General features: G+C 47.7%; 1 protein-coding gene across 1 annotated transcript; it reads left to right on the plus strand.

The window, feature by feature from the left end:
- Positions 1 to 5706: 5706 nt before the first annotated feature.
- MTRES1 (mitochondrial transcription rescue factor 1) lies at positions 5707 to 44586 on the plus strand. Its single transcript, XM_063917066.1, has 4 exons — positions 5707 to 5863; positions 40252 to 40726; positions 42768 to 42840; positions 44268 to 44586. Exons 2-4 carry the CDS (start codon positions 40260 to 40262, stop codon positions 44481 to 44483), a joined length of 756 nt encoding a protein of 251 aa, XP_063773136.1. The 5' UTR covers positions 5707 to 5863; positions 40252 to 40259; the 3' UTR covers positions 44484 to 44586.
- The last annotated feature ends 27503 nt before the right edge of the window (positions 44587 to 72089 follow it).

Genomic DNA, 72089 nt, shown 5'->3' on the forward strand with positions numbered 1-72089 from the left:
TAGTATATGGTGGAACAGTCTGGGGAATACAGACAGCTGCTCATATTTTATGTAGAACAGACAAATAACATGTGAATTACATCCTGCAGATATTTATAGTAGCCACCCTTTAATGTTGCTTCACTTCAATCTAAACAAAGTAAAACGACACTTAGATCTGGATGGGTACGGGTCGTTGGGCCGACCCAACTTAGGTCGACAGTCATTAGGTCGACCACTATAGGTCGATATGCATTAGTCGACAGGGACACTAGGTCGACATGGTCATTAGGTCGACATGTGCTAGGTCGACAGGTCAAAAGGTCGACAGTACGGGAGGTTTCATGCTCGGTCCTTCCAGCTGGATCTCCTGGACAAGTGGTCGGGATCTCATCTTCACATGCACCAGAGAATACGTCTGTCACCAAAGGCCAGGATTTCACTCCTCTGGTGGCTACAATTACCTCATCTTCTGGAGGGCCGCAGGTTTGGGATTCAGGACTGGATCCTTCTGACCACGGATGCAAGTCTCCAGGGCTGGGGCGCAGTCACCCAAGGGGAAACCTTCCAAGGAAGTTTTTCAAGTCTGGAAGCCGGCCTGCCGATAAACATTCTGGAACTAAGAGCCGTCTACAACGGTCTTCTCCAAGCAGCCCATCTTCTTAGAAATCGGGCCATTCAAGTAGTCGGACAATGTAACGACAGTGGCTTACATAAACCGTCAGGGCGGAACGAAGAGCAGAGCTGCAATGTCAGAGGTAACAAGAATCATCCTCAGGTCAGAAAAACACGCATTGGCGCTGTCAGCAATCTTCATCCGGGAGTAGACAACTGGGAAGCGGACATCCTCAGCACACACGATCTCCATCCAGGGGAGTGGGGTCTCCATCCGGAGGTGTTCAAGGAGATAACAGTTCTTTGGGGTGTACCCCAAATAGACATGGTGGCCTCTCGTCTCAACAAGAAGCTTCCGCAATATTGATCCAGGTCGAGGGACCCGCAAGCAGTGGCGGTGGACACCCTAGTGACTCCGTGGGTATTCCAGTCGGTGTACGTGTTTCCACTACTTCCACTCATTCCAAGAGTTCTAAAGCTCATAAGGAGATCAAGAGTTCAAGCGCACTTCATTGCTCCAGACTGGCCAAGAAGGACTTGGTACGCGGATCTACTGGATCTACTGCTAGAAGAGCCAAGGCCTCTTCGGGAGGACCTGCTACAGCAGGGGCCGTTCACCTATCACGGCTACGTTTGATGGCATGGAGGTTGAATGCCAGATACTAACTCGGAAGGGCATTCCGAACAAGGTTATTCCTACCCTGATACAGGCTAGGAAAGGAGTAACATTTAAACATTACCATCGTATTTGGAAAAAATATGTATCTTGGTGTGAGTCCAAGAAGTTTCCTATGGTGGAGTTTTAACTGGGACAGTTTCTCCTCTTCCTGAAAGCAGGTGTGGATATGGGCCTGAGATTAGGATCTGTGAGGGTCCAGATTTCGGCTCTATCCATTTTCTTCCAGAAACAATTGGCTGCCCTCCCTGAGGTTCAGACTTTTTTGAAGGGAGTTCTGCCATCCAACCTCCCTTTGTACCGCCTACGGCGCCATGGGATCTTAACGTGGTGTTGCAGTTCCTTCAGTCGCACTGGTTTGAGCCCCTACAGGAGGTTGAGGTCAAGTTTCTCACGTGGAAGGCTGTCACTTTGTTGGCCTTAGCTTCTGCCAGATGTGTGTCGGAGTTGGGGGCTTTGTCATGCAAAAGCCCCTACTTGATCTTCCATGAAGACAGAGCTGAGCTCTGGACGCGTCAGCAGTTCCTTTCGAAGGTTGTGTCGGCATTTCATATCAACCAACCTATTGTGGTGCCAGTTGCAACTGACTCCTCAATTTCATCAAAGTCCTTAGGTGTTATAAGAGCTCTAAAAATCTATGTGAGGAGGACTGCTCATCATAGAAAATCGGACTCTCTGTTTGTCCTGTATGATCCCAAGAAAATTGGGTGTCCTGCTTCTAAGCAGACTATCTCTCGCTGGATCAGGTTCACTATCCAGCATGCGTATTCTACGGCAGGCTTGCCATGTCCTACGTCTGATAAGGCCCACTCTACTCGTAAGGTGGGCTCTTCCTGGGCGGCTGCCCGGGGTATCTCGGCTTTACAACTCTGCCGAGCGGCTACTTGGTCTGGGTCGAACACGTTTGCAAAGTTCTACAAGTTCGATACTTTGGCCTCTGAGGACCTAAAGTTTGATTAATCAGTTCTGCAGGAGCCTCCGCGCTCTCCCTCCCGTTCTGGGAGCTTTGGTACATCCCCATGGTACTAATGTGGACTCCAGCATCCTCTAGGACATAAGAGAAAATAGGATTTTTATTACCTACAGGTAAATCCTTTTCTCGTAGTCCGTAGAGGATGCTGGGCAACCGCCCACGGCTTCGTTTTCCTGCAGTTGTTATCTGGTTCAGTACAACTTTGTTTTTAGTTGAGTACTGCATTGTTACTTGGTAAGTAAGGTTTCAGCGGTTGCTGAGTTTTCAAGCTAGTTAGCTTGGTTTGCCTTGTATGTGTGAGCTGGTATGAATCTCACCACTATCTGTGTATAATCCTTCTCTCGAAGATGTCTGTCTCCTCGGGCACAGTTTCTAGACTGAGTCTGGTAGGAGGGGCATAGAGGGAGGAGCCAGCTCACACTCTCAAACTCTTAAAGTGCCAATGGCTCCTAGTGGACCCGTATATACCCCATGGTACTAATGTGGACCCCAGCATCCTCTACGGACTACGAAAAAAGGATTTACCGGTAGGTAATTAAAATACTATTATGTTTTGCACATGCCTTCGGTGTGCACTGTACCTATTTTAAATATGGCGGGAGGGGTAGCGGATGCTCTTTATAGCACATGGCACCAAAATGCCTAGTTACGACTTTGGTTAGGAGCTGATTGGTTCGTAGTTTAGTTTTCTCCACTTTATCTTTCTTTAAGGATTAATACATCTGCCCCCTCGGAAGCTCCTGGCAGCAAGGGTTGTCGGGAGCTGTAGTTTATTTTACGTTAGAAAACTCTGTAGTGCGGGGTGGTGCTGGACTGTACGGTGATGTCTGCTTCCCCAGCAGCTTCTTGCCCGTTCCCAGCACTACCTGTCCCATCTCTCGGTCCTGGCACCACCTGTCCCGCCTCCCGGTCCTGGCGGACGGCGGGGCTCCAGGCTCCTATCCTTGGCAACCAGCTTCTGCCACCGGCTCCAAGGGCAGGGGTAAGGGGCACAACTTCTATGGACATTATGTGTGTAAGCAGCACAACTACAGTGGCCATTGTGTGTGTAAGCAGCACAACTACAGTGGGCATTGTGTGTGTAAGGGGCATAACTACTGTGGGCATTATGTGTATAAGTGGCACAACTACAGTGAGCTTTATGTGTGTAAGGGGCATAATTACAGTGGGCATTATGTGTATAAGTGGCACAAATACAGTGGGCATTGTGTGTGTAAGGCGCACAACTACTGTTGACATTATGAGAATAAGCGGCACAACTACAGTGGGCATTGTGTGTGCAAGGGGCATAACTACTATGGGCATTGTGTGAGTAAGCGGTACAACTACAGTGGGCATTGTGTTTGTAAGGGACATAACTACTGTGCATTATGTGTATAAGCTGCACAACTACAGTGGGCATTATGCGTGTAAGGGGGATAACTACTGTGGGCATTATGCGTATAAGCAGCACAACTACTGTGGGCAATGTGTATGTAAGGGGCATAACTACAGTGGGCATTACGTTTATAAGCGGTACGACTACAGTGGGCATTATGTGTATGAGTGGTACAACTACAGTGGGCATTGTGTGTGTAAGGCGCACAACTACTGTTGGCATTATGTGAATAAGCGGCATAACTATAGTGGCCATTGTTTGTGTAAGCGGCACAACTACAGTGGGTATTGTGTGTGTAAGGGGCATAACTACTATAGGCATGTAAGCGGCACAACTACTGTTTGGTGCATACACTGATTAACTGGGGTGGATTGTTTGAGGAAGGGGGGCCCCAAATCACTGCCTTGCTTAGGGCCCCATGAGGTCTAAATCCACCTCTGGCAAGGCCGCCCAGCATATGAAGTGCGAACACATCGCAGAAATCGAATACCATCTGAAATACCGGTTGTCCCCCTGCATACGCAGCAAAGTTTTCCATTACAGCGATCGCATGTGATGTCCCCAACCCAAACCAAAAACGACCATGACACGCCTGCGTTTCCTGCACCAATCTCCACCAAGCTCCCTTGGAACACCTGTCGGCTTTCAATCACTATGTGATTGCATCATGCCGGGATGCGATCACATTGTGAAAGTCCACGCACTTGCTATGCGAATGTAGTGCATGTGCAAACGGATGATCTGTTTATTTATAGTTTTGCTAACAAACCTGAATAAGGCCCTATTTGTGCTAGCCATGGGGGTATATAACATGCTGGACAGGTTAGTTTGTCCAGTGTACTTAGTAAAAGAATGGTGAGTTGTTTCATTGTTGATGGGATGCCACTAATGGTAAAACATTGGTTCTTGACCACCTATGGCAGGCCTGGCCAACCTGTGGCTCTCCAGATGTTGTGAAACTACAAATCCCAGCATGCCTTGCCACAGTTTTAGCATTCTCTAATAGCAAAACTATGGCAAGGCATGCTGGAACTTGTAGTTCATATCAGCTGGAGAGGCACAGGTTAGCCAGGCCTGCTCTATGGTAAACGCCGGGACTGCTATAATGTGCATGAGCCTTTTGACTGTTGGGGTCATTCCGAGTTGATCGTAGCTGTGCTAAATATTGCACAGCTACGATCATCTTTCCTGACATGCGGGGGGACGCCCAGCACGGGGCTAGCCTGCCCCGCATGTCAGTCCCTGCCCCCTCGCAGAAGTGCAAAGGCATCGCACAGCAGCGATGCCTTTGCACTTCAGGAGTAACTCCCGGCCAGCGCAGCTTTAGCGTGCTGGCTGGGAGCTACTCCTCACTCCCTGGCCCGCAGTGGCTGCGTATGACGTCACGCAGCTGCTGCGGCCAGCCCCCCATTCGGACCGGCCACGCCTGCGTTGGCCCGGACCGCGCCTATGAAACGGTGGCCAAACGCCGCCGTTTCGCCCCCTCCCGCCCATCGATCGCCTCTGCCTGTCAATCAGGCAGAGGCGATCGCTGTCCTGCTACGGCTTTCCCGCATGCGCACTACGGCGCCTGGCAGAGCCCTTGATTATCATCACTATTGGTACTGCAATTTGCTTGGCAAGAGAACAAGTATTTGAAAATGTCTTCACACGTCTAGCTTGTACCAAACCCTTCCTACAATTACTTAATTAGGATAATAGAGAACTTTAGGTTGTGGTTGTTTTATTTGCCATTTAGCCCCAAAAACGTTCTGATAGGGCTGAATACAAACATCATTTGTGAAACACCAGTCACATATAGCTATAGCTAGCAGTATTATTCCTATAGGTCAGTTTTTTAATGCAATTCGTTTCAGCTTGTGAAAACTCTTTTAATAATATACAGTAATTCCCAAACAATGACACAGCATCTATTGCTGCAATAAGAACACTATATACTGTGATATTAGTTAGATCGTTATGCACTAATTTACAGTACAGAATGTGTATTTGTTGACCTTGCAGAGTTGCAGCACGAAATCTGAGAGAACACTGCAGTTACTAATCACTCCAGTGGGGGCGCAGCCTATTACTGTCATCTTCAGCAGAGGGAGAGGTTAAACGAGCGGAAGAGGAAGGACCCCTGTACCATCAGATGGAGGCTTGGGATACATACTGCACATAGCTGCTGCTGCTGAGAGGTCAACGCAGAACTAGCCAGTGTGTGCGGTGCGCAGTCTGCCTGTGGCTGATCATCAGTGAGGTGAGGTGGACGCGGCTGGACGCTCTATACTAGTGACAGACGAGGCACACTCTGTAGGCAGCAGCATGGCTTTGGCTTGAACAGGGCTGCTGACGATTGTATTATATGTCCGTCACTCTGATCTTCACGTTACATATTTATATTTGTTATGTCGCAGAGGGGCACTGATGACTGCACACAGCAAACGCCGTGTGACTATATAAGGTGCACAGCTCTGATGTTCCTACAGTGTAAGGAGGGCACCGGCAATGATGACCTTTGCATATTATACTAGGCACGTGTGCGGAGAATTTACCTTCAACACCCACTCTGTCACACCACATGTTTTAGGATTATTCACACAGGTGCTGATTCTGGGCTGGGAACAAAGCAAAAAGAGAAATTTTGCACCTTGGCAAAGCCATGTTGGAGAGATTTAGATTTGGGAGGGGTGTGTTCAATTAAAATTGCAGTGTAGCAATAAAGCCATCCAGCATATGTGGGCTACATGCAACAGCAGCCAGTGTTTACCTAAGAAGAAATACATATATTTGCTCCCATTGCATTGGGGGGTCCCATAGTCTGGACTTAATGGTGGAGGACAGTTAACAGGCAAGGTCCACTCTGTCCTCAGAGTTATACTGTATGTGGATATAGCAATATGAAACCATATAATTTCATATTCAGATGGTGTTTGCTCTTCTAGTGTGTTAGATACATTACTGAAGATCCCTCACCAGCAGTTTATATTATACTCATGATAATTTACTTAAAATCAAAAACAAAACACGTTTTGGGTGGAATGAAGTTATTTACTGACAGTCTGAAGGCTCTCCCATGTCATTTTATCCTTCTTGATTGGAGGGAGTGCAGGTAAATTACATATCTGGACTATTCTTACTTTTGCAAGGAATTTTTTTTAGAACTAACTTTATTCAATTTGTATTTTTATTTTATTTTTTAAGTTAGGGGGATCCTGTGACCGGATCCACATAGTTAGGATGAACTCTCTTCCACAAGTGATGTAATGTACAGTATTCTGCCTCACTGTTGACTGCTTCAAACAAAATAATTTCTCTAACGTTCTAGTGGATGCTGGGGACTCCGTAAGGACCATGGGGATAGACGGGCTCCGCAGGAGACATGGGCACTTTAAGAAAGAATTTGGATTCTGGTGTGCTCTGGCTCCTCCCTCTATGTCCCTCCTCCAGACCCCAGTTTGAATCTGTGCCCGGACGAGCTGGGTGCTATTTAGTGAGCTCTCCTGAGCTTGCTATAAGAAAGTATTTTGAGGCAGATGTGTTAACCTGGAGAAGGCATAAGGAAGTGATAAACCAGTGATATGTGCAAGGTGATAAAGGCAGCAGCCAATCAGATCCTAACTGTTAATTTACATATTGGAGCTGATTGGCTGGTGCCTTTATCACCTTGCACATATCACTGGTTTATCACTTCCTTATGCCTTCTCCAGGTTAATACATCTGCCCCTTTGTTAGGTTTTTTATTTTCAGGGAGATCTGCTGGCAACAGGCTCCCTGCATCGTGGGACTGAGGGGAGAGAAGCTGCCCTACTCTCTGAAGATAGGTCCTGCTTCTTAGGCTACTGGACACCATTAGCTCCAGAGGGATCGTACACAGGATCTCACCCTTTGTCGTCCGATCCCGGAGCCGCGCCGCCGTCCCCCTCGCAGAGCCGGAAGACAGAAGCCGGGTGAAAGAAGCAAGAAGACTTCGAAATCGGCGGCAGAAGACTCCAGTCTTCACTGAGGTAGCGCACAGCACTGCAGCTGTGCGCCATTGCTCCCACACTACACCCACATACTCCGGTCACTGTAGGGTGCAGGGGCGGGGCGCCCTGGGCAGCAATTAGGACCTCTTGGCAAAAGTTACACATATATACAGTTGGGCACTGTATATATGTATGAGCCCCCGCCATAATAGTGTACAGAAACGTGGGACAGAAGCCCGCCGTTGAGGGGGCGGGGCTTCTTCCTCAGCACTCACCAGCGCCATTTTCTCTCCACAGCTCCGCTGAGAGGAAGCTCCCCAGGCTCTCCCCTGCAGATTCACGGTAGAAGAGGGTAAAAAGAGAGGGGGGGCACATAAATTTGGCGCAAAAACATAATATACAGCAGCTACTGGGTTAACACTAAGTTACTGTGTGATTCCTGGGACATATAGCGCTGGGGTGTGTGCTGGCATACTCTCTCTCTCTGTCTCTCCAAAGGGCCTTGTGGGGGAACGGTCTTCAAAAAAGAGCATCCCCTGTGTGTTTGTGGTGTGTCGGTACGCTTGTGTCGACATGTTTGACGAGGAAGGCTATGTGGAAGCAGAGCGGGAGCAAATGAATGTGGGGTCTCCGCCGACGGCGCCGACCCCTGATTGGATGGATATGTGGAAGGTTGTAAATGATAATGTTAATTCCTTGCATAAAAGGTTGGATAAAGCTGAAACCTTAGGACAGTCAGGGTTTCAACCCATGCCTGATCCGATGTCGCAGAGGCCGTCGGGGTCTCAGAAGCGCCCACTATCCCAAATTGTTGACACAGATACCGACATGGATTCTGACTCCAGTGTCGATTACGATGATGCAAAGTTACAGCCTAAATTGGCTAAAGCCATCCGTTATATGATTATAGCAATGAAGGATGTGTTGCACATCACAGAGGAAACCCCAGTCCCTGACAAGAGGGTTCATATGTATGGGGAAAAAAGGCAGGAGGTGACCTTTCCCCCTTCACATGAGCTAAATGAGTTATGTGAAAAGGCTTGGGAATCTCCAGATAAAAAACTGCAGATTTCCAAGAGGATGCTTATGGCGTATCCCTTCCCGCCAACGGACAGGTTACGCTGGGAATCCTCCCCTAGGGTGGACAAAGCTCTAACACGCTTATCCAAGAGGGTAGCCCTGCCGTCACAGGATACGGCCACCCTAAAAGATGCTGCGGATAGAAAGCAAGAGGGTACCCTGAAGTCCATTTATACACATTCAGGTACCTTACTAAGGCCGGCAATTGCTTCGGCCTGGGTGTGTAGTGCTGTAGCAGCATGGACGGATACCTTGTCTGAGGAACTTGATACCTTAGACAAGGATACTATATTAATGACCCTGGGGCATATAAAAGACGCTGTCCTATATATGAGAGATGCTCAAAGAGACATTAGCCTACTGGGCTCTAGAATAAATGCAATGTCGATTTCTGCCAGAAGGGTCCTGTGGACTTGGCAATGGACAGGCGATGCCGACTCAAAAAGGCACATGGAGGTTTTACCTTACAAGGGTGAGGAACTGTTTGGGGAGGGTCTCTCGGACCTGGGTCAGTATTTACTAAAAATCCGAGTTTGGCCGATTTGTGTTTTTTTTTCTAAGTCCCAATCCGGGAATTCACTAAGCACCAATCTCGGCAGTGTCTGGTCTATTCGTAATGGTTTGAATGACAACCTTCCGAAATACGAATGCATAGACCAGGCATTCCCAACCACGGTCCTCAAGGCACACTAACAGTGCAGGTGTTAGTGATATCCAGGCTGCAGCACAGGTGACTTAATTAGCAGCTCAGTTATTTTGATTTAATCATCTGTGCTGCAGCCTGGGTATCACTAAAACCTGCACTGTTGGTGTGCCTTGAGGACCGTGGTTGGGAATGCCTGGAATAGACCATCGGTCAAACGCGGCTGTTATTTCATAGAATACGGGCATTCACTATTCATTCGTATTTGGGTGTTAGTTTCTGAGTGCTCAAGTGCGGGTCTGTTTTTTTCCGATTCGTTAAAAAAAGCAGCAAAAAAATAGACCTGCTTTTTCCAGTCGAGTTTGGATAACCATGCACGGATCAGTGAGATCTGTGCATGGTTATCTATGGGAAAGGGTCTGTTTAGTGTAAAAACAGAAAAAAAAATTGCGTGGGGTCCCCCCTCCTAAGCATAACCAGCCTCGGGCTCTTTGAGCCGGTCCTGGTTGAAAAAATATGGAGAAAAAATTGACAGGGGTTCCCCCATATTTAATCAACCAGCACCGGGCTCTGCGCCTGGTCCTGGTTCCAAAAATACGGGGGACAAAAAGCATAGGGTTCCCCCGTATTTTTAAAACCAGCATCGGTCTCCACTAGCCAGGTACATAATGCCACAGCCGGGGGACACTTTTATACTGGTCCCTGCGGCCCTGGCATTACATACCCAACTAGTCACCCCTGGCCGGGGTACCCTGGAAGAGTGGGGACCCCTTCAATCAAGGGGTCCCCCCCCCCCTCCAGCCACCCAAGGGCCAGGGGTGAAGCCCGAGGCTGTCCCCCCCTCCCCCCCCCCCCATCCAAGGGCGGCGGATGGGGGGCTGATAGCCTTGTGAAAAATTGTGAATATTGTTTTTAGTAGCAGTACTACAAGTCCCAGCAAGCCTCCCCCGCAAGCTGGTACTTGGAGAACCACAAGTACCAGCATGCAGTGGAAAACCGGGCCCGCTGGTACCTGTAGTAGTACTACTACTAAAAAATACCCCAATAAAAACAGGACACACACACCGTGACAGTACAACTTTATTACATACATGCACACCAACATACACACATACTTACCTATGTTCCTACGAGGCTCGGTCCTCTTCTCCATGTAGAATCCTTGGGGTACCTGTGAAAAAAATTATACTCACACATAATCCAGTGAAGAATCCGACCTTTGAATAATCCACGTACTTGGCAAAAAAATAAAACTGAAACCCGACCACGCACTGAAAGGGGCCCCATGTTTACACATGGGACCCCTTTCCCCGACTGCCAGGACCCCCCCTGACTCCTGTCAAAGAGGGTCCCTTCAGCCAATCAGGGAGTGCCACGTCGTGGCACCCTCCCGATTGGCTGTGTGCTCCTGTAGTGTCTGTCAGGCAGCACACGGCAGTGATACAATGTTGCGCCTATGCGCTCCATTGTAGCCAATGGTGGGAACTTTGCGGTCAGCTGTGAGGTTACTTTCGGTCAACCGCTGACCGCAAAGTTCCCACCATTGGCTACAATGGAGCGCATAGGCGCAACATTGTATCACTGCCGTGTGCTGCCTGACAGACACTACAGGAGCACACAGCCAATCAGGAGGGTGCCACGACGTGGCGCTCCCTGATTGGCTGAAGGGACCCTCTTTGACAGGAGTCAGGGGGGTCCTGGCAGTCGGGGAAAGGGGTCCCATGTGTAAACATGGGGCCCCTTTCAGTGCGTGGTCGGGTTTCCGTTTTATTTTTTTGCCAAGTGCGTGGATTATTCAAAGGTCGGATTCTTTGCTGGATTATGTGAGTATAATTTTTTTCACAGGTACCCCAAGGATTCTACATGGAGAAGAGGACCGAGCCTCGTGGGAACATAGGTAAGTATGTGTGTATGTTGGTGTGCATGTATGTAATAAAGTTGTACTGTCACGGTGTGCGTGTCCTGTTTTTATTGGGGTATTTTTTTAGTAGTAGTACTACTACAGGTACCAGCGGGCCCGGTTTTCCACCGCATGCTAGTACTTGTGGTTCTCCAAGTACCAGCTTGCGGGGGAGGCTTGCTGGGACTTGTAGTACTGCTACTAAAAACAATATTCACAATTTCTCTAACGTCCTAGTGGATGCTGGGGACTCCGTAAGGACCATGGGGAATAGACGGGCTCCGCAGGAGACTGGGCACTCTAAAGAAAGATTTAGTACTACCTGGTGTGCACTGGCTCCTCCCTCTATGCCCCTCCTCCAGACCTCAGTTAGAATCTGTGCCCGACCAGAGCTGGGTGCTTTTAGTGAGCTCTCCTGAGCTTGCTAATAAGAAAGTATTTTAGTTATCATAAACAGCAGCTACTGGGTAAACACTAGAGATGAGCGCCGGAAATTTTTCGGGTTTTGTGTTTTGGTTTTGGGTTCGGTTCCGCGGCCGTGTTTTGGGTTCGACCGCGTTTTGGCAAAACCTCACCGAATTTTTTTTGTCGGATTCGGGTGTGTTTTGGATTCGGGTGTTTTTTTAAAAAAAACCCTAAAAAACAGCTTAAATCATAGAATTTGGGGGTAATTTTGATCCCAAAGTATTATTAACCTCAAAAAACATAATTTACACTCATTTTCAGCCTATTCTGAACACATCACACCTCACAATATTATTTTTAGTCCTAAAATTTGCACCGAGGTCGCTGTGTGAGTAAGATAAGCGACCCTAGTGGCCGACACAAACACCGGGCCCATCTAGGAGTGGCACTGCAGTGTCACGCAGGATGGCCCTTCCAAAAAACCCTCCCCAAACAGCACATGACGCAAAGAAAAAAAGAGGCGCAATGAGGTAGCTGACTGTGTGAGTAAGATTAGCGACCCTAGTGGCCGACACAAACACCGGGCACATCTAGGAGTGGCACTGCAGTGTCACGCAGGATGTCCCTTCCAAAAAAAACCTCCCCAAACAGCACATGACGCAAAGAAAAAAAGAGGCGCAATGAGGTAGCTGTGTGAGTAAGATTAGCGACCCTAGTGGCCGACACAAACACCGGGCCCATCTAGGAGTGGCACTGCAGTGTCACGCAGGATGTCCCTTCCAAAAAACCCTCCCCAATCAGCACATGATGCAAAGAAAAAGAAAAGAAAAAAGAGGTGCAAGATGGAATTATCCTTGGGCCCTCCCACCCACCCTTATGTTGTATAAACAAAACAGGACATGCACACTTTAACCAACCCATCATTTCAGTGACAGGGTCTGCCACACGACTGTGACTGATATGACGGGTTGGTTTGGACCCCCCCCAAAAAAGAAGCAATTAATCTCTCCTTGCACAAACTGGCTCTACAGAGGCAAGATGTCCACCTCATCTTCACCCTCCGATATATCACCGTGTACATCCCCCTCCTCACAGATTATCAATTCGTCCCCACTGGAATCCACCATCTCAGCTCCCTGTGTACTTTGTGGAGGCAATTGCTGCTGGTCAATGTCTCCGCGGAGGAATTGATTATAATTCATTTTAATGAACATCATCTTCTCCACATTTTCTGGATGTAACCTCGTACGCCGATTGCTGACAAGGTGAGCGGCGGCACTAAACACTCTTTCGGAGTACACACTTGTGGGAGGGCAACTTAGGTAGAATAAAGCCAGTTTGTGCAAGGGCCTCCAAATTGCCTCTTTTTCCTGCCAGTATAAGTACGGACTGTGTGACGTGCCTACTTGGATGCGGTCACTCATATAATCCTCCACCATTCTTTCAATGTTGAGAGAATCATATGCAGTGACAGTAGACGACATGTCCGTAATCGTTGTCAGGTCCTTCAGTCCGGACCAGATGTCAGCATCAGCAGTCGCTCCAGACTGCCCTGCATCACCGCCAGCGGGTGGGCTCGGAATTCTGAGCCTTTTCCTCGCACCCCCAGTTGCGGGAGAATGTGAAGGAGGAGATGTTGACAGGTCGCGTTCCGCTTGACTTGACAATTTTGTCACCAGCAGGTCTTTCAACCCCAGCAGACCTGTGTCTGCCGGAAAGAGAGATCCAAGGTAGGCTTTAAATCTAGGATCGAGCACGGTGGCCAAAATGTAGTGCTCTGATTTCAACAGATTGACCACCCGTGAATCCTTGTTAAGCGAATTAAGGGCTGCATCCACAAGTCCCACATGCCTAGCGGAATCGCTCCGTGTTAGCTCCTTCTTCAATGCCTCCAGCTTCTTCTGCAAAAGCCTGATGAGGGGAATGACCTGACTCAGGCTGGCAGTGTCTGAACTGACTTCACGTGTGGCAAGTTCAAAGGGCATCAGAACCTTGCACAACGTTGAAATCATTCTCCACTGCACTTGAGACAGGTGCATTCCATCTCCTATATCGTGCTCAATTGTATAGGCTTGAATGGCCTTTTGCTGCTCCTCCAACCTCTGAAGCATATAGAGGGTTGAATTCCACCTCGTTACCACTTCTTGCTTCAGATGATGGCAGGGCAGGTTCAGTAGTTTTTGGTGGTGCTCCAGTCTTCTGTACGTGGTGCCTGTACGCCGAAAGTGTCCCGCAATTTTTCTGGCCACCGACAGCATCTCTTGCACGCCCCTGTCGTTTTTTAAAAAATTCTGCACCACCAAATTCAAGGTATGTGCAAAACATGGGACGTGCTGGAATTTGCCCATATTTAATGCACACACAATATTGCTGGCGTTGTCCGATGCCACAAATCCACAGGAGAGTCCAATTGGGGTAAGCCATTCCGCGATGATCTTCCTCAGTTGCCGTAAGAGGTTTTCAGCTGTGTGCGTATTCTGGAAAGCGGTGATACAAAGCGTAGCCTGCCTAGGAAAGAGTTGGCGTTTGCGAGATGCTGCTACTGGTGCCGCCGCTGCTGTTCTTGCGGCGGGAGTCCATACATCTACCCAGTGGGCTGTCACAGTCATATAGTCCTGACCCTGCCCTGCTCCACTTGTCCACATGTCCGTGGTTAAGTGGACATTGGGTACAACTGCATTTTTTAGGAGACTGGTGAGTCTTTTTCTGACGTCCGTGTACATTCTCGGTATCGCCTGCCTAGAGAAGTGGAACCTAGATGGTATTTGGTAACGGGGGCACACTGCCTCAATAAATTGTCTAGTTCCCTGTGAACTAACGGCGGATACCGGACGCACGTCTAACACCAACATAGTTGTCAAGGACTCAGTTATCCGCTTTGCAGTAGGATGACTGCTGTGATATTTCATCTTCCTCGCAAAGGACTGTTGAACAGTCAATTGCTTACTGGAAGTAGTACAAGTGGGCTTACGACTTCCCCTCTGGGATGACCATCGACTCCCAGCGGCAACAACAGCAGCGCCAGCAGCAGTAGGCGTTACACGCAAGGATGCATCGGAGGAATCCCAGGCAGGAGAGGACTCGTCAGACTTGCCAGTGACATGGCCTGCAGGACTATTGGCATTCCTGGGGAAGGAGGAAATTGACACTGAGGGAGTTGGTGGGGTGGTTTGCGTGAGCTTGGTTACAAGAGGAAGGGATTTACTGGTCAGTGGACTGCTTCCGCTGTCACCCAAAGTTTTTGAACTTGTCACTGACTTATTATGAATGCGCTGCAGGTGACGTATAAGGGAGGATGTTCCGAGGTGGTTAACGTCCTTACCCCTACTTATTACAGCTTGACAAAGGGAACACACGGCTTGACACCTGTTGTCCGCATTTCTGGTGAAATACCTCCACACCGAAGAGCTGATTTTTTTTGGTATTTTCACCTGGCATGTCAACGGCCATATTCCTCCCACGGACAACAGGTGTCTCCCCGGGTGCCTGACTTAAACAAACCACCTCACCATCAGAATCCTCCTGGTCAATTTCCACCCCAGCGCCAGCAACACCCATATCCTCCTCATCCTGGTGTACTTCAACACTGACATCTTCAATCTGACTATCAGGAACTGGACTGCGGGTGCTCCTTCCAGCACTTGCAGGGGGCATGCAAATAGTGGAAGGCGCATGCTCTTCACGTCCAGTGTTGGGAAGGTCAGGCATCGCAAACGACACAATTGGACTCTCCTTGTGGATTTGGGATTTCAAAGAACGCACAGTTCTTTGCGGTGCTTTTGCCAGCTTGAGTCTTTTCAGTTTTCTAGCGAGAGGCTGAGTGCTTCCATCCTCATGTGAAGCTGAACCACTAGCCATGAACATAGGCCAGGGCCTCAGCCGTTCCTTGCCACTCCGTGTGGTAAATGGCATATTGGCAAGTTTACGCTTCTCCTCCGACAATTTTATTTTAGGTTTTGGAGTCCTTTTTTTTCTGATATTTGGTGTTTTGGATTTGACATGCTCTGTACTATGACATTGGGCATCGGCCTTGGCAGACGACGTTGCTGGCATTTCATCGTCTCGGCCATGACTAGTGGCAGCAGCTTCAGCACGAGGTGGAAGTGGATCTTGATCTTTCCCTAATTTTGGAACCTCAACTTTTTTGTTCTCCATATTTTATAGGCAGAACTAAAAGGCACCTCAGGTAAACAATGGAGATGGATGGATTGGATACTAGTATACAATTATGGACGGACTGCCACGGTTAGGTGGTATAAAAAAACCACGGTTAGGTGGTATATATTATAATAATAATACAATTATGGATGGACGGACTGCCTGCCGACTGCCGACACAGAGGTAGCCACAGCCGTGAACTACCGCACTGTACACTGGTTGATAAAGAGATAGTAGTATACTCGTAACAACTAGTATGACACTATGACGACGGTATAAAGAATGAAAAAAAAACCACGGTTAGGTGGTATATATTATAATAATAATACAATTATGGATGGACGGACTGCCTGCCGACTGCCGACACAGAGGTAGCCACAGCCGTGAACTACCGCACTGTACACTGGTTGATAAAGAGATAGTAGTATACTCGTAACAACTAGTATGACACTATGACGACGGTATAAAGAATGAAAAAAAAACCACGGTTAGGTGGTATATATTATAATAATAATACAATTATGGATGGACGGACTGCCTGCCGACTGCCGACACAGAGGTAGCCACAGCCGTGAACTACCGCACTGTACACTGGTTGATAAAGAGATAGTAGTATACTCGTAACAACTAGTATGACACTATGACGACGGTATAAAGAATGCAAAAAAAACCACAGTTAGGTGGTATATATTATAATAATAATACAATTATGGATGGACGGACTGCCTGCCGACTGCCGACACAGAGGTAGCCACAGCCGTGAACTACCGCACTGTACACTGGTTGATAAAGAGATAGTAGTATACTCGTAACAACTAGTATGACACTATGACGGTATAAAGAATGAAAAAAAAACCACGGTTAGGTGGTATATATTATAATAATAATACAATTATGGATGGACGGACTGCCTGCCGACTGCCGACACAGAGGTAGCCACAGCCGTGAACTACCGCACTGTACACTGGTTGATAAAGAGATAGTAGTATACTCGTAACAATTAGGATGACACTATGACGGTATAAAGAATGAAAAAAAAACCACGGTTAGGTGGTAGGTATATAATAATAAATAATACAATTCTGGTCGGACGGACTGCCTGCCGTGTGCCGACACAGAGGTAGCCACAGCCGTGAACTACCGCACTGTACACTGGTTGATAAAGAGATAGTAGTATACTCGTAACAATTAGGATGACACTATGACGGTATAAAGAATGAAAAAAAAAACCACGGTTAGGTGGTAGGTATATAATAATAAATAATACAATTCTGGTCGGACGGACTGCCTGCCGTGTGCCGACACAGAGGTAGCCACAGCCGTGAACTACCGCACTGTACACTGGTTGATAAAGAGATAGTAGTATACTCGTAACAATTAGGATGACACTATGACGGTATAAAGAATGAAAAAAAACCCACGGTTAGGTGGTAGGTATATAATAATAAATAATACAATTCTGGTCGGACGGACTGCCTGCCGTGTGCCGACACAGAGGTAGCCACAGCCGTGAACTACCGCACTGTACACTGGTTGATAAAGAGATAGTAGTATACTCGTAACAATTAGGATGACACTATGACGGTATAAAGAATGAAAAAAAAACCACGGTTAGGTGGTAGGTATATAATAATAAATAATACAATTCTGGTCGGACGGACTGCCTGCCGTGTGCCGACACAGAGGTAGCCACAGCCGTGAACTACCGCACTGTACACTGGTTGATAAAGAGATAGTAGTATACTCGTAACAATTAGGATGACACTATGACGGTATAAAGAATGAAAAAAAAACCACGGTTAGGTGGTAGGTATATAATAATAAATAATACAATTCTGGTCGGACGGACTGCCTGCCGTGTGCCGACACAGAGGTAGCCACAGCCGTGAACTACCGCACTGTACTGTGTCTGCTGCTAATATAGACTGGTTGATATTTAAAGAGATATTAGTAGTATACAACAATACTATACTGGTGGTCAGGCACTGGTCACCACTCCTGCAGCAAAAGTGTGCACTGTTAATTAATATAATTGTACTCCTGGCTCCTGCTAACAACCTGCAGTGCTCCCCAGTCTCCCCCACAATTAATTATAAGCTTTTAATTTATACATTGATGACTGTGCAGCACACTGGGCTGAGCTGAGTGCACACAGACTGAGTCACACTGTGTGACTGACTGTGCTGTGTATCGTTTTTTTTTTCAGGCAGAGAACGGATATAGCAGAGAGAAGTGAACGGATATATTATATTAAATAAAAGTTAACTAGCAACTGCACTGGTCACTGACTGTGGTAAACTAACTCTGTCTGCGACTCTGCACAATCTCTCTCTATCTAATCTATCTATCTCTATTCTAATGGAGAGGACGCCAGACACGTCCTCTCCCTATCAATCTCAATGCACGAGTGAAAATGGCGGCGACGCGCGGCTCCTTATATAGAATCCGAGCCTCGCGAGAATCCGACAGCGTCATGATGACGTTCGGGCGCGCTCGGGTTAACCGAGCAAGGCGGGAAGATCCGAGTCGCTCGGACCCGTGGAAAAAAAAGTGAAGTTCGTGCGGGTTCGGATTCAAAGAAACCGAACCCGCTCATCTCTAGTAAACACTAAGTTACTGTGTAATCCCAGGGTTATATAGCGCTGGGGTGTGTGCTGGCATACTCTCTCTCTGTCTCCCCAAAAGGCCTTCTGGGGTCCTGTCCTCAATTAGAGCATTCCCTGTGTGTGTGCGGTGTGTCGGTTCGTTTGTGTCGACATGTTTGATGAGGACGGTTACGTGGAGGCAGAACAAGTGAATGTGGTGTCGCCGCCGACGGTGCCGACACCTGATTGGATGGATATGTGGAAGGTGTTAAATGATAACGTAAGCTCCTTGCATAAAAGGTTGGATAATCAGTCAGGGTCTCAACCCATGTCTGATTCTACAGCTCAGGGGCCGTCAGGGTCTCAAAAGCGCCCACTATCCCAGTTGGTTGACACAGATGTCAACACGGATTCTGACTCCAGTGTCGATGACGATGATGCAAAGTTGCAGCCTAAAATGACTAAAGCCATCCGATACATGATTATAGCAATGAAGGATGTATTGCACATATCGGAGGAAAACCCTGTCCCTGACGAGGGTTTATATGTTTGGGGAGAAAAAGCAAGAAGTGACTTTTCCCCATTCACATGAATTAAATGAGTTATGTGAAAAAGCTTGGGATTCCCCTGATAGGAAAGTACTGGTTTCCAAAAGATTACTTATGGCGTATCCTTTCCCGCCAACGGATAGGTTACGCTGGGAATCCTCCCCTAGGGTAGACAAAGCGTTGACACGCTTATCTAAGAAGGTGGCCCTGCCGTCACAGGATACGGCCGCCCTAAAGGATCCTGCGGATAGGAAGCAGGAAGGTATCCTGAAGTCTGTTTATACACATTCTGGTGCTCTTCTGAGGCCAGCAATTGCTTCGGCCTGGATGTGTAGTGCTGTAGCAGCATGGACAGATACTCTGTCTGAGGAGATAGATACCCTGGACAGGGAGATTATTTTACTGACCCTAGGGCATATCAAAGACTCTGTCCTATATACTGTATGTGGGATGCCCAGAGGGACATTTGCATGCTGGGCTCTAGAATAAACGCAATGTCGATTTCTGCCAGAAGGGTCCTATGGTCTCGGCAATGGACAGGTGATGCCGACTCTAAAAAACACATGGAGGTGTTACCTTATAAGGGTGAGGAATTGTTTGGGGACGGTCTCTCGGACCTAGTTTCCACAGCTACGGCTGGGAAGTCAAATTTCTTGCCATATATTCCCTCACAGCCAAAGAAAGCACCGTATTACCAAATGCAGTCCTTTCGTTCACAAAAAAGCAAGAAAGTCAGAGGTGCATCCTTTCTTGCCAGAGGCAGGGGTAGAGGAAAAAAACTGCACCATGCAGCTAGTTCCCAGGAACAAAAGTCCTCCCCGGCTTCCACTAAATCCACCGCATGACGCTGGGGCTCCACAGCCGGAGCCAGGAGCGGTGGGGGCGCGTCTCCGAAATTTCAGCCACCAGTGGGTTCGCTCACGGGTGGATCCTTGGGCTATACAAATTGTGTCTCAGGGATACAAGCTGGAATTCGAGGTGACGCCCCCTCACCGTTACCTAAAATCGGCCTTGCCAGCTTCCCCCATGGAAAGGGAGGTAGTGTTGGCAGCAATTCACAAGCTATATCTCCAGCAGGTGGTAGTGAAGGTTCCCCTCCTTCAACAGGGAAGGGGTTACTATTCCACTATGTTTGTGGTACCGAAACCGGACGGTTCGGTCAGACCCATTTTGAATTTAAAATCCCTGAACATTTATGTGAAGAAATTCAAGTTCAAGATGGAATCGCTCAGAGCGGTCATTGCAAGCCTGGAGGAAGGGGATTTTATGGTGTCTCTGGACATCAAGGATGCGTACTTGCATGTCCCCATTTATCCACCTCATCAGGAGTACCTCAGGTTTGTGGTACAGGACTGTCATTACCAATTCCAGACGTTGCCGTTTGGCCTGTCCACGGCACCGAGAATATTTACCAAGGTGATGGCGGAAATGATGGTGCTCCTTCGGAAGCAAGGGGTTACAATTATCCCATGCTTGGACGATCTCCTCATAAAGGCGAGGTCCAGGGAGCGGTTGCTGATCAGCATAGCACACTCTCAAAGTGTTGCGACAGCACGGCTGGATTTGAATATTCCAAAGTCGCAGCTGATTCCTACGACGCGTCTGCCCTTCCTGGGCATGATTCTGGACACAAGCCAGAAAAAGGTGTTTCTCCCGGAGGAAAAGGCTCAGGAGCTCGTGACTCTGGTCAGAGACCTCCTAAAACCAAAATAGGTATCGGTGCATCACTGCACGCGAGTCCTGGGAAAGATGGTGGCGTCATACGAAGCCATTCCCTTCGGCAGGTTCCATGCGAGGATCTTTCAGTGGGATCTGTTGGACAAGTGGTCCGGATCGCATCTTCAGATGCATCGGCTGATCACCCTGTCCCCCAGGGCCAGGGTGTCTCTTCTGTGGTGGCTGCAAAGTGCTCACCTCCTCGAGGGCCGCAGGTTCGGCATACAGGACTGGGTACTGGTGACCACGGATGCAAGCCTCCGAGGATGGGGGGCAATCACTCAGGGAAGAAACTTCCAGGGGCTGTGGTCAAGTCAGGAGACTTGTCTGCACATCAATATCCTGGAACTAAGGGCCGTATACAACGCCCTGAGTCAAGCGGAGCCTCTGCTTAGAAACCAACCAGTGCTGATTCAGTCAGACAACATCACTGCAGTGGCCCATGTAAACCACCAGGGCGGCACAAGAAGCAGGGTGGCAATGGCAGAAGCCACCAGGATTCTTCGTTGGGCGGAGAATCACGTACTAGCACTGTCAGCAGTGTTCATTCCGGGAGTGGACAACTGGGAAGCAGACTTCCTCAGCAGGCACGACCTCCACCCGGGAGAGTGGGGACTTCATCAAGAAGTCTTCAAGCAGATTGCAAATCGATGGGAACTGCCACAGGTGGACATGATGGCGTCCCGTCTCAACAAAAAGCTAAAAAGGTATTGCGCCAGGTCAAGAGACCCTCAGGCGATAGCTGTGGACGCACTTGTAACACCGTGGGTGTTCCAGTCGGTCTATGTGTTTCCTCCTCTTCCTCTCATACCAAAGGTGCTGAGAATTGTGAGAAAAAGAGGAGTGAGAACAATACTCATTGTTCCGGATTGGCCGAGAAGGACTTGGTACCCGGAATTGCAAGAAATGCTCACAGAGGACCCATGGCCTCTGCCTCTCAGACAGGACCTGTTGCAACAAGGGCCCTGTCTGTTCCAAGACTTACCGCGGCTGCGTTTGACGGCATGGCGGTTGAACGCCGGATCCTAGCGGAAAAAGGCATTCCGGATGAAGTTATTCCTACGCTGATAAAGGCTAGGAAGGTCGTGACGGCAAAGCATTATCACCGTATATGGCGAAAATATGTTGCTTGGTGTGAGGCCAGGAAGGCTCCTACAGAGGAATTCCAGCTGGGCCGGTTCCTGCACTTCCTACAGTCAGGAGTGACTATGGGCTTAAAATTAGGATCCATAAGGGTCCAGATTTCGGCCCTATCCATTTTCTTTCAAAAGGAACTGGCTTCGCTTCCTGAAGTTCAGACGTTTGTAAAGGGAGTGCTGCATATTCAGCCCCCTTTTGTGGCACCTTGGGATCTTAACGTGGTGTTGAGTTTCCTGAAATCTCACTGGTTTGAGCCACTTAAGACCGTGGAGCTAAAGTATCTCACGTGGAAAGTGGTCATGCTATTGGCCTTAGCTTCGGCTAGGCGTGTGTCAGAATTGGCGGCTTTGTCATGTAAAAGCCCCTATCTGGTTTTCCATTTGGACAGGGCAGAATTACGGACTCGTCCGCAATTTCTGCCGATGGTGGTGTCATCTTTTCATTTGAACCAACCTATTGTGGTGCCTGCGGCTACTCGTGACTTGGAGGACTCCAAGTTGCTTGATGTAGTCAGGGCTTTGAAGATTTATGTAGCCAGGACGGCTGGAGTCAGGAAAACTGACTCGCTGTTTATCCTGTATGCATCCAACAAGCTTGGTACTCCTGCTTCAAAGCAGACTATTGCTCGCTGGATCTGTAACACGATTCAGCAGGCTCATTCTGCGGCTGGTTTGCCGCATCCAAAATCAGTGAAAGCCCATTCCACAAGGAAAGTGGGCTCTTCTTGGGCGGCTGCCCGAGGGGTCTCGGCATTACAACTTTGCCGAGCAGCTACTTGGTCGGGTTCAAACAACTTTGCAAAGTTCTATAAGTTTGATACCCTGGCTGAGGAGGACCTTGTGTTTGCCCATTCGGTGCTGCAGAGTCATCCGGACTCTCCCGCCCGTTTGGGAGCTTTGGTATAATCCCCATGGTCCTTACAGAGTCCCCAGCATCCACTAGGACGTTAGAGAAAATAAGATTTTACTCACCGGTAAATCTATTTCTCGTAGTCCGTAGTGGATGCTGGGCGCCCGTCCCAAGTGCAGACTTTCTGCAATACGTGTATATAGTTATTGCTTAATAAAAGGGTTATGTTATGTTGGCATCTGTTGTTTGATGCTCTGTTGTTGTTCATATTGTTAACTGGGTAAGTTTATCACGAGTTATACGGTGTGATTGGTGTGGCTGGTATGAGTCTTAACCTGGATTCCAAAATCCTTTCCTTGTAATGTCAGCTCTTCCGGGCACAGTTTCCTTAACTGAGGTCTGGAGGAGGGGCATAGAGGGAGGAGCCAGTGCACACCAGGTAGTACTAAATCTTTCTTTAGAGTGCCCAGTCTCCTGCGGAGCCCGTCTATTCCCCATGGTCCTTACGGAGTCCCCAGCATCCACTACGGACTACGAGAAATAGATTTGCCGGTGAGTAAAATCTTATTTTTTCACAAGGCTATCAGCCCCCCATCCGCCGCCCTTGGATGGCGGGGGACAGTCTCGGGCTTCACCCCTGGCCCTTGGGTGGCTGGAGGGGAGGGGGGGGACCCCTTGATTGAAGGGGTCCCCACTCCTCCAGGGTACCCCGGCCAGGGGTGACTAGTTGGGTATGCAATGCAAGGGCCGCAGGGACCAGTATAAGTGTCCCCCGGCTGTGGCATTATGTACCTGGCTAGTGGAGCCCGGTGCTGGTTTTAAAAATACGGGGGAACCCTATGCTTTTTGTCCACCCGTATTTTTGGAACCAGGACCAGGCGCAGAGCCCGGTGCTGGTTGATTAAATATGGGGGAACCCCTGTCATTTTTTTTTTCCTCCATATTTTTTCAACCAGGACCGGCTCAGAGATCCCGAGGCTGGTTGTGCTTAGGAGGGGGGACCCCACGCAATTTTTTCCAGATTTTTTAAGACTTTAAACAACTTTTTAAGGTACACAATGAAGCCCTGCACGGATCTCACAGATCGGGCTGGGATTCCTTGTGTTTTTTCAGGCAGTGTTTTACTCATCACTCCCGTAAAACACTGCCTGATATTACGAATCACATCGACATTGGAAAAAACGATTGTGCAAAACTCGGCAGCTTAGTGAATGATCGTATCAGGATTCAAAAAGTTGCAGTAAAATGCACCCGATACCATTCGAGTTCAAACACCCTTCAAAACGGCCAAAACACGAATATTAGTAAATAAATCCCCTGGTCTCCACAGCTACTGCTGGAAAGTCAAATTTTTTGCCATATGTTCCCTCATCACAACCTAAGAAAGCACCGTATTACCAAATGCAGTCCTTTCGATCACAAAAAGGCAAGAAAGTCTGAGGTGCGTCCTTTCTTGGCAGAGGAAGGAAGCTGCACAACACAGCTAGTTCCCAGGAACAGAAGTCCTCCCCGGCTTCCACTAAATCCACCGCATGACGCTGGGGCTCCACAGGCGGAGCTAGGCCCGGTGGGGGCGCGTCTCCGAAATTTCAGCCACAAGTGGGTTCACTCCCAGGTGGATCCCTGGGCAATAGAGATTGTGTCTCAGGGATACAAGCTGGAATTCGAAGAGATGCCCCCTCACCGATACTTTAAATCGGCCCTACCAGCTTCCCCATTAGAGAGGAAAGTAGTGTTAGCTGCAATTCACAAATTGTATATTCAGCAGGTGGTGGTCAAGGTTCCCCTCCTTCAACAAGGGAAGGGTTATTATTCGACCATGTTTGTGGTACCGAAACCGGACGGTTCGGTCAGACCCATATTGAATTTAAAATCTCTGAACATATACCTGAAAAGGTTCAAGTTCAAGATGGAATCGCTCAGAGCGGTCATTGCAAGCCTGGAAGAGGGGGATTTTATGGTGTCTCTGGACATAAAGGATGCATACCTTCATGTCCCCATTTATCCACCTCATCAGGCGTACCTCAGATTTGTGATGCAGGATTGTCATTACCAATTTCAGATGTTGCCGTTTGGTCTCTCCACGGCACCGAGAATATTTACCAAGGTGATGGCAGAAATAATGGTACTCCTGCGGAAGCAAGGGGTCACAATTATCCCATACTTGGACGATCTCCTCATAAAAGCGAGATCAAGAGAGCAGTTACTGATCAGCGTAGCACGCTCTCTGGAAGTGTTAGGACAGCACGGCTGGATTCTGAATATTCCAAAGTCGCAGTTGATTCCTACGACTCGTCTGCCCTTCCTGGGCATGATTCTGGACACAGACCAAAAGAGGGTTTATCTCCCGATGGAGAAGGCTCAGGAACTCATGACACTGGTCAGAGACCTATTAAAACCAAAAAAGGTGTCGGTGCATCACTGCACACGAGTCCTGGGAAAGATGGTGGCAGCATACGAGGCCATTCCCTTCGGCAGGTTCCATGCGAGGACCTTTCAATGGGATCTCCTGGACAAGTGGTCCGGATCACATCTTCAGATGCATCGGTTAATCGCCCTATCCCCCAGGGCCAGGGTGTCTCTCCTGTGGTGGCTGCAGAGTGCTCACCTTCTGGAGGGCCGCAGATTCGGCATTCAGGACTGGGTCCTGGTGACCACGGATGCAAGCCTCCGGGGGTGGGGGGCAGTCACGCAGGGAAGAAATTTCCAAGGCCTGTGGTCAAGTCAGGAGACTTGCCTTCACATCAACATCCTGGAACTAAGGGCCATATACAATGCCCTACGTCAAGCGGAGTCCCTACTTCGCGACCAACCGGTTCTGATTCAGTCAGACAACATAACCGCAGTGGCTCATGTAAACCGCCAAGGCGGCACAAGGAGCAGAGTGGCGATGGTGAAAGCCACCAGGATTCTTCGCTGGGCGGAGAATCACGTAAGTGCACTGTCAGCAGTGTTCATCCCGGGAGTGGACAACTGGGAAGCAGACTTCCTCAGCAGACACGACCTTCACCCGGGAGAGTGGGGACTTCATCAAGAAGTCTTCACACAGATTACAAGTCGGTGGAAACTACCACAGATAGACATGATGGCGTCACGTCTCAACAAAAAACTACAGAGCTATTGCGCCAGGTCAAGCGACCCTCAGGCGGTAGCTGTAGACGCCCTGGTGACACCGTGGGTGTTCCAGTCGGTCTATGTACTTCCTCCTCTTCCTCTCATACCCAAGGTACTGAGGATAATAAGAAAAAGAGGAGTAAGAACAATACTCATTGTTCCAGATTGGCCACGAAGGACTTGGTATCCGGATCTGCAAGAATTGCTCACAGAGGATCCGTGGCCTCTTCCTCTAAGACAGGACCTGTTGCAACAGGGACCCTGTCTCTTCCAAGACTTACCGCGGCTGCGTTTGACGGCATGGCGGTTGAACGCCGGATCCTAGCAGAAAAGGGTATTCCGGAGGAGGTCATTCCTACGCTGATAAAGGCTAGGAAGGACGTAACGGCTAAACATTATCACCGTATATGGCGAAAATATGTTTCTTGGTGTGAGGCCAGCAATGCTCCTACTGAGGAGTTTCAGCTGGGCCGTTTCCTTCACTTCCTTCAGTCAGGAGTGGATTTGGGCCTGAAGTTAGGCTCAATTAAGGTCCAGATTTCGGCCCTTTCCATTTTCTTTCAAAAGGAGTTGGCTTCTCTGCCAGAAGTTCAGACGTTTGTGAAAGGAGTGCTGCATATTCAGCCTCCTTTTGTGCCTCCAGTGGCACCTTGGGATCTTAACGTGGTGTTGAGTTTCCTGAAATCACACTGGTTTGAACCACTTAAAACAGTGGAGTTGAAATATCTCACGTGGAAGGTGGTCATGCTATTAGCCTTGGCTTCGGCTAAGCGCGTTTCAGAATTAGCGGCTTTGTCTCATAAAAGCCCATATCTGATTTTCCGTATGGATAGAGCGGAATTGAGGACACGTCCCCAATTTCTGCCAAAAGTGGTCTTATCCTTTCATATGAACCAACCTATTGTGGTGCCTGTGGCTACTCGTGACTTGGAGGATTCCGAGTTACTAGATGTGGTCAGGGCTTTAAAAGTTTATGTAGCCAGAACGGCTAGAGTCAGGAAAACGGAGTCACTGTTTATCCTGTATGCATCCAACAAGCTTGGTGCTCCTGCTTCAAAGCAGACTATTGCTCGCTGGATCTGTAACACGATTCAGCAGGCTCATTCTGTGCCTGGATTGCCGCAGCCAAAATCAGTGAAAGCCCATTCCACTAGGAAGGTGGGCTCTTCTTGGGCGGCTGCCCGAGGGGTCTCGGCATTACAGCTATGCCGAGCTGCTACTTGGTCAGGTGCAAATACGTTTGCAAAGTTCTACAAGTTTGATACCCTGGCTGAGGAGGACCTATCGTTTGCTCACTCGGTGCTGCAGAGTCATCCGCACTCTCCCGCCCGTTTGGGAGCTTTGGTATAATCCCCATGGTCCTTACGGAGTCCCCAGCATCCACTAGGACGTTAGAGAAAATAAGATTTTACTTACCGGTAAATCTATTTCTCGTAGTCCGTAGTGGATGCTGGGCGCCCGTCCCAAGTGCGGACTTCTTCTGCAATACTTGTATATAGTTATTGCTTAAATAAGGGTTATGTTATAGTTGCATCAGGGTTTATCTGATGCTCTGTTATTGTTCATACTGTTAACTGGGTAAAGTTATCACAAGTTATACGGTGTGGCTGGTATGAGTCTTACCCTGGATTACCAAAATCCTTTCCTTGTACTGTCAGCTCTTCCGAGCACAGTTTCTTTAACTGAGGTCTGGAGGAGGGACATAGAGGCAGGATCCAGAGCACACCAGAATCCAAATTCTTTCTTAAAGTGCCCATGTCTACTGCGGAGCCCGTCTATCCCCATGGTCCTTACGGAGTCCCCAGCATCCACTACGGACTACGAGAAATAGATTTACCGGTAAGTAAAATCTTATTATTTTTTTTGCAACACAGCAGCAAATTGGACAGAGCAGTATTTGAAAACCTTCGTAATACTGCTAACCGTGGAAGGGGTGTTACATAAACAAATTCTCAGTTAAGGAACATACACACGTAGCCATAGCGATGTGTGCTTAAATTCTAAGCACTCTGACTAGATTGCTTAGAAATGAAGCACACATCTCTCTGTAAGTATGCCCCATAGCGATAGCTATTGCTGGGTTCTGGATTGGGCCAAATCTAGTTAGATCGCTCACTTCACTGCTGGGTGAATTGAGTGTCCCCCTCTCCCCCTCGCTCAGCACACATCTCTGTACACACCGCTATGTGTATACCCCCCTTTACAGTTGGCCTCAAATGAAAAAGTGCTTAGGCACCAGGAGACCATAACAGAAGAACTGCAGTAATATATAGTGTCCCTGTGTACTGCTATTTCCAGTAAGGGAAACTTGGATGCGGTCAATATGCCGGCAGTTGGAGTTGCAACACCCTTCGAAATGCTGATGTCGTAATCCCAACATGGTCAGGAGACCGACGCCAGAATCCCGACCGTAAGTATAGCGGGCGGGTTAGGGCCGTGGTGTGGGAGGTTAGGTTTGGCTGCCACCTGAGAGGGGGGGATAGAGTTAGCTTGCGAGGAGGGAGGTTAGGCACAGACTGCGAGAACGGTGGGTTAGGGAGTAGGGCACAGAGGCTATCATATTCACCTCGCCCCTGTCAGAATATCAACTATCTGGATGCTGGCGTCGATATTGTGACTGCTGGCATCCTATCCGCCATGAAAACAGGGAAACTTCTGTAGAGTTCCACATGTAAACCGGCAGCTACTGATTTCTGTTATCACTACGTGTGTATATGCCTGTGGCTCTCAATTGTTCAGTGCGGTTCTATAGTTTTAGAAATAACAAGTTAGTCCAGGTGCATTTCTTACCTTAGGTGTTTTCGTTTTGACTAAGATATTTTTCTGAGAAACTCCCTTACTGTAAGTGGAATAGGCCTGTTTGTTCACAGGCAGATTATTCCATCAGCTAAACAATGTTTTGCAAAGATGACATATTGTTATAAAGAGAGTGGCAGGGGTCCTGAAATGGTATCCGGTCTCTAGGTTGACATGCATTAGGTCGACCACTATTGGTCGACATGGTTACTAGGTCAACATGATAAAAGGTCGACATAAGTTTTTCAAATTATTTTTCTCTGACGTCCTAAGTGGATGCTGGGGACTCCGTCAGGACCATGGGGATTAGCGGCTCCGCAGGAGACAGGGCACAAAACTAAAGCTTTAGGATCAGGTGGTGTGTACTGGCTCCTCCCCCTATGACCCTCCTCCAAGCCTCAGTTAGGTTTTTGTGCCCGTCCGAGCAGGGTGCAATCTAGGTGACTCTCTTAAGGAGCTGCTTAGAAAAAGTTTTTAGGTTTCTTATTTTCAGTGAGTCCTGCTGGCAACAGGCTCACTGCATCGAGGGACTTAGGGGAGAGAAGTTCAACTCGCCTGCGTGCAGGATGGATTGACTTCTTAGGCTACTGGACACCATTAGCTCCAGAGGGAGTCGGAACACAGGTCTCACCCTGGGGTTCGTCCCGGAGCCGCGCCGCCGACCCCCCTTGCAGATGCTGAAGATTGAAGGTCCAGAAACCGGCGGCAGAAGGCTTTTCAGTCTTCATGAAGGTAGCGCACAGCACTGCAGCTGTGCGCCATTGTTGTCACACACTTCACACCAACGGTCACGGAGGGTGCAGGGCGTTGCTGGGGGCGCCCTGGGCAGCAATGTATAATACCTTATTCTGGCTAAAAATACATCACATATAGCCCCTGGAGGCTATATGGATGTATTTAACCCCTGCCAGGTCTCAGAAAAACGGGAGAAGAAGCCCACCGAAAAGGGGGCGGGGCCTATTCTCCTCAGCACACAGCGCCATTTTCCCTCACAGAAAGGCTGGTGGGAAGGCTCCCAGGCTCTCCCCTGCACTGCACTACAGAAACAGGGTTAAAACAGAGAGGGGGGGCACTTATTTGGCGATATGTGTATATATATATATATATATATTAAAATGCTATAAGGGAAAAACACTTATATAAAGGTTGTCCCTGTATAATATAGCGTTTTTGGTGTGTGCTGGCAAACTCTCCCTCTGTCTCCCCAAAGGGCTAGTGGGGTCCTGTCCTCTATCAGAGCATTCCCTGTGTGTGTGCTGTGTGTCGACATGTATGAGGACGATGTTGGTGAGGAGGCAGAGCAATTGCCGGTAATGGTGATGTCACTCTCTAGGGAGTCGACACCGGAATGGATGGCTTATTTAAGGAATTACGTGATAATGTCAACACGCTGCAAGGTCGGTTGACGACATGAAACGGCCGGCAAACCAATTAGTACCTGTCCAGGCGTCTAAAACACCGTCAGGGGCGTTAAAACGTCCTTTTACCTCAGTCGGTCGACACAGACACGGACACTGACTCCAGTGTCGACGGTGAAGAAACAAACGTATTTTCCTTTAGGGCCACACGTTACTTGTTAAGGGCAATGAAGGAGATGTTACATATTTCTGATACTACAAGTACCACAAAAAAGGGTATTATGTGGAGTGTGAAAAAACTACATGTGGTTTTTCCTGAATCAGATAAATTAAATGAAGTGTGTGATGATGCGTGGGTTTCCCCCGATAGAAAATTATTGGCGGTATACCCTTTCCCGCCAGAAGTTATGGCGCGTTGGGAAACACACCTTAGGGTGGATAAGGCGCTCACACGCTTATAAAAACAAGTGGCGTTACCGTCTCCAGATACGGACGCCCTCAAGGAGCCAACTGATAGGAGGTTGGAAAATATCCTAAAAAGTATATACACACATACTGGTGTTATACTGCGACCAGCGATCGCCTCAGCCTGGATGGGCAGCGCTGGGGTGGCTTGGTCGGATTCCCTGACTGGAAATATTGATACCCTTGACAGGGACAGTATTTTATTGACTATAGAGCATTTAAAAGATGCATTTCTATATATGCGAAACTCTGGCATCAAGAGTAAGTGCGATGTCCATATCTGCCAGACGATGTTTATGGACACGACAGTGGTCAGGTGATGCAGATTCCAAACGGCACATGGAAGTATTGCCGTATAAAGGGGAGGAGTTATTTGGGGTCGGTCCATCGGACCTGGTGGCCACGGCAACAGCTAGAAAATCCACCTTTTTTACCCCAAGTCACATCTCAGCAGAAAAAGACATAGTCTTTTCAGCCTCAGTCCTTTCGTCCCCATAATATCTGCCCAGGGATAGAGGTAAGGGAAGAAGACTGCAGCAGGCAGCCCATTCCCAGGAACAGAAGCCTTCCACCGCTTCTGCCAAGTCCTCAGCATGACGCTGGGGCCGTACAAACAGGTGCGGTGGGGGGGGTCGTCTCAAGAGTTTCAGCACGCAGTGGGCTCACTCGCAAGTGGACCCCTGGATCCTACAAGTAGTATCCCAGGGGTACAGATTGGAAATTCGAGACGTCTCCTCCTCGCAGGTTCCTGAAGTTTGCTTTACCAACGTCTACCTCCGACAGGGAGGCAGTATTGGAAACAATTCACAAGCTGTATTCCCAGCAGGTGATAATCAAAGTACCCCTCCTACAACAAGTAAAGGGGTATTATTCCACACTATATTGTGGTACTGAAGCCAGACGGCTCGGTGAGACCTATTCTGAATGGAGTCACTCAGAGCAGTGATAGCGAACCAGGAAGAAGGGGACTATATGGTGTCCCTGGACATCAAGGATGCTTACCTCCATGTCCAAATTTGCCCTTCTCACAAAGGGTACCTCAGGTTCGTGGTACAAAACTGTCACTATCAGTTTCAGACGCTGCCGTTTGGATTGTCCACGGCACCCCGGGTCTTTACCAAGGTAATGGCCGAAATGATGATTCTTCTTCAAAGAAAAGGCGTCTTAATTATCCCTTACTTGGACGATCTCCTGATAAGGGCAAGGTCCAGAGAACAGTTGGAGGTCTGAGTAGCACTATCTCAAGTAGTTCTACGACAGCACGGGTGGATTCTAAATATTCCAAAATCGCAGCTGTCTCCGACGACACGTCTGCTGTCCCTAGGGATGATTCTGGACACAGTCCAGAAAAAGGTGTTTCTCCCGGAGGAGAAAGCCAGGGAGTTATCCGAGCTAGTCAGGAACCTCCAAAAACCAGGAAAAGTGTCAGTGCATCATTGCACAAGGGTCCTGGGAAAAATGGTGGCTTCTTACGAAGCGATTCCATTCGGCAGATTTCACGCAAGAACTTTTCAGTGGGATCTGCTGGACAAATGGTCCGGATCGCATCTTCAGATGCATCAGCGGATAACCCTGTCTCCAAGGACAAGGGTGTCTCTTCTGTGGTGGCTGCAGAGTGCTCATCTACTAAAGTGCCACAGTTATGCATTCAGGACTGGGTCCTGGTGACCACGGATTCCAGCTTGAAAGGCTGGGGAGCAGTCACACAGGGAAAAAATTTCCAGGGAGTGTGATCAAGTCTGGGGACTTCTCTCCGCATAAATATACTGGAGCTAAGAGCAATTTACAATGCTCTAAGCTTAGCAAGACCTCTGCTTCAAGGTCAGCCGGTATTGATCCAGTGGGACAACATCACGGCAGTCGCCCACGTAAACAGACAGGGCGGCACAAGAAGCAGGAGGACAATGGCAGAAACTGCAAGGATTCTTCGCTGGGTGGAAAATCATGTGATAGCACTGTCAGCAGTTTTCATTCCGGGAGTGGACAACTGGGAAGCAGACTTCCTCAGCACGACCTCCACCCGGGAGAGTGGGGACTTAATCGAGAAGTTGTTTCCACATGATTGTGCACCGTTGGGAAAGACCAAAGGTGGACATGATGGCGTCCCGCCTGAACAAAAAACTGGTCAGGTATTGCGCCAGGTCAAGAGACCCTCAGGAAATAGCTGTGGACGTTCTGGTAACACCATGGGTGTACCAGTCGGTGTATGTGTTCCCTCCTCTGCTTCTCATACCAAAGGTACTGAGAATTATAAGACGTAGAGGAGTAAGAACTATACTCGTGGCTCCGGATGGGCCAAGAAGGACTTGGTACCCGGAACTTCATGAGATGCTCACAGAGGACTCAGGGCCTCTGCCGATAAGAAGGGACTTGCTTCAGCAAGTACCATGTCTGTTCCAAGACTTACCGCGGGTGCGTTTGACGGCATGGCGGTTGAACGCCGGATCCTAAGGGAAAAAAGGCATTCCGGAAGAGGTCATTCCTACCCTGGTCAAAGCCAGGAAGGAGGTGACCGCACAACATTATCACCACATGTGGCGAAAATATGTTGCGTGGTGTGAGGCCAGGAAGGCCCCACGAAGAAATTTCAACTCGGTCGATTCCTGCATTTCCTGCAAACAGGAGTGTCTATGGGCCTCAAATTGGGGTCCATTAAGGTTCAAATTTCGGCCCTGTCGATTTTCTTCCAGAAAGAATTGGCTTCAGTTCCTGAAGTCCAGAAATTTGACAAGGGAGTACTGCATATACAACCCCCTTTTGTGCCTCCAGTGGCACTGTGGGATCTCAACGTAGTCCTGGGATTACTCAAATCACGTTGGTTTTAAACCGCTCAAATCTGTGGATTTGAAATATCTCACATGGAAAGTGACCATGATGTTGGCCCTGGCCTCGGCCAGGCGAGTGTCAGAATTGGCGGCTTTGTCTCACAAAAGCCCATATCTGATTGTCCATTCGGACAGGGCAGAGCTGCGGACTCGTCCCCAGTTTCTCCCTAAGGTGGTGTCAGCGTTTCATCTGAACCAGCTTATTGTGGTACCTGCGGCTACTAGAGACTTGGAGGACTCCAAGTTGCTAGATGTTGTCAGGGCCCTGAAAATATAGATTTCCAGGACGGCTGGAGTCAGGAAAACTGACTTGCTGTTATCCTGTATGCACCCAAAAAACTGGGTGCTCTTGCTTCTAAGCAGACGATTGCTAGTTGAATGTGTAGTACAATTCAGCTTGCACATTCTGTGGCAGGACTGCCACAGCCAAAATATATAAATGCCCATTCCACAAGGAAGGGGGCTCATCTTGGGCGACTGCCCGAGGGGTCTCGGCTTTACAACTTTGCCGAGCTGCTACTTGGTCAGGGGCACACCCTGGCTGAGGAGGACCTGGAGTTCTCTCACTCGGTGCTGCAGAGTCATCCGCACTTTCCCGCCCGTTTGGGAGCTTTGGTATAATCCCCATGGTCCTGACGGAGTCCCCAGCATCCACTTAGGACGTCAGAGAAAATAAGATTTTACTTACCGATAAATCTATTTCTCGTAGTCCGTAGTGGATGCTGGGCACCCATCCCAAGTGCGGATTGTCTGCAATACTTGTACATAGTTATTGTTACAAAAAAAAAAAAATCGGGTTGTTATTGTTGTGAGCCGTCTGTTCAGAGGCTCCTACGTTTGTCATACTGTTAACTGGGTTTAGATCACAAGTTATACGGTGTGATTGGTGTAGCTGGTATGAGTCTTACCCGGGATTCAATATCCTTCCTTATTGTGTACGCTCGTCCGGGCACAGTATCCTAACTGAGGCTTGGAGGAGGGTCATAGGGGGAGGAGCCAGTACACACCACCTGATCCTAAAGCTTTAGTTTTGTGCCCTGTCTCCTGCGGAGCCGCTAATCCCCATGGTCCTGACGGAGTCCCCAGCATCCACTACGGACTACGAGAAATAGATTTATCGGTAAGTAAAATCTTATTTTTTTTTTCTCTAACGTCCTAAGTGGATGCTGGGACTCCGTAAGGACCATGGGGATTAGCGGCTCCGCAGGAGACTGGGCACAACTAAAGAAAGCTTTAGGACTACCTGGTGTGCACTGGCTCCTCCCACTAAGACCCTCCTCCAGACCTCAGTTAGATTCTTGTGCCCGGCCGAGCTGGATGCACACTAGGGGCTCTCCTGAGCACCTAGAAAGAAAGTATATTTAGGTTTTTTATTTTCAGTGAGATCTGCTGGCAACAGACTCACTGCAGCGAGGGACTAAGGGGAGAAGAAGCGAACCTACCTAACAGGTGGTAGTTTGGGCTTCTTAGGCTACTGGACACCATTAGCTCCAGAGGGATCGACCGCAGGACCCGACCTTGGTGTTCGTTCCCGGAGCCGCGCCGCCGTCCCCCTTACAGAGCCAGAAGCACGAAGAAGGTCCGGAAAATCGGCGGCAGAAGACTTCGGTCTTCACCAAGGTAGCGCACAGCACTGCAGCTGTGCGCCATTGCTCCTCATGTACACCTCACACTTCGGTCACTGATGGGTGCAGGGCGCTGGGGGGGGGGCGCCCTGAGGGCAATAACACCTTGGCTGGCAAAATATACATCATATATAGTCCCAGAGGCTATATAGATGTAAAATTACCCCTGCCAGTATCACAGAAAAAGCGGGAGAAAGTCCGCCAAAAAGGGGGCGGGGCTTCTCCCTCAGCACACTGGCGCCATTTTCTCTTCACAGTGCAGCTGGAAGACAGCTCCCCAGGCTCTCCCCTGTAGTTTTCAGGCTCAAAGGGTTAAAAAGAGAGTGGGGGCACTAAATTTAGGCGCAATATATGTATACAAGCAGCTATTTGGGGAAAAATCACTCAGTTATAGTGTTAATCCCTGCATTATATAGCGCTCTGGTGTGTGCTGGCATACTCTCTCTCGGTCTCCCCAAAGGACTTTGTGGGGTCCTGTCCTCAGTCAGAGCATTCCCTGTGTGTGTGCGGTGTGTCGGTACGGCTGTGTCGACATGTTGGATGAGGAAGATTACGTGGAGGCGGAGCAGAGGCCGATAAATGGGATGTCGCCCCCTGGGGGGCCGACACCAGAGTGGATGGATAGGTGGAAGGTATTAACCGACAGTGTCAACTCCTTACATAAAAGGCTGGATGACGTAACAGCTGTGGGACAGCCGGCTTCTCAGCCCGCGTCTGCCCAGGCGTCTCAAAGGCCATCAGGGGCTCAAACAACGCCCGTTACGTCAGATGGCAGATGTCGACACGGAGTCTGACTCCAGTGTCGACGAGGTTGAGACATACACACAATCCACTAGGAACATCCGTTACATGATCTCGGCAATGAAAAATGTGTTACGCATTTTCTGACATGAACCCAAGTACCACATAAAAGGGGTTTTATTTTTGGGGAGAAAAAACAGCCACTGTTTTGTTCCCCCATCAGATGAATGAATGAAGTGTGTAAAGAAGCGTGGTTTCCCCCGATAAGAAACTGGTAATTTCTAAAAAGTTACTGATGGCGTACCCTTTCCCGCCAGAGGATAGGTCACGTTGGGAGATATCCCTTAGGGTGGGTAAGGCGCTCACACGTTTGTCAAAAGGTGGCACTGCCGTCTTAGGATACGGCCACCTTGAAGGAACCTGCTGATAAAAAGCAGGAGGCGATCCTGAAGTCTGTATTTACACACTCGGGTTATATACTGAAACCTGCAATTGCCTCAGCATAAATAGTGCTGCTGCAGCGTGGTCTGACACCCTGTCAGATAATATTAATACGCTAAGACAGGGATAATAATATTTGCTAACATTGAGCATATTTAAGACGTTGTCTTATATATAAAGGATGCACAGAGGGATATTTGCCGGCTGGCATCCAGAATGAATGCAATGTCCATTCTGCCAGGAGGGTAGTAGAAACCCGGCAGTGGACAGGTGATGCTGCATTTAAAAGGCACATGGAGATTCTGCCTTATAAGGGTGAGGAATTGTTTGGGGATGGTCTCTGGGACCTCGTATCCACAGCAACAGCTGGGAAGAAATTTTTTTTACCTCAGGTTTCCTCACAAAAGCCTAAAGAAAGCACCGTATTTTCAGGTACGGTCCTTTCGGCTTCAGAAAAGCAAGCGGGTCAAAGGCGCTTCTTTTCTGCGCAGAGACAAGGGAAGAAGGAAAAAGCTGCACCAGTCAGCCAGTTCCAGGATCAAATATCTTCCCTCGCTTCCTCTGAGTCCACCGCATGACGCTGGGGCTCCACAGGTGGAGACAGGTGCGGTGGGGGCGCGTCTCGGGAACTGCAGGGATCAGTGGGCTTGCCCACAGGTGGATCCCTAGGTTCTGCAAGTAGTATCACAGGGATACAGGCTGGAGTTCGAGACGACTCCCCCTCGCCGTTGCCTCACATCAGCCTTGCCTGCTGCCCTCGGAGAAAGGTAGTACTGGCGGCAATTCACAAGCTGTACTTCCAGCAGGTGAAATCAAGGTACCCCTCTTTCAACAAGGCCGGGGTTACTATTCCAAAATGTTGTGGTACCGAAACCAGACGGTTCGGTGAGACCCATTCTAAAATTGAAATCCTTGAACACTTATATACGAAGGTTCAAGTTCAAAATGGAATCGCTCAGGGCGATTATTGCAAGCCTGGAAAATTTCAGGGTATCACTGAACATCAAGGATACTTACCTGCATGTCCCTATTTACCCTAGTCACCAGGTGTACCTCAAAATTGTGGTACAGGATTGTCATTACCAATTCCAGACTTTGCCGTTGGTCTGTCCCCGGCATCGAGGGTATTTACCAAGGTAATGGCCGAAGTACTTATCCCGTACTTGGACGATCTCCTTATAAAGGCGAGGTCCAGGGAGCAGTTGTTCGTCGGAGTAGCACTATCTCGGGAAGTGCTACAACAGCACGGCTGGATTCTGAATATTCCAAAGTCACAGCTGGTTCCTACGACGCGTCTACTGTTCCTGGGTATGGTTCTGGACACACAACAGGATAAAAAGGGTTTCTCCCGGAGGAGAAGTCCAAGAAGTTGGCGTCTCTAGACGGAGACCTCCTAATACAAATACAGGTATCGGTGCATCTATGCACGCGAGCCTTGGGAAAGATGGTAGCTTCTTACGAAGAATTTCCATTCGCCAAGTCCCATGCAAGGATCTTCCAGTGGGATCTGTTGGACAAGTGGTCCGGGTCGCATTCTCAGATGCATCGGCGGATAACCCTGTCTCTAAGGGCCAGGGTGTCGCTGTGGTGGTGACTGCACATCTTCTAGGGGGCCGCAGATTCGGCATACAGGACTGAGTCCTGGTGACCACGGATGCCAGCCTTCAAGGCTGGGGGGCAGTCACACAGGGAAGAAACTTCCAAGGCCTATGGAAAAAGTCAGGAGACTTCCCTACACATAAATGTTCTGGAACTTTGGGCCATTTACAATGCCCTAAGTCAGGCTAGACCCCTGCTTCAACACCGGCCGGTGCTGATCCAGCCAGACAACATCACGGCGGTCGCTCATGTAAACCGACAGGGCGGCACAAGAAGCAGGATGGCGATGGCAGAAGCCACAAGGATTCTCCGATGGGCGGAAAATCATGTGTTAGCACTGTCAGCAGTGTTCATTCCCGGAGTGGACAACTGAGAAGCAGACTTTCTCAGCAGACACGACCTCCACCCGAGAGAGTGGGGACTTCATCCAGAAGTCTTCCAAATGATTGTACACCGTGGGGAAAGGCCACAGGTGGACAGGATGGCGTCCCGCCTCAACAAAAAGCTACAAAGATATTGCGCCAGGTCAAGGGACCCTCAGGCGATAGCTGTGGACGCTCTGGTAACACCGTGGGTGTACCAGTCGGTGTATGTGTTCCCTTCTCTGCCTCTCATACCCAGGGTAATGAGAATAATAAGAAGGAGAGGAGTAAGAACTATACTCATTGTTCCGGGTGGCCAAGAAGAGCTTGGTACCCAGAACTCCAAGAAATGATCTCAGAGGACCCATGGCCTCTGCCGCTCAGACAGGACCTGCTGCAGCAGGGGGCCTGTCTGTTCCAAGACGTACCGCGGCTGCGTTTGACGGCATGGCGGTTGAACGCCGGATCCTGAAGGAAAAGGGCATTCCGGAGGAAGTTATCCCTACGCTATTTAAAGCTAGGAAAGAAGTGAACGCAAACCATTATCACCGCATATGGCGGAAATATGTTGCGTGCTGTGAGGCCAGTAAGGAGGAATTTCAGCTAGGTCGCTTTCTACACTTCCTACAAGTCAGAGGTGACTATGGGCCTAAAATTGGGTTCCATTAAGGTCCAGATTTCGGCTCTATCGATTTTCTTCCAAAATAGGACTGGCTTCACTGCCTGAAGTTCAGACTTTTGTTAAGGGAGTGCTGCATAGTCGACCCCCGTTTGTGCCTCCAGTGGCACCGTGGGATCTCAACGTAGTGTTGGATTTCCTGAAGTCGCATTGAGTTGAGCCACTTAAATCCGTGGAGCTACAATACCTCACGTGGAAAGTGGTCATGCTGTGGGCCGTGGCGTCGGCCAGGCGTGTATCAGAATTGGCGGCTTTGTCATACAAATGCCCTTATCTGTATTTTATATGGATAAGGCGGAATTGAGGACACGTTCCCAATTCCTTCCTAAGGTGGTATCAGTTTTTCATGTGAACCAACCTATTGTGGTGCCTGCGGCTACTTGGGACTTGGAGGATTCCAAGTTTTCTGGACGTAGTCAGGGCCCTGAAAAGTATATGTTTCCAGGACGGCTGGAGTCAGGAAAACTGACTCGCTATTTATCCTGTATGCACCCAACAAGCTGGGTGCTCCTGCTTCTAAGCAGATTATTGCTCGCTGGATCTGTAGCACGATTCAACTTGCACATTCTGCGGCTGGACTGCTGCACCCTAAATCTGTAAAAGCCCATTCCACGAGGAAAGTGGGCTCTTGTTGGGCGGCTGCCCGAGGGGTCTCGGCTTTACAAATTTGCCGAGCTGTTACTTGGTCGGGTTAAAACACTCTTGCAAGAATCTACAAGTTTGATACCCTGGCTGAGGAGGACCTAGAGTTTGCTCATTCGGTGCTGCAGAGTCATCCGCACTCTCTCGTCCGTTTGGGAGCTTTGGTATAATCCCCATGGTCCTTACGGAGTCCCAGCATCCACTTAGGATGTTGGAGAAAATAAGATTTTACTCACCGGTAAATCTATTTCTCGTAGTCCGTAGTGGATGCTGGGCGCCCATCCCAAGTGCGGATTGTCTGCAATACTTGTATATAGTTATTGCCTAACTAAAGGGTTATTGTTGAGCCATCTGTTGAGAGGCTCAGTTGTTATCATACTGTTAACTGGGTATAGTATCACGAGTTATACGGTGTGATTGGTGTGGCTGGTATGAGTCTTACCCGGGATTCAAAATCCTTCCTTATTGTGTCAGCTCTTCCGGGCACAGTATCCTAACTCAGGTCTGGAGGAGGGTCTTAGTGAGAGGAGCCAGTGCACACCAGGTAGTCCTAAAGCTTTCTTTAGTTGTGCCCAGTCTCCTGCGGAGCCGCTAATCCCCATGGTCCTTACGGAGTCCCAGCATCCACTACGGACTACGAGAAATAGATTTACTGGTGAGTAAAATCTTATTTTTCCATTATTTGAACTTTTTCATACTTTACGATCCACGTGGACTACAACCTTGCCGGAAGCATGGCGAGCAAACACGGTGCACTAATTGGGGTTCCCGGTCATCTACGAAAAAGACACCAAATTTTTTTTTTTTAAACCTAATGTCGACCTTTTGTAATGTCAACCTTGCTCATGTCGACCTAATGCTTGTGTTGACCTATTTTAGGTGTCGACTTAGTTACTGTTGACCTAAGTGTGGTCGACAATATGAACCACACCCCCTGAAATATTGCTTGCTTGCAGTGATTACATACAGTATACTTACAACTGTTGATCTGTTTTATTCTAATAAACAGGCTATGAAATGACTGGAGCCAGGCAATACCTCCGGGCCTTTAAAAACCTGTGTTTGTATGCAAGGATATGTGTGCGTTCAAGCTCATTCACATACAGACATGCTCAGCACAGCACACATTGGACACATTGTAGACATCTGACAAGTTTTAGACAAGATCACAGTCTACCAACTACTACTGGCTTGTACCGCACAAACTCTAATGGTTTTCTGACTACATCAGCGCAAAGTGTCGTCATATATACTGTAAGGCATAAAAGTAAGAAAACGCAGAAAAGGAACAGGACAGGCCCATCTCAAGATGAAGAAGATGATGACTATGACGTAGAAGAAGTTGATCCAGAAGCTAGTGATTATGATGATGATGAGCCAGTGGAAGACTCCACTATACCAAAGGACTATAAAGATATAGAAAAAGCTGTGCAGTCATTTCGTTTTGATGTCATCCTCACTGCTGGATTAGACATGTCAAGAAAGTAAGTGATGTAATATTTGCACTCCTATATGTAAAATCAAAGTAAATAATTCATACATTTGGAACAGCTGGACCTTCCTAACAAGGTAGACATATATTAAAGCTTTAGGGAGGAGTTCAATTAGCTGCGGATAATTGATCCCCTGGGGATCTGTCTAATAGGTCAGTCCCTATTTGTATTACTAGCCTTCCCTCTATAAATTGTTTAGGGTAAGACTACAAGTGGCAAAGGTGTGCATGTGCCCACAGAAAAGGGTGTGGCCTAATGCCCCCCACCCCTTCCATCACTCTGTTGGCATGCCCAGCCACATCAGGCACTAAACCCTTCATATAACACCTATTCCTGTGACCACTGTTGCAAAGTGAGTTGCTGAAATTTCCTTCAAGATTTTACACTGTCACACAGTGTCATCCCCACCAGCAGCAGTCTCATCTGTCTCCTATCCAGCACCTAGTCTGCAGGATCTCCATGCACCTGATATCTGTACACTCTGTAGGATCAGCATACATCTACTAAGAGGCTATCTATACACCTGCCTGCTGCTCTTCCCACCACTGCCTGTAGGCTGGAACCCCTCACTCACACTAATGTATCATCACTATAATAGTGTATCGCTGCCTCTTACCAGGAAGATGAGGTTAAGTGAGTAGCAGCTACTTGACACATCTCAGCAAACAGCTGAGTCTCCCCATCTTGTCAACTATAGCACCGACCAGCAACAGATGTTACAGCTACAGCGCAGACTGGCACTGCACGGGGCAGGATCTCTCCTCAGTGTCTCAGTTTGTGAGGGGTGGCAGGCGTCAGTGGAAGACCTCGCTCTTAATTGAATGGTAACTGGTCAGCAGCCCGCCTCTTAGGGGTTGGGTTGATGATGGCCACCCAGCCCTACGCTCCGTCTGCTCCCTGCTATGTGAGTGTGTATGTCGGCTTGCTCTGGGGAAATGCAGGCACAGGGCACAAGCTGGCATTCTCAATCAGGGCAGGGCGCATATTATCACTTGAAAAAACAACCTAGCGGTAATTTTATATTGCTACTTTAATACTAACTTTCTCGCATAAGAATGCATAAGCAATAAATGCAGTGGAGCCAGTGTCCTTTACCAAGAAGATACAGATATTTGCAGTATCCATTTTTCCATTGGCAACTCACTCCTCCAGGGGTTATTTACTAAGTGTCAGTTTCTAAATCCCAGTGCTTCCAATCGTGTTTATGTCCGAAATTAAAATATTTCACAGTCTGATGCCTTTTTCTAGCCGTGTTTTGCAAGTAAAAGCATTGCCCTTAGATTTCTGGCATCGGAAGCTCAGCGTTTTAGAACCTTACTCTTAGTAAACATACCCCCTAGAGTTTGTTTGATGAGCTGCAGTATACTTTCCAACCCAACATAAAGGACTTTGCCTTTAGGAAAATCACCACTTGAAATTCTGAAAACGGTCCATTATGGCAAATTGCAGCTCATTACATAATTATATATATAATTTTACACTCCTTTAATATACCTTCACCTTCATAGAGGGCATACATTGCTAGAATAATCGTGACCAACTATACAATCTAATATTGGGATGTAGTCAAAAATGTCAGTGACAATGCTGATATTCATAATGTTGACACCACAATCTAAGTGATCATTATGTCACCGTTGAAATGTCAACAGGCAACATGATGGCATTGACAAAATTTTGACATTAGGGTTGGGGAAGGGGGGAGTCACATGACGGCCGGGACCCGGGAGACACCACTGCAGCTGTCTAGAGCAAGTAATTCACAGCTGGGTCGCCAAGAACAATATGACGACCTTTCATCACTGTCTACATGACGACTTTTGACATTGTGAATGTCAGCATAATGTGTGTCGACATATCATACCACACCCCTAATATTCTTAATCTTATATACTAATCTAAGAGGATACTATACCGCATAATGTATTCAGTTTGAAATGGGGCACATTTTCTTAAATTAAATACAAAATAACACGATCAATGATGTAAACATACTTAATACTACCAAGTAACCATAATGTTATTTTTATAGCAAAGTTGAGGAAGAATTTTACAAAGGCAAGCTGCGTCTTAATGGAGAGAAACTATGGAAGAAAAGTAGAGCGGTAAGTACTGTTTGTATGTGGGTAGTAACAATACTGGGAGTTTAAAGAATTTGATCCTATTTAGTTTTATTTTGTTTAGACTCCTTTATTAGCTAAAATAGAAAATGACGCTATGCTGGGAGGGCAAAGAACATATGTACAGTATATAATTCCTGCATCCATGATTATAAAGATAAAGTTTAGTATAAGAAATAATATACACTATTAAATTAATGACTTCTATAACCCGCATAAAGGCACTCGCTCAGAAGCCACATGCCTTGTGCACACAGTGGTACAGCTCAGATATCCGCAGTGCATTGCACTTACAGTAGGTGCTTTCACATGCATTGTTAATACAAATGTATTGTGACTGCATTGCCTTGCATCCAGAGAACACTGATTAATACCCAGATCCAGATTCACACTGCACAAATAACTTGGTATCGACCCGGCATATTGCCGGGTCGACACGGGTCAGCGTGCGGGGTGAAAGGGGCATAGCCAAAATCCTGGGTCGCCTGACCCAGCAATTCAACCCGGGAATAAAGCAGTGTTATTCCCGGGTTGAATACTGGGTCAATGGCAGCGTAAACGGGCTCCTGGGTCGATGCGACCCGTTCAAAACAACAGGGAGAGACGGCTCGGAGATGATCTCATCTCCCAGCGCCGCCTCAACCCCTGCTGCTGGCTTCGCCCCCCGCTGCTATGGCAACCCGCCCGGCATATTGCCGGGTCAGGAAAGCCAGCAGCAGTGTCCAAAGCCGGATCCCACCCGGGAAGGACCCGTTTCCAATTCCCGGGTGGGATCCGGCATTGGCAGTGTGAAAGGGGTATAAGTTGGACCGTGTACAGAAAAAATGTAGTCTGCAGTTGTGTTTTATCCCCCCAGTAATTTCTCTTGTAAGTATAGATGCAATCAAAATATGTACAGTGTATTGTACTGAATGCAGAGCATAGTGTGAAACCAGGCATACATTCCATTCTGCATCAGCTAAATGACTTGCCAAGAGATTAATGAAGCCAGTGTCATAAAGGAAATAGATGCTTTGTGGTCGCAGGCAGTGGGGGAGCGATGCTCCCACTGCAAGGGAGATGTGGTGGCACTCAATAGTGCAAGGGAGATGTGGTGGCACTCAATAGTGCAAGGGAGAGGTGGTGGCACTCAATAGTGCAAGGGAGAGGTGGTGGCACTCGGTAGAAATGGTAGCGGAGAGCAACCCGTTATTATAAGCAATGTTTCCCTGTGGCGTTCGCTGGAGAGTGTGTATGCACGTTCTCGCTAATAGTGGTAAAACAATGTAGTGCGTCTGATTTCGCGGAATCTCCACGCCAAGAAGCAATTTGTGGCAAAGATGTGTGAGGACGTATCTGTATATTTCTGCTTAGATTCTGAAAATTGTCTGAATCTTTCTTGTACAATGATTTAGCAATTGTTCTTTCTTTAGGTGAAAGTTGGTGATATTTTGGATTTAATTGTTGAAGATTCCAGCGAAAATGAGACCACAACAGTGATGAGAATTGTATTGAAAGATGTGCTAAAAGAAAAGACCTCAACCGATAAATACAAAGTTGTGCTTAGGCGATGGAAAACTTTGAAGGTTCCTAGGGCTGTGGAGGCTTTCAGAATGACTGACAAACACACCACTGATGCAGAACATTGAGATTTGGTGATTTTCATCGGGAAGAGAGAATTCTAAAACAAAATCTATTTTTACTGTTATCTTGCATGGTATTTTGACTGTTAACAACTGTTTGTTCACATTCTGCTGCCTTAGTTTGTTTTTTTGCTAATATTTAGACCAGTGAAGAGCAACTTGCACAAAGCAAATAAGAGGAACTGGACGAACCATGTTGCAATGCGAGGGTACAAATAATGTCTTTTCTCTGCATGCAGGGCAAAAACTGTCTGTTTCTGCATGTAGCTCACAAATGCTGTAAAGCTTTATTTTTACACTGCAAATAAGAGTTCAGCTAGCTCGTGCCTCTCCCAGCTCTGTACATTTTTAATGTCTCATCTGCAGTTTAACATAGTTTTGCCGAGGTGTAACTTTGCTCCTTTTTGTACCCTTCTCCCAATTCAGAATCGGGCCCCATTAACTTTAATCTTAGTAAGAAATTAAAATGGGATCTGGTCAGGATCCCGGCAGTGGAAATACAGACGCCGGAATCCTGACACTATTTGGAATGCCGACACTGGCATCCCGAATCGAGGCATCTGCCAGCCCCTCTGACTGGTAAGTCACACGTTGGGTTTGGATTCTAAACATCGGGATGCTGCGATCGCTATTCTGGCCGCTGGCATTTTTAAATTAGTGAATGAAAGTGTCGGCGGTCTGCATATGCATGTTAGTGTAAGTTAAGTAAGCGTTATAAGCTGATGATTCACTCAATTTATGAAAGGTAGGTGTATAGCTGTGACTGACATTTTGCAAATAGGTTTTCATCTGTCAGCCTCATACACTTGTTGTTTTTAATGTCCCATATAAAATGCCTGTCCACGAGTAGAGTCAAAAATCCTCAACAACTTTTGCAGCCATCCCTTTGATCTTGGTTGATCTACTGGTGCCCAGTACTATTTGTGCATGGAGACCAAAGAAAGAAACAGTTATGTGCAGAGCACTGGAGTATACGGTTATATTTCTTATAATCAACTCTGCATCAGCCCATAGGGGAGTAAGTTAGTGTTGTGGACAGATCTTGTGTGTGTTTCCTGCTTGCACTTTTTTTCTGGAGTCAAGTTTCATAGATATGTTCATCCCTGCATACAGGCAAATATACACATTTAACTACAGTATACACACAATGTGAGTGTCCAACTTGTATTCAAGTCTGAATTGGGCTTCTAGTGTTGCTAAAAATCAGGTACTGTATCAATCATATACTTGTGTGTTTTTATCATCTCCATGTGGAAATCAGGTATGCTTTTGGAGAGATTAAACTATATAGGGATGTATTCAATAGCTGTCGGAACCTGCCGTCTTGTCTAAAAGACGGCAGCTTCTGACAAATTTCGGTCGGAAAGGGTTCTGACCTATTCAAAAAGTGCAGGTTTTCCGACAGGTCGGGAATTCCCGACTTGTCGGAAAACGCGTGGATCGGCGGAACAGCCGCCGATCCGCGTGCTTCTTTTGTAAACGAGGCCAAATCCGGCAGGTTTTGGCCCCCTTTTCCGACAATCTCAATACGACTTTAAAAAAAGTCGGATTAAGGTGAGGAGATGGGGGAGCGGTGCGCTGGGCTACGGGGAGCGGGGATGAGAGGTACTTTGATGGCCGTCCTGCGGCCAGGCACCTCTTTTCCTGCAGCGCGGCACTGGGCGGCCATGATGTGCGGCTCCAGCAGCTCCCTGTGTTCTCACACATGGGCATCTGCTGACAGCCGCACGGACACCGGCCAAATCCGACAAATTAGGCTCAAATCCGACAGTCGGATTTGGCCATTCTATTGAGTAGGGGTTATCGGATCCATTCAACAAATGCATGTCGGAATGGATCCGACTCTTATTGAATATACCCCATAGTGTAGAATAGGAGAGCCCAAGATCAGTCGACAAGGACGTCTACTGTTTCATGTTTCCTAGATAACCTGTAGATCTTTTAAAATGTGTCCGTTAGTAACTGACTGCACCACTTGTGATTTTTGCCAGTAATTAAAAACACATACAGTATGCACCTGTTCGGAGATCTGGAAAACATGAACTCTGAGGGGTCCTTGCCAACTGAACTTCACCATCCCTGGTGTAGAATAGTACCTTGACCTATTTTCTGCAGCTATTTCTGCTGTGGGGTACACTGGGCTCCACAAGGATAGACATTGGGGTGTAGAGTAGGATCTTGATCTGAGGCACCAACAGGCTCAAAAGCTTTGACTGTTCCCAAGATGCATAGCGCTGCCTCTATAACCCCTCCACCCTGCACAGGAGCTCAGTTTTGTAGTTGGTGCTGCAGATAGCAGGCACGTAACAGAGGGGCTGCTCCAGGCAGCCCTAAAAAGAGCTTTTTATGAAGAAAAGTGAAGACTTCAAGGGATGCAGCAGTGTGTAGATGTCAGAGACATTCACTGCTGCAGCTCCATCTCTCCCTAGCGGTGCTGTACACTCCCGCGCCCTGGTTGGCGGGTAACTACAGCGGGAGGCTCCGGTTTTCTTCTGGTCAGGCACGCACGACTGGGGCTCCGGGATCGCGTGGCCGCGCTTTGGGAGGTGGTGAGTGGGTCCCGCTGGCGGTGGACACTGTGGCAGTACAGGTGATCCCACTAGATCACCAGGGCATGGGTGCAGGTCAGCTTTTCTCTCTAAACCTTTTTATGTGTAGCCCGCAGTACCAGGTGGTTTTGCCAGCAGAGGGGATAAGGCTTAGACCTGGAGCCCCAGGGCGCCATTTCCAGTAAATGTTTCCGCCCTGGAGCTGCATATCTGTCTCTCCCTCACTCCCTGTCAGTGTTTGGGCGCCATTTCTCTCAGCTACACTGTTCCTGGGACTGCTTGGGCAAATCCTCCTTTGTAAAGCCGCCTGGTAGTCAGCGCTGTGACTTTACAAGACACTTAAGTATTCTACATGTCATTTAGACAGTGATAGTTAAGAAAGAGTGCATTTAGTCAGGGTTCTCTGGTACAAGTACCCTGTGATATACATCCTGTTCTTACTGTGTAGTGTTATATCTATTGACTACATAGCTATATATAAGCTAGTCCAGTGCAGTATTATTGTTGGTAATAACCTCTGCATTGTATAACTGTGACTATATGTGTGTGCATTAGCTTGCTGGGTGATTTTCTTTCGTGTCTCTCACTCAACTTGCTATCCCTATATTCTATAACCTGAGGGGGCTTGGTGTGTCAGGTTTATAATAATATAATATAGGATATTCACAAGATATACTCTAATTGTATTTTTCTCTGATTTTAGTCACCATATCTCTCCTGTATCCCTGCTTGTGCTGACTACACTGCACAGGGGTTTGGGCAAGAGGTATTGTGCTGCTGACAATTGTACCGTGTTACCTGATATTGCAAGTTATATCATGTCTGCTTCTGAGGGTAATGGTTCTGGGGCTGAACACACTACAGGTGTTGCTGACGCCACAGATCTCTATGAGGAGAATATAGCAGCTGCGGGCTCTGGTTCTGGGGGCTCCTTGCCCCCCAGTGGGACTGTGGTAACGGGGGTCCATAATGACCCGCCGTGGGCTACTTTTTCCACACTTCTGAATACGCTAGTTACTAAACTAACGCCCCCCATGGGACCTCCTTTGCCGGTTCAACAGTATGTGGGCCTTGCGGCTAACCCGCCGTGGGCAGATAACTTGTCTGCTCAATTGAAGAAATTGAACCAGTCCTTGACTACTAAAAAGTCTGCCCCTCGCTCGCCTAAGACCAAGGGGTCCTCTAAGCGAGCTCTTACCTCCTCACAATCCACTGCTGTCACTGACACCTCGTCTGATGAAGACGGCGCTTACACTGACCCCACAGATTCTGACACAGATACTGCTGATGGGGAGGGTAGTTTACATGTGGATGTTCCTGATCTTTTGGAGGCTATTAAGTTGATTCTACAGATTACGGATAATCCCGAGCCATCCGTCCCTCCTAAGAAGCCAGAAGATAGGTTCAAGCGTCAGAAGGTGGTTAAACAAGTTTTACCTCATTCTGATCACCTGGTGGATATAAGTCAGGAATCCTGGGAAAATCCAGGGAAGAAGTTTGTGCCTCAAAAGAAGATGCTGGCTCGCTATCCCCTCGCGCCAGAGTTGTCTAAAAACTGGGAAACTCCTCCAGTGGACTCGCATGTGGCTAGGATGGTGGTTTCCTCCGCTCTACCTGTCACTACCGTCACGTCTCAGAAAGAGCCTACGGATAAACGTGTGGAGGGTTCTCTGAAAGCGATTTACACCCTCACGGGTGCTGCACAAAGGCCCACTATTGCAGCAACATGGGCTGCAGAGGCTATTGAAGCATGGGCCCTAGAGTTGGAAGCTGAAATCTCTTCTGACCATGCTAGACAATGCTTGTCATATATTGTCACAGCTTCTCACTATATTAGAGGCGGCTTCTGATGCCGGTATTCTAGCAGCCAAGGCCTCTACTACGTCAGTCCTGGCTCGCCGGATATTGTGGCTGAGATCCTGGTCCGTGGATCTGGATTCTAGAAAAAACCTGGAGGTACTCCCTTTCAAGGGAGATATTCTGTTTGGGGAGAACTTAAATAAGATAGTAGCTGATTTGGCTACTGCCAAAACTGCCTGTCTGCCAAGTACTGCTCCTTCTGTGTTGAAGGCTAAAGGTACTTCCTTTCGTCCCTTCCGTCCTTCAGGTAAAGCAAAAGGTCAGGCGTACCACAAGCAGGCCCGCACTTCCAAACCTGGTAAGCCAAAGCCCAAAAGAGCCTGGGCTGCCAGTCAGCCAGCTTCCAAGACCGATAAGCCTGCTACGTGACGGGGCAGGCCTCCCCCTGGAGGATCCCAGGGTGTGGTGCCGGCTTCTAGGGTATACCCAGGAATGGTTGAAGACCACTTCAGATGCCTGGGTACGGGAAGTCGTCACTCGAGGTTACGCCATAGCCTTCAAAAACCGTCCCCCTCATCGATTTTGCTTGACAGACGTCCCTTTGGACCAGACAAAGGCAAATACTCTACATTCGGTGGTACAGACCCTCCTGGATACAGGAGTGGTAGTACAGGTGCCTCTTGCTCAGAGAGGCCGTGGGTACTATTCTCCGCTATTTCTAGTCCCGAAACCGAATGGGTCCTCCCGGCCCATTATCAACCTCAAGGCATTGAACAAGTTTGTGAAAGTCTCCAAGTTCCGTATGGAGACCCTTCGCTCTATAGTTCTGGCCTTGGAACCTGGGGATTATGTGGTCTCCCTGGATATACAGGATGCTTACCTGCACATTCTTATAGCAGTGTCGCATCAGCAATACCTGAGGTTTGCGATTGGCAACCTCCATTACCAGTTTCGGGCGTTACCTTTTTGGCTTAACTACGGCTCCACGAGTCTTCACCACGGGTGGCTCATCAACTGGAAGAAATCCTCTCTGGTCCCTGCTCAGAGCATGGTGCACCTGGGAGCGCTATTGGACACTCACAACCAGCGGTTGTTCTTGTCTCAGGAAAAGGTCCTGAAGCTTCAGGACAGGATTCGTTGCTTCCTTTCTCGTCTGCAAGTGTCGATACATTAGGCGATGCAGGTGCTGGGCCTCATGGTGTCAGCATTCGACATGGTGGAGTATGCTCAATTCCATTCTCGCCCCCTCCAGAGGCTAATTCTGGCCAAGTGGGATGGCCTGCCTCACCGGATCAGGTCTCATATGATCTCATTGACTCCGGAGGTACGTCTGTCGCTGTACTGGTGGCTCTAGGACCAACGATTGTGCAGGGGCCGTTCCTTCTGGATATCCGACTGGGTCCTGTTGACGACAGATGCCAGTCTAAGGGGTTGGGGCGCGGTCCTGGAGCAAAAATCCCTTCAGGGTCGGTGGACCAAGGAGGACTCTCCCGATCAACATTCTGGAATTGCGGGTGGTCTTCAACTCATTGAACCTGGCCCAGCATTTACTTCAGAACCGTCCTGTTCAAGTACAGTCGGACAACGCCACCACAGTGGCTTACATAAATCATCAAGGCGGCACTCAAAGCCGTTTGGCAATGAAGGAAGTCTCACGGATTCTGCAATGGGCGGAACGCCATCTACCGGCCATATCGGCAATATTCATTCCGGGAGTCCTGAATTGGGAAGTGGACTTTTTCAGTCGTCAGGACGTACATGCCGGAGAGTGGGGCCTCCATCCAGAAGTGTTTCAACTCCTAGTGGAAAGATGGGGTCTTCCAGATGTGGATCTGATGGCGTCTCGACACAACCACAAGGTTCCAGTCTTCGGAGCAAGGACAAGGGATCCTCAAGCAGCATTCGTGGATCCGCTGGTGGTGCCGTAGAGGTTTCGGCTGCCGTACGTGTTCCCTCCGGTGTCACTCCTGCCCAGGGTAATTCGGACGTTCAAGCAGGAAAGAGGAATCCTGCTTCTCATAGCTCCAGCGTGGCCCAGACGGCACTGGTTCTCAGACCTGCAGGGCCTATCGTCAGAGCGTCCAATTCTACTTCCACAATGCCCAGACCTCCTCTTTCAGGGCTCCTGTGTCTACCAGGACCTAGCCCGGCTGTTTTTGACGGCGTGGCTCTTGAAGCTTCCGTCTTGAGGGCTAAAGGGTTTTCTGAGGCGGTCAGTCAAACTATGTTGCTGGTCCGGAAACCGGCTTCTGCTCGGATTTACCATAGGGTCTGGCATTCTTACTTTGGTGCGCATCTAACAATTATGACGCTTCCAAGTTTAGTACAGCCAAGTTGTTGGCTTTTCTTCAGCAGCGCCTGGACTTAGGCCTGCGTCTGGCCTCCCTCAAGGTTAAAATTTCTGCCTTGTCGGTGTGGTTTTGGAGACAAATTGCGACCTTACCTGATGTGCATACCTTTACTCAGGGTGTGTTGCGTATCCCTGTGGCTCCTTGGGACTTGTCGGTGGTTTTGGAGGCATTACAAGAGTCTCCGTTTGAACCTCTTGGTTCAGCTGATCTTGAGTGGCTTTCCCTTAAGGTGGTGTTTCTGCTGGCTATTGCCTCAGCTAGAAGAGTGTCGGATTTGGGTGCCTTGTCTTGTAGTTCCCCATATCTGATATTTCACCGTGACCAGGCGGTTCTTAGGACTCGTCCCGGATATTTACCTAAGGTGGTTGCTTCGTTCCACCTTATTCAGGAGATTGTGGTTTCGGCACTTGTTTCTCCTGATCTGTCTCCCAAAGAGCGGTCTTTGGATGTGGTACGGGCTCTCCGTATCTATGTGAAGAGAACTGCTTCTATTAGGAAATCTGATTCTCTCTCTGTTCTGTTTGGGTTTCACAAACGGGGCTGGCCTGCTCACAAGCAGACTTTGGCCAGATGGATTAGTATGGTGATTGCACATGCTTATGTGAAGGCTGGTCTGTCAGCTCCTGCTCACATTACGGCCCATTCTACTGGACCTTCTTGGGCGGCCCGCCGTGGTGCGATCCTTGAACAATTGTGCAAGGCGGCTACGTGGTCCTCAGTGAACACGTTCATAAGGTTCTATGCCTTCGATACTGCCGCTTCCCAGGATGCTTCCTTTGGACGCCGGGTTCTTGTGCCCGCTACAGTGCGTCCCCTCCTATATGGAACTGCTTTAGGACATCCCCAATGTCTATCCTTGTGGAGCCCAGTGTACCCCGCAGCAGAAAACTAGTTTTATGGAAAGAACTTACCTTTGTTAAAACTCTTTCTGCGAGGTACACTGGGCTCCACAAGGCGCCCACCCTGACGCACTTAGCTTCTTTGGGTTGGTATGGCATTAGCCGCTGACACTACTCCTGTTGGGAGAATGTGGTGTTTGTGGCTACTAACTGTTGTCTCTTTTCCTGCTACTGCATTGGGCTGGTTAACTAAAAACTGAGCTCCTGTGCAGGAAGGCGGGGTTATAGAGGAGGCGGCGCTATGCATCTTGGGAACAGTCACAGCTTTTGAGCCTGTTGGTGCCTCGGATCAAGATCCTACTCTACACCCCAATGTCTATCCATGTGGAGCCCAGAATACCTCGCAGAAAGAGTTTTAACAAAGGTAAGTTTTTACCATAAAACTCGTTTTTGAGCTTGTTACCCAAATATTGAGAGTACACCTAGGGTGTTATTTAGGTTTCTGAACATTGAGGAATACTTGAGGCTTGTTTGGGATGTTGTCTTCAGTATAGGTCCTCTAACTTTGTTCTTAGGACCCCAAACAGTTCATGTTTAAATGTGTCCGTGAGTTATTAATACCCCTGTGCATCTACTAGGTGACCTGGAAAATATGAACTGTTGGGGGTCCTGAGGACTGAGTTTGACAACTAGTGATGTTGAGGTGACCGACGAGACGTAAGTTTCTAGATGGAGCCTTTCTGTCTAAAAGCACTTTTTCACCATAGTGGCTGCGCACATCATGGATGATTAAGGGAGCGCACTATGAGTGATTTTGTGGTTGTGAAGTGCAACTATTATGATCTTTGCCATACTGTTCTGAAGGCACATTGCCAACATCATGGATGATTGAATTGCCTTATGAGTTTTATAAGTGTTAGTACACACACATTAATCTTTATTATGGCTTACAACTATTAAGAAAAAATATAACTTTAACAGTAAGGATAATATGCACTTAATACATTTTAATTCTTCCAGGGGCATGCTGATCAAGTTTTTTTTTTCATAAAATTATGTAGAAACTACATTACATGACCCATCTTTCAAACTTCAAAACGTGGAGCCTTTCAGAGTTTACCACAGTTGGTTAACCCTCATCCTCACAGAGCATTAACCACTTTATGTATATGAAGGCATTCTTGCAGGAGAAAGATCCTGCAATCCCTCTCCCAAAGCCTCTGTCCAGCTCCATTAACTGACTGTGCATTCACAGTGTCAGATTCTTAGGAAGAGACTATTCTGATGGGCATGGGAAATAACTCGTAGGGATAGTGATTCTCGGACCACTGTTCTTAGAAGTTAATTGTAGTACTTTACATGGAGGGGATAATTTACTTAAACAGTCAGTCACACTATGCACTGATAATAATTGTGCCCCCCCCCCAACCAAAGCATTTCTTTTCTAAGACTAAATCTGACTGGAAGGACAGCAAATGACCTCATATTTCATTGCTATAATCAAGGACTGTATCATAATTGATGATTTCTAAATTGTCAAGTGGTAATTGTTCTACAGGTGGAACTCAGAAAATTAGATTATTATGGAAAAGTTCATATATTTCTGTTATTCAGCTTAAAAGGTGAAACTAATATATTATATAGACTCATTACATGCAAAGTGAGATATTTCAAGCCTTTATTTGTTATAATTTTGATGATTGTGGCTTATAACTTAAAAAAAACCCAAATCCAAAATCTAAGAAAATTGGAATATTACATAAAATCAATAAAAAAAAGGATTTTAAATACAGAAATGGCCTTCTGAAAAGTATAATTATGCATATGTACTCAGTACTTGGTTTTGCATGAATTACTGCCTCAATGCGGCGTGGCATGGATTCTATCAAGCCTGTGGCACTGCTGAGGTGTTATGGAAGACCAGGATGCTTCAATAGCGGCCTTCAGCTCTTCTGCATTGTTCAGTCTCATGTCGCTCATCTTTCTCTTGGCAATGCCCCATAGATTATCTTTTTTCTTTAGCCCAGGTAAGACACTTCTAACGTTGTTTGTTCAGGAGCGGCTTGACAAGAGGAATACGACATTTGCAGCCCATGTGCACGATCCGTCTGTGTGTGATGGCTCTTGATGCACTAACTCCAGCCTCCGTCCACTCATTGTGAAGCTCCCCTATACTTTTGAATGGCCTTTTCCTGACAAGAAAAAAAAGAACTGGTCTGTTGCTCAGTGGTCCAAAGTCCTCTTTCTCTTACATCCTAGAGGATACTGGGGTCCACATTAGTACCATGGGGTATAGACTGGTCCACTAGGAGCGTTGGGCACTTTAAGAAATCAATAGTGTGCACTGGCTCCTCCCTCTATACCCCTCCTACCAGACTCAGTTTAGAAAATGTGGCCGTAGGAGCTGGTCACGCTTAGGGAAGCTCCTGAAGAGTTTTCTGCATTTAGTTTTCTGTTTGTAATTTTCAGGCAGGACTGGTTGGCCAGCCTGCCTGCTTCATGGGACTAAGGGGGGGAACGGCCCAATCTCCTATAGGGTTAACGGTCCCGTTCCCCGCTGACAGGACATAGCTCCTGAGGGACTTATTCGCAAGCCCCACCACGGCAAGCGTACAGTTCCGCAGCACGCCGCCACCCCTAACAGAGCCAGAAGAGTGATGAGTAGATGGCTGGTGTCCCGGTTAGCGGGTCGCCGGCTGTAATGGCATCAGGGTATGCAGCGCAGTGCTGTCATGCAGGCTGCGCTCCAGGGCTCAGGTTGACATGCAGTGAGTGTGTCCCGCTGTGAGGGGTGCGCTGAGCCACTAATGAATATCCACACTGGCCAAATAGCTTCACAGGGGTTCTAACCCACTGTTCAGCAAAACATACATCAGGCCAGCATAAAAAAAGGGAAGCCACGTGCCATTATGGGGGCGGGGCTTCACTATGAGTGGTTCAGCAGCTCACCAGTGCCATTTTCCCTCTGCAGCTTACACTGACAGGCATCTCAGGAAAGCACAGCTCCACCACACGGACTCCACGTCTCCTCTGCGGTTCCGGGGGGAAGTGTTGTAGAATACTAAGCCCTCTTATGGGACTTAGGGGGTATTTCAGAGTTGATCGCAGCAGCAAATTTGTTAGCAGTTGGGCAAAACCATGTGCACTGCAGGTGTGGCAGATGTAACATTTGCAGAGAGAGTTGTGTGGGTTATTTTGTTTCTGTGCAGGGTAAATACTGGCTGCTTTATTTTTACACTACAATTTAGATTTCAGTTTGAACATACTCCACCCAAATCTAACTCTCTCTGCACATGTTATATCTGCCCCCCCACCTGCAGTGCACATGGTTTTGCCCAACTGCTAACAAATTTACTGCTGTTATCAACAAATTATGCCCTTAGTTTGATGACCCAGCTGAGTTTACTTAGCTAATAGGGCGCGGTGTAGCTGGCTCCATTGTCTGTGTCTCCCTGTGGGCTCTGTGTGGGTGTGTGTTTGTGTGTCCCTTCATGTTACCATGTCACAGGACTGTGTTTCTTGCACAGCAGAATGTCTGTCCATGGTTAGATTCCATTAAGGGGATGATCTCTTGTTATTTCTAATAAATTGTCTCATACTGAGAAACAGATGCAATACTTAAGACAGTCTATGGATGACCTGATGAATAGAGATTCAGTTCCCATACCAGAATCTCAGACCCCTGCCATTTGTCCACAAAAGCGTACTCTGGCCCAGCTCATGCAGGTTGATACTGATGACGATGCATCAGACACAGAAGAGGGTGAAGTGGATGTGGGGGAAATGCGGGCCTGTCACAATGAATGCAGGCCCTTATAGAAGCTATTAGGGATGTCCTGCACATTCCTGACAAGGTGGCGGAGGTAGATGAGGAATCTTATTTTAATGTAAAAAAAATGTCAGCTACTTTTCCAGCATCAAAGGAATTGAATGCCCTGTTTGAGGAAACTTGGGCTAATCCTGACAAGAAGTTTCAGATCCCTAAAAGATTAATTACATCCTTTCCCTTTCCTCTGGAGGATAGAAAAAAAATGGGAAAACCCACCAATTGTGGACGCATCGGTATCTAGGTTGTCACTTAAGATAGGCTTACCTGTTCCTGGGGCAGCATCCTTAAAGGACACGGCTGACCGCAAGATTGAGACCACTCTCAAATCCCTATACACGGCTGCTGGGGTGGCCCAGAGACCCACTATTGCTTGTTCATGGATCACTAGGGCCATTACTAAATGGTAAGGTAATCTACTTGACGGTTTAGATTCCTTACCCGGGGAAGATAATTTTACTCCTACAGCATATTCAGGACTCTGCTAACTTTATGGTGGAGGTCATAAAGGAAATTGGTTTGCTCAATGCAAGCACCACTGCCATGGCAGTGTCAGATCGCAGGGGTTTGTGGCTACGCCAGTGGACTGTGGATGTGGATTCCAGGAAAGGCATGGAAAGCCTACCATTCACAGGTGAGGCTCTTTTTGGAGATGACTTGGATACGTGGATATCCAAGGCTACGGCGGGTAAGTCTACGTACCTTCCTTCTGCAGCACCCCCAGCTAGGAAAACCTAATCTGCTCCAACTCTGCAGTCCTTTCGGACAGTGAAATTTAAGGGTAAAGCCAAAGGTTCTTCTACAGCCTTCAAAGGCAATATAGGTAAACCCAGAAAACCAGCAGCTGCAGGTTCTCAGGAACAGACCTCCGGTTCTGCTTCCTCAAAGCCTTCAGCATGACTGTGGAACACACTGCCTGGAAGACAGGCAGGTGGGAGCCCGGTTACGTTATTTCAGTCACATTTGGGCAACATCATGCCAAGATCCCTGGGTCAAAGATCTTATCACCCAGGGTTACAGACTGGAGTTTCAGGAACTCCCACCTCACAGATTCTTCAAATCAGGCTTACCAGCTTCTCCAGAACCAAGTATGACTTTACAGGCAGCAATCCAGAAACTGGTACAAACTCAGGTCATTCAACTACAAAACAAAGGTTATTACTCCAACCTGTTTGTGGTAGCAAAACCGGACGGTTCGGTAAGGCCCATTTTAAACCTCAAGTCACTAAACCCGTACTTAAGGGTGTTCAAGTTCAAGATGGAGTCTTTGAGAGTGGTTATCTCTGGTCTGGAGGAGGGGGAATTTCTGGTGTGTCTATACGTCAAGGATGCGTGCCTTCATATTCTGATTTGGCCACCTCATCAGGCTTATCTACGGTTTGCACTAGAGGACTGTCACTTCCAGGCCCTGCCATTTGTACTCTACACGACACCGAGGGTATTCATCAAGGTAATGGCAGAGATGTTTCTACTCCGCAAGTAAGGAGAGAACATAATACCGTACCTGGACGACCTGCTGATTAAAAGCACCATCCAGGGAGAGGTTGTTGGACAACATTGCCCTCTCACCCGGCTACTCCAGGATCACCGGTGGATTCTGAACCTACCAAAATCCCACCTGGAACCAACACTGAGTCTTCCGTTCATGGGGATGATACTGGATACGGTGGAACAGAAGGTATTCCTTCCATTGGAAAAGGCATTGGTACTCCAGTCGATGGTGCAGGATGTTCTAAAACCAACCCGGATATTGGTGCATCTATGCATTCGCCTTCTGGGGAAGATGGTAGCCTCATACGAGGCTCTGCAGTATGGAAGGTTTCATGCAAGGCCCTTCCAGCTGGATTTGCTGGACAAATGGTCCGGTTCGCATCTTCACATGCACCAGAGGATGCGTCTGTCACCGAAAACCAGGATTTCTCTTCTGTGGTGGCTTCAGACTTCTCACCTGACCGAAGGTTCGGGATTCAAAATTGGATTCTGCTAACCACAGACACAAGCCTCAGAGGTTGGAGAGCAGTCACCCAGGGGGAACAGTTCCAGGGAAAATGGCCATGTCAGGAAACCATTCTTCCAATCAACATTCTGGAGCTAGGGGCCATATACAATGCCCTTCGACAGGTGTCACATCTTCTTCAAGATTATGCCATTCAAGTTCAGTCAGACAATGTGACAGCAGTAATGTACATAAAAGAGCAGAGCAGCAATGTCAGCGGTAACAAAGATTCTCCTCTGGACAGAAAGGCACGTGGTGGTGCTGTCGGTAATGTACATTCCGAGAGTAGACAACGGGGAAGCAGACTTCCTCAGCAGACACGATCTTCACCCACAGGTGTTCGAGTCCTTGACACGTCGGTGGGGAATTCCACAAATCGACATGATGGCCTCTCGTCTCAACAAGAAGCTGATGCAGTATTGTTCCTGGTCAAGGGACCCACAAGCAGTGGCGGTGGATGCTCTGGTGACTCCATGGGTCTACCACATGGTGTACGTGTTTCCACCTCTTCCATTGATCCAAGAATTCTCAAAAGAATAAAAAGGGAAAAGGTTCACGCAATTCTCATTGCTCCGGACTGGCCAAGAAGGGCCTGGTACACGGATCTTCTGGAGATGCTCCTAGAGGACCCGTAGCCTCTGCCTCTTCGCGAGGATCTTCTACAACAGGGCCGTTCGTCTATCAAGACTTACCACAGCTACATTTGACGGCATGGAGGTTGAGCATCAAATTCTAGCCTGGAAAGGGATCCCGGATAGGGTTATTCCAACCTTGATCCAAGCCAGAAAAGGGGTAACGCCTACACATTACCACTGTATTTGGAAGAAATACGTCTCTTTGTTGTAAATACAGGAAATTCCCTGCAGTGGAATTTCAACTGGGATGTTTTCTCCTTTTCTGCAGTCAGGTGTGGATGTGGGCCTACGTTTGGGCTCCACAAAAGTCCAGATTTCGTCTTTATCCATTTTCTTCCAGAAACAATTGGCTTCCCTCCCTGAGGTTTAGACATTTTTGAAGGGTGTTCTGCACATCCAACCACCCTTTGTGCCTCCTACGGTACCTTGGGATCTCAACATGGTGTTGCAGTTCCTACAGTCGGAATGGTTTGAACCTTTACAGGAGGTGTACGTAAAGTTTCTTACGTGGAAGACCGTCACACTGTTGGCATTGGCTTCAGCAAGGTGTGTGTCGGAGCTTCAGGTGCTGTCTCACAAGAGCCCCTATTTGATTTTTCATGAAGATGGAGCTGAACTCAGAACTCGTCAGCAATATTTTCCTAAGGTGGTGTCTGTGTGTCATATCAACTAACCTATTGTGGTTCCGTTGCTTACTGACACCTCTGCTACCTCAAAGTCCTTGGATGTTATGAGGGCTTTAAAGATCTATGTGAAGCGGACAGTTCGTCACAGAAAGTCTAAATCGCTGTTTGTTCTCTATGATCCCAAGTAAATTGGGGTGTGGTATTGAAAGTCGACAGTAACTAGGTCGACAATGTCTAGGTCGACCACTATTGGTCGACAGGGTGTCTAGGTCGACAGGGTCTTTAGGTCGACATGTTCTAAGTCGACAGGTCAAAAGGTCGACATGAGTTTTTGATGTTATTTTGGTGTTGTTTTCTTCGTAGAGTGACTGGGAACCCCAATTAGTGCACCGCGTCCCCTCGCATGGCTCGCTTCGCTCGGCACAGATTACCGTTCCAATCGTAGTCCACGTGGATCGTTGAGTATGAAAAGGTTCAAAAAAAGAAAAATATTGTGAAAAACTCATATCGACCTTTTGACCTGTCGACCTAGAACATGTCGACCTAGAGACCCTGTCGACCTAGACACCCTGTCGACCTAGTTACTGTCGACCAATAGTGGTCGACCTAGACATTGTCGACCTAGTTACTGTCGACTTAGAGACCGGATCCCGAAAATTGGGTGTCCTGCTTAAAAGCAGTCTATTGCTCGCTGGATCAGGCTTACTATCCAGCATGCTTATTCTACGGCAGGATTGCCAGTTCCTAAAGTACAGGCCCACTCTACTAGGTCGGTGGGTTCTTCCTGGGTGGCTACCCGGGGTGTCTCAGCTTTACAGCTCTGCCGAGCGGTTACTTGGTCAGGTTGGAACACGTTTGCTAAGTTCTACAAGTTTGATACTTTGGCCTCTGAGGACCTTCAGCACTCTCCCAGGAACCTCAGCACTCTCCCACCCGGTTTGGGAGCTTTGGTACATCCCCATAGTACTAATGTGGACCCCAGTATCCTCTAGAACAGGCCTGGCCAACCTGTGGCTCTCCAGATGTTGTGAAACTACACATCCCAGCATGCCCTGCCACAAGTTTTAGCATTCCCTAATAGCAAAACTGTGGCAAGGCATGATGGGACTTGTAGTTTTACAACAGCTGGAGAGCCACAGGTTGGCCAGGCCTGCTCTAGAACGTAAGAGAAAATAGGATTTTAATTACCGGTAAATCCTTTTCTCATAGTCCGTAGATGATACTGGGCGCCCGCCCAGTGCTTCATTTCTTCCTGCACTGTTACTTGGTTAAGTAATGTTGGCTCAGCTGTTGCTGTTCCTGGTTTAATGTTTGGTTAGCTTGGCTTTCCTCTAGTTGTGTGTGCTGGTTCGGAATCTCACCACTATCCTTTTATGTCCTTCTCTCAAAGTATACAGAAAAAAGGGGAGAGATCCCTGTGGCGCAAAGAAGAAGTTACATGTACAGCCCAAACAAATAAATAAATAAATGAATAGTTTAATACAGTCCCTTGAGTCTTTGATCCTCCAGGATTGTTTTTCAACTCGTAGTACCTCAAATAGGAGAAAGACACTTAGTGTAACACCGTTATGACAGTTCACAGAACCAATATTATGATAGGTATCACACTCACATTTGATTAAAATAATCAATCAAAAGTATGTCCGTCTCCTCGGGCACAGTTTCCCAGACTGAGTCTGGTAGAAGGGGCATAGAGGGAGGAGCCAGTGCACACTATTGATTTCTTAAAGTGCCCAAGGCTCCTAGTGGACCCATCTATACCCCATGGTACTAATGTGGATCCCAGTATCCTCTACGGACTACGAGAAAAGGATTTACCGGTAGGTAATTAAATCCTATTTTTCTGATGAGAGCAAATTTTGCATCTCCTTTGGAAACCAAGGTCCCAGAGAATGGAGGAAGGATGGAGATGCACACAATCCAAGATGCTTGACGTCCAGTATAAAGTTTCCACAGTCTGTGTTGATTTGGGGAGCCATGTCATCTGCTCGTGTTGGTCCACTGTGCTTTATTAAGTCCAGAGTCAACGCAGCCGTCTACCAGGATATTTTACAGCACTTCATGCTTTCTTCAGCAGACAAGCTTTATGGAGATGCTTACTTCATTTTCAAGCAGGACTAGGCACCTGCCCACACTGCCATAAGTACCAAAAACCTGGTTTAATGCCTGTGGGATTACTGTGCTGGATTGGCCAGCAAATTCGCCTGACCTGAACCCCACTGAGAATCTATGGGACATTGCCAAGAGAAAGATGAGAGACACGAGACCGAACAATGCAGAAGAGCTGAAGGCCGCTATTGAAACATCCTGGTCTTCCATAACACCTCAGCAGTGCCGCAGGCTGATAGAATCCATGCCACGCCGCATTGAGGCAGTAATTCATGCAAAAGAGGCCCAAACCAAGTACTGAGTACATATGCATGATTATACTTTTCAGAGGGCCGACGTTGCTGTATTTAAAATCCTTTTTTTATTGATTTTATGTAATATTCTAATTTTCTGAGATTTTGGATTTGGGGTTTCCTTTAGCTGTAAGCCCCAATCATCAAAATTATAACAAATAACGGCTTGAAATATCTCACTTTGCATGTAATGAGTCTATATAATATATTAGTTTCACCTTTTAAGTTGTTACTGAAATAAACTTTTGCACAATATTCTAATTTTCTGAGTTTCTCCTGTATGTGCTCTAGGTGGCACTAGTCATAAGTTTATTACTCATACATTAAGCATTGGTGGCTTAAAGCAGGGAGTAAGTAACAGCAGCTGATGGGGCATATAGAAAAGAAAGCAGGAAGAGCTAGTGAAGGCTAGCATACTGCCCATTACTGATTAAGGATGTTTCTATTTTACATAAATTTACTTGTCTTTTATTATTTGCTCTTTTACTGTGAAAGCTGTCAGTATAGATAGGTATCATCAAATGGTAATGCACATTCAACAGTAAGAAATCATACACTATTGCAAAGGATTTACAGTAAATTTGGTGTTTGCTCCTATTGCAGGAGGAATTCTTGGTACAAGGGAGAAAATTTACTAAACTTTTTAAAAATGAAAAGGGGTGGTGTTGCCCATAGCAGCCAATCAGAGTTTTTCATATTGGAGTATGCAGTAGCATAATGATAGCTAGAACCTGATTGTTTGCTATGGGCAACACCACCACTCTTCATTTTTAGAAATATTAGTAAATTTACCCCAATGTCTTACAGAACAAGACTAGTAGACTTGTGAAACTGTGTGGCACTACAGGGGCTAGGCTATAGAAACAAAGTATAAATAGTTTAAAAAGTTATTACCTATTTTATTGTAAGTCAACTCAAGCAAACTGCCATATATTAAAAAAAAAAAAAAACTACGTCATAATGAAAGTGCAGTTAAAATGAATACAAAATTTGTATTTTATTAAATAATTTGCCTGCAGGAAAACAAACTTTATTTTTGTCTAAATCTCTGTTTATAAATGCAGACGGCTACTGTAAGTAAAAAAAACAACAGTGAATGAATTTGACATCACACATTTACATTTATAACTGAACAGGTTGTTGATTAAATTAGTTTACCTTATTAAGCTGAGGAGTTTCATCTCCCCTCTATGACTCAGGGATTTGCATTTTAAGCTTAGGGAAAAGAGGAAAAAGAAGGGTACCATAAGGGGTAGTGACTGATGGGGATGGAGGAAATAGTTAAGAGGAGGGGCAAAGGCTGGCAGAGAGTATGGCTGGGTACACACTTTTCAATCTACGGGGGGGCTATAGGTACCAGCGGGCCCTTAATGCCCTGAATGCTGTTACTTGTGGTTCTCCGATACCGGCATTTGGGAAGACTTGCTGGGACCTGTAGTCCTCCTGTAAAAGATAATATTAGTCTTACTTTAACTGACTTACTATCAACTTGGCACCCACCACCCAGGGGTGCCGGGGATAGCCCTGGGCTTCAGCCCAGGTCTGGGCTGTCCTTGAGAGGGGATACCTCTGTGGATGAGGGTAGGGGGGACGTCCTTAAAATCCCTAGGAATCACTGGCCTGGTCTGACTAGTTAGGTGGGAGAATCCCTTCTAGTGTGTCCCCTGGCTGTGGCATTATCTCCCTGCTAGTGTAGCCTGGTGCTGGTTGTAAAATGTGGGGGACTCCTACTGTATGTAATTTTTTCCCTATATTTTTAGAACCAGCTCCAGGAGCCTGGTGCTGGTTCATTAAATACAGGGGAGCCCTACACTTTTTTCCCCCCTGTATTTTTTGAACCAGGGTTCGGGGCTGGTTATGCATGGGGAGGAAGGAGGGACCCTACGCCATTTATTTATTTTTTTAACACACTGTACACACTCATATTTTTTACAAGCATTTTCCATTAGTACTACATTGATTGAAGCTTTTGGCAACTCTGCACCCACTAAGGGGTATATTCAATACCTGTTGGATCCTTTTCAATGGAAAGGATCTGACAGGTCAGTCAGTATTCAGTGCCGGGCCAAACCTGTGGTTTGGTCCGTTCCCAACAATGGCAATCCGACTTTCTGTAAAGTTGGATTGATATTGTTGGAAACGGGGCTAAAACCTGTTGGATTTGGCCGCGCTTCCGACAGCCAATGTGGTTTCTGACAATCCACGTGGTTTCCGACAAGTCGGGATTTCCCGACTTGTCGGAAAAAAGCTGCCGGCATTGAATAGGTCGGAACCGCTTCCGACCTAAACCTGTTGGAAGCTGCCGTCTTTCTAACAAGACGGCAGCTTCCGACACTTATTGAATACACCCCAAAGTGTACATTTTAAGTTTCTCTTCCAGCTAACCTAATGAGGCGCAGGAGATTGCCTGTTTAAAAATAAATAAAAATAAATATTGAGTTGTTTTTCTTTTCTGTCTGTTAGGATCTCCTGCTCTGTGCTGCCACGTCGCCATGGCAACTGGGAGGCAAGTGTTAGCGAAGTAACCTGAGCGCAGCTGATACTCCGGTCCAGGTTTTTACTGTGTAGTGGTTACAGACTCTGTGCACGGCAGGGAATCCGGCGCTGGTTTTGTGCTCAGTCTGTGAGGTCTGAGTGGGGCGTGGACAGCACCTGCTATATAAACCATCCTCTCAGGCTAGGCAAATGCTGCTGAATCTTTGTTTGTTAGTCAGTTCCATAGAGTTAGCTAGTACTGTGTGACTTTGTATTTACTTGTTGCTTACTGCGAATAGGCCTTGGGATTCGGTACTTCATTCTGCCAATCCGGACCTAGCAGTAAGACTGGAGTCAGTTGTTTGACCTGCTGGGGTTCTTTTGCTATTCTGTGAACCCAGCAGGTTTGCGGCTGTACTCTCAGACCTGCTTGCTTAATCCTCCCTCACTGTGCAGGGCGTCCAGGTGTCAGTTTAGTGGCAGTAAGCTGAACCTGTGCCCTGCAAGTGGGGGTTAGGATTGTGGATACTCTCCTTGTGTCTATATTTCTATCTCTGACCAAGGAGTTTATTCCCACACCCGTTGGTAACCCTTTGGGGTTTTTTCTGTTGCTCTTAGCAACATCATTTCAGGTGCTCCACATGTTAAATCACTACACATCGCTTCATTGTCCGCTCTATTCCATCTGAGCATTCCTGACACTAGGGAGACACCCGATTCCTTAGCCTTTGGGCTTCTCCGTTCACTTTGTGTTTATTAGTTATTCCATCACCTCCTGTGTATGTTATGTTATACTGTCTGTGAGTTCGTTTGCTTCGCTTCCCTCTCTGTTCATACACCGGTATACTCCTGTTAGCAGTGGTGTGCGTAACACTGTCATGGATATATACCATTATGTCATGGCGCAGTGTTTACTTGCAAAAAAAATTAAGTAAAGCTGGGTACACACCTATACAATTGTCAGCTCATTCTCCCGACATAGAGCTACACTGAAAGGTTTTTTGTTTTTTTAACATTTTTTTTTACTTTTCAGACTTTACCATCCACGTTAAGAATAGTAACCTGCCGAGCGTAGCGAGTCACCTTGTCAGAGGCATTGCTAGCGAAGCGGTACGCTAATGGGGCTTTTTTGTGGCAGAAAAGTGACATAACACCCCAAAAAAAAAGTGTCGACCATTTCCATGTCAACCTTTTGAACCTGTTGATCTTTTCTAATGTCTACCTATTCCATGTTGACCATTTGACCCTGTCGACCTAATGTATGTAGACCATTAGTGGTCGACCTATTGACTGTAGACCTTTTTAGTGTAGATTTAATAATCCACACCCCCGACATCGGGTAACGACCGATAATTGTATAGGTGTGTATGCAGTACCGATGCAGAAGCATCAGCTGATAAATGTCTTATAGCACTCCTGCAGTGATCAGGAGGTCAAATCTGGGCAGTCGACCTCCCGAACCTACAGAGGAGCTGCTTATCTCACTGCTGCTGCCGCCGACTCACTGGTGTCACGCTGGATACACACTTTTCGGATGATCGGGAGCATGACACCCGATCAGCAGAGGATAGGGAATGTGTGTAGCCAGCTTTCTAGAGGATGGAGATCAATTCTTTGTGATTTTCTGAGTTTAAATTGAATAAGCACTCATAATGTAGGTGATTTAATTGCTTTGGACTCAAATTTTTACTTTGTAAATATCTAAAGAACATTGTTTGTGTGAGTCTATACTTCTCAGGTAAATCAGTAAAGGATGAAGGGGAAAATACTTCTGAGACACCTACCTTTAGCAACAGGAGATTTAACGGTCTATTTATTAACAGTACTCTGCTCCCAGCGCTCCGGGGTGCATTTACTGCATCTACTACTAAGATTCAGCAAGACAAAGTGGGTGAACATTAAATCACCTACTCTGCGATTCCTGCTCTAGCTCATAGCGCTGTTATACTACGCATGTGCAACTTCACTTGTCCAATCCCAGACTGGCTTGCAGTGATTGAATGAGAAACCCTCCTCATGCACAGACTCCTGGTAACTTTTTGTTCAGTCAGACGTTGTCGTACAGAGCAACTCTGGCAGGGCCGGTGTAAGGTTTCAGGGCACCCTAGGCAAAGATTCACCCTACCACCCCCGCTTAAACCAATACACTCTCTCCAACCATCTAAATTAAACTGAAATCTTACCAAAATGCTTTTGACCTAGCCTTGGGAATAATATTTATGTGTGCACTGTAGATAGTAATATGCCACACATATGTGCCCCTATACGTAATATGCCACACATTAGTGCCCCAAATGCAATAGTATTAATGTTTCCTATACATTGTCTTGAATATTTTTATTCAGTGCACAAAATACTTCATCACATATTAAATATCTGATATATTTGTTATATAAAATACAATGCATGCACACTTTGTAAAGAATCCTGAAGCAACATTTTTAGAGTTGTCATCCTCTTTAATGCCACATTTGCTAGTGTGCCAGTTTTGTTTTCAAGTGTCAGTGTAAACTGCAGAGAGAGAGAGAGAGATCCAAAGAGTGTTTAAATGGAAAGTGAGTAGATTTAAAGTAAAATTAATAAAAGTAATGTAACTTTCATAGCAAATTATATTAAACTCTTTTATAAAACAGCAAATGAGGGAGGCATGAATTGATCAAAGGTTTCGTACAAAACAATATGATGTATACAGTATGGAAGAGGTGCTGCAAATAAGTGAGACACTCACACTCAGTAGATCTCTACTATAGTTGACCTATTATTCAGCACTGCACAAGCACACACTGAGAATAGGGGGGTTCCATTTTCACCCAGCAAAAGGGAAGCGCCCAGACCAAGCCAATGGCCAGGGATGGATAAAGGCTAGAGGGAGCCTCCACCAATAAAATGGACTCTACACCCCACCACTGTCACTACTTTGACCCTTAGGGGCACAAGAGAGAGAGTAAGGGGAGTGAGAAAGAAAGGGTGTCAGGGAGAGAGAAAGAAAGGGGGGAGAGAGGGGAGAACAAAAGATAGAGAGAAGGTATCCAGGAGAAAGAAGAGCGAGATAGAGAAAAGGGGTCTTAGAGAGAGAGAGAGACGAGCGAGAAAAACAGATTGGGAGCGAGAGAGAGAGAGGGTGTCGGGGAAAGAGGGAATGAGAGAAAGGAGGAAGAGCGATAGAGAGAGGGTATCAGAGAGAGGGGATTAAGAGCGAGACAGAGAGAGGAGCAACAGAGGGAGAGGATGATGGAGACAGAGAAGGATGAGAGGGGAGAGAGAATGAGGGTGTCAAAGGGAGAAAGAAGGGGAGAGAAAGGGGAGCAAGAGAGGATGAGAGACAGAGTGTCATAAAGAGAAGGAAAGGGAGGGGGAGCGGGCAAGAGAGAGATGGGATGTCAGCGAGAGGGAGGGGAAAGAGGGAGGGAGGGAGAGAGAGGGTGTCAATGAGAGAAATTCAGGCAGAGAAAGAGAGACAAAGCAAGGGAGAGACAGTGGAGTAAGAAAGGGAAGGGGAGCGAATAGGAGAGGGGGTGTCAGAGAGAAAGAGAAGGATAGAGAAGGACAGATAGAGGGGAGCAAGTGGTAGAGAGAGGGCAGAGGGAGATGGAGTGCGCAGGAGAGAGAGGGTGCCAGCAAGAGAGAGAAAGCGCGTCAGGGAGTGAATGAGGGTGAGACAAGAGAGGTACAATAGAGAGACGGAGATAGAGGGAGGGAGAGAAAAACTACCTGTTACAGCCTAGCTAGGCTTCAGCACAAGTCTCTGATGGGAGCGGGCATGTCATGGCATTAGGCTCCACCCCCTTTCCACCCACCAATCACCGCACTGAAGAGCTGGCAAGGTAGGGGTAATATTTGCTGCAGTGTGGGACCCCAATAATGTGGGGGCTCCTGGACAACGGCCCCGTGTATAATCCGGCCCTGCCAACGGCACACAGGAGGGGAAGGGTATCGCATATTATCCAGCACCATCAGTCATAGATCAGTGTCCTGGATGTGAGCGGTTACTGGGCAGCCGGGTGAGACTCTATGCTTTGCTTTATACAGTATATACACCTTAGTGGTCAGTGGGAGCAGCTTCATGTACAGTATGTAAGGCAGGTGCAGTCTGACTCTGAAGGCAGATGGAGTTGCGCCCCCCCTTTGCTATTACGTCAATGCTGCTGCATTAGCTGAGAGGGAGGAAGGGGAGAAGGCTGCAGTGCACAGTGACAGCGCCTGACATGCCTTTGTGGTGGCGACAATAGGAAGTGAGTGGTGGCTGCGGCTGATAAGATCCGCGGCCAGCACCAGCATCATGTAGCTGTATGAAAGATCTCTTTCAGAGACATCCTTCATTCTTGTGGTAGGTGACCCTAGCAGCGCCCCCTAGTGGGTGCCCCGCTTAGGCAGCTGCCTAAAGCTGCCTAATGGTAGCGCCGGCCCTGAACTCAGGTAATGGTTTCTCCTGCCCACCTATTAGTGCGGCGTCTGAATTATTAAAACAGCTACTTTTTTCAGTGAAAAGTGGACCCCCCAATGTCTTCCTCGGGTTTGTACCCACGGGTGTTCAGATCATGAATCCCGCCCTCCCTTTACCAGACTGCACACTTCCGATCCCCCACCACCCTATTAACCCTACTATACAGACTGGTGGATCAGTGCATGTGGTGTCTCTGCACAGACTGTGCTCTCCGGAGGCAGCCCGAAACTACCACCCTCCCTGAAGTGCCTTAAAAACGGGGCTTTGTCCCGCGAGGCTACACCCCTTCATACTGGTGTGCACCTCCACTCTCTGCGGCTGCCACATGGTATGGGCGCTGCTCTTTCCCTCTGGATAGTTGGGACAGGGATTTCCGATAACGGGTCAGTGAGGGAGGAGGAGGAGGCCAACACCGGACGGCATTGTGACCCGGGCATGTTGCCTCGCACACAGTTCTGCATGTAATGGCGGGGCTCCTATCCCAGAGACCCGCACCAGGGTGCATGGCTGTGGGTCAGTGGTGGACCCATTAGGGGGCGATGGGGGCAAAGCCCTGTGTGGCCAGCACTTGCCTACTGCACTCCGTGTCTCAGGGGAGAATCTGTGGTCAGAGTGGAGCATGTCATCCTCACATGCAGCGCTAGATGTGCTAAGACATGGCAGCTCCAGTAGACTAGTGTCCTTGTTTATACAGCCTGCGCTTCGTTCTGACACTACACATGCAGCTCAGTGCTGCCAACTACCAGGAGCTGATGCCTATGCTTCTGAAGAGCAGAGCTCAGTGTGCCGGCCGAGTGCCTTCATCTTCTTCCTCCTGCCTCCTCCCCCCTTTCCTGTCTAAGCTCTAGTCCTTGAGTGTGATTTTTATTTTCTCTCTTTCTCTCCCCCCTTCCTTCTTCCCTATCTGTGCCTTCTGTCTCTCTTCAGTGACTGTAATTTACAACTCAATTCATTGTCTACAGATCCTTGTATATACAGATCTGTATACCTGCTGTATATAGTTATCTATGTGCTGTATACCTGCTGTATATAGGGATCTATATGTGCTGTATACAGTAATCTACCTGCTGTGTATATATAAATAGGGATCTGTGTGCTATATAGCTGCTGTGTGTAGGTATATATGTGCTGTATAGCAGGTTTATGTAGGGGTCTACTGTATATAGGGGGTAATTTAGGCCTGATTGCTAGGCTGCATTTTCATACGTCGGGCGATCAGGCATAAACTGCACATGCGTATGCACCACAATGTGCAGGCGCAGCGGCGGATCCAGAACAAAATGACAGGGGGGACACCATGACATGGGAAGGGTGGGGGTGTTCTTTGTGCGTGCTGTAAGCGTGCACCCCTGGAAAAGTGGGTGTGGCCTCACCCCAAGGAGTGGGCTCAAAAGGAATGTCACATCTGCATGACTGGGAGAGAGTGATGACTGGGAGAGGGTGATGCCTGGCGTGACGCCAGGGGGAGGAAGTGGATGATGCCAGGGTATGGGTGACAGGGGAAAGAAGTGGGTGATGAGAATTATAGGGGGGAGGCAGTGGATGACAGGAGATAGAGAAGACGGGGAGAGATAGTGGGTGAACGAGGGGCAGTGGGTGACAGGAAAGGGTGACGGGGAAAGGCAGTGGATTATAGGGAGAAGGTGATGGAGAGAAGCAGATGGTGACAGGGAGAGGTGCTAATCCCAACATCACATAGATCTAACAGGTGGGCATAGTTAAAATAAATAGGGAGTCACATGGTCCACATATGTAAATATATATTTTTCCAAGAAAAATGTTAATACTGCAATTAGCACATGTGGTGCAAAGAAGCTTGCTAAAGATAACAATACCAATAAATAAAAATAAACTAAACTAGACACATATGGAAAAAGTATATACAGCATGGCCACAAATGGTCAACATTTTACCCAGTAAGTACACAGAAATTAGACACATATGTTAAACAGACTTCAAAAAAATAAGAAATCAGAATATATGTATAGTAGAGGACCAAATAGGTTGACATGCTACCTCAATTAAGAACAACCCTATCAACAGGCACGTATAAACTAAATACATATGCCTAAAAAGAACTCGCCAGACTGTGATAGTACTACACATACCAACACATCCAGTTGGCAAGATGTGCTGTAACTAGTAGTCTCATCACAGCTGGACAGGCAGTAGTTACTGATAGGAACCCAGTAATTATTTACCTCTCTCCATGTAGCGTTCTAGGACCTTGCTGACTGCTTAGGTTTACCAGGTTACGCTGCCAGCTGCTCTGTCAGTGAGTGCAGATGCCACAGGGATCACTGTTGCGACTGTTGCATCCTCCCTCTCTGCTGCGTGGCCATCGCTTTTAACATGAAGGAGTCAGATTGTCCTGACTCCCCACATACTGGCAGACCGCGTGGGACTGCTGGTCAGGGGAGCGGAGGAGGAAGAGGAGGTTCCTTGCTCCTTCCCCATCAGGTCTGATGTGATTGCTGAATTGCCCACAGTCTCACCATGGACGCGTGTGATCACTGACAAACAGATCACATTCAGCGGGGCGAGCAGCAGGGGGAAGCACATTATATTTGCAGTGTATTGTGCTGTAGTGTAGTGCATCAGCACATAGAGAGTGCAGGGGAGCCAGCGTCAGCTAGTGTACTATATTAATAATAAAAATCTTCTAAACGATAGGGGGGGGGACGTGCCTTGGTGCCCCCCCCCCCCCCTGAATCCGCCTATGGTTATAGATCCTCTAGGACTGTAGCTTCTGTATCCAGGGACCCTGCAGAGTGTGGCTGCCTTATCTATTCCCAAGTGCTGGGAGTAGGAGAAGGTAGCGCTGGGGGCCCCACAGAAGCTCCAAGCAAAAGTTACACTTTTTAAAGACTCTGCGTCTTTGCTGGTTACAACTGCTGGAATTGAAGGGGCAATAGTATTCATACCCGGTTTCCATAATAGGTATTACCATTTTATTTCTATTCTCCTCACAGAATGAGGCATTTCTCCTATTACATATCTAGGGAGACTGATAGTGTAGTGGCCATGCCCACATGGCTCTGGTCACACCTCCTAATCTCACAATAGTCCTTTGATAATTTTCAGGCCCATGTGGCCCTTAATCAGGCCATACATATAGCATGCCAACCAGTTTCCTGACAGACTACACTACAGCCTTAGTTACACATAATGGAGTTATGCTGGCTAGCACATGCTAAATCTTACGTAACATATGATATTAAGCTTTAGCAAACAAACGTTTGCTATACTACCATGACCAGTCCTGGCCCAGCAGCTGGGAAGATTGTGGACCTTGATGTGCGGCTCCCTACAGTCATGCTATCTCTCCATCGCTTTTGCCCTTCTTCAGTCCCCAGGCCACCAAAGCTCTTACCCACACACTCAACATCTCCCACCTTTACTACTGTAACCTCCTCCTCTCTGGCCTCCATCACACTCGCCTCTCCAACTTCATTCTGTCCTTAATGCTCTGTTTATATTATGTTCATCTCTCCCCATATGGCATTACTCCCCCTTCCCCCATCTGCAGCATCACCGACTCCCTATACCACTTGGAATCCAGTCCAGACTAAGCATCACATATAAAGCCCTAATCCCCTCCTTTTCCCTACACCTCCAACCTCATCTCTCCATACTCCCTCCTGTCCTTTCCGCTCCTTCCACAACCAC

This window comes from Pseudophryne corroboree, chromosome 4 (genome assembly GCF_028390025.1).
Source record: "Pseudophryne corroboree isolate aPseCor3 chromosome 4, aPseCor3.hap2, whole genome shotgun sequence".
In the NCBI taxonomy this organism is placed as follows: domain Eukaryota; kingdom Metazoa; phylum Chordata; class Amphibia; order Anura; family Myobatrachidae; genus Pseudophryne; species Pseudophryne corroboree.

What these genes read in the sequence shown, in the direction of transcription:
- MTRES1 (XM_063917066.1), top strand. Translation starts at nt 40,260, where the DNA reads ATGACTGGAGCCAGGCAATACCTCCGGGCCTTTAAAAACCTGTGTTTG. An exon ending in GGATTAGACATGTCAAGAAA is followed by an intron (nt 40,727 to 42,767) that starts GTAAGTGATGTA and finishes TTATTTTTATAG; the next exon opens with CAAAGTTGAGGAAGAATTTT. An exon ending in TATGGAAGAAAAGTAGAGCG is followed by an intron (nt 42,841 to 44,267) that starts GTAAGTACTGTT and finishes TTCTTTCTTTAG; the next exon opens with GTGAAAGTTGGTGATATTTT.